Genomic DNA, 72,089 nt, shown 5'->3' on the forward strand with positions numbered 1-72,089 from the left:
GCCACCGCTGCTTCCTCTACACATAGGATATGGAAAAAGATCTTTGACAGCTGTTATATTGGAAAAGTGTATTTTCTTGTTTTGAAGAGTTTCACAGATTACTATAAATCTGATTGATTTTGCATCATTAAAAGTATAAACAATGGTCTGTTATTGCATATGGAACTTATTAAAATTTATGAAAATAATGGTTATAAAGAGGACGGTCTATTTTTGCATATGGAACAAAGCAAAAGGCTGTGAGGCAAATTATTATTATTATTATTTTCTATTTTTATTATATTATTTTATAATTATGCTTATTTGTCAGCCAAATTTCATGAAATTTACATAAGTGAATGTAAACAGATACAGGCAACCCCCGCTTAACAAAGGGGTTACGTTCCTAAAAAAACACTTCGTTAAGCAAAACTTCGTTAAGCGAACCGATTATAACAAGTTTAACCCCTGATTTGAACTTCAATTGAGAGTAAGCAAAGCGAGAGTGCATCATAGTACAGTAAAAGGTTTAATGAAAGTAAAAATTATGAAGTTAAACATTTAGGTAGTTTAATTTAAGTCATTATAATGTACACTAATGTATGTATGTACGTAACTTTATAATGTTGATGATCTTAACTTTATGAAGGGAGGGAGAGTGAAACGGGAAATACACTAACCGGCAACCTGTGGAATGTAAACAAAGGGTGCATCATGGTACCGCATACAAAACTTATGTACCACATTTCCACAAGGCTTTCCATTTTATCCATTGTAGAGTCACGAGTTCAGGTGGTTCTTTTAGCTTTCAAGGAAGATACAGTCTCACCAGCCTTCTTAATAGAGTCTGCTGACTTGAAAATAGTAGACAGTAGATGGAGTCAAGCAATGTTATTAGTTTTCTGGCCTCTCTCTTGTCTGTGAATAATACCCAGCTTCTCTGCGAGAGTAAGACACTTCCTGGTCTTCTTAGGAACGTTAGGCCACATTGCAGGGCGTTTTGGTGGTAAGTTGAACTAGGGAAGATGAGCTGCTGGTGACGCTGATATGTTTTGACTAGGGAGTGAGTGGTGCGCGTGATCTTGATCTCTTCTTGATGCTACAGGTGACACAGAATTTCTTTTGAGTCAGGCCTTTGTATCAGCAGTGCCTGTGTTGTCCACAAGATGCTTGATCTTGATCTTTATTCTACAGGTGTCTCAGGATTTCTCCTGAGACAGGCCTTAGTACCAGCAGCTCCTGGTGTATTCAAAAGCCTGTCAGCTTGCATGATACGGTGGGGCTTTCAAATTTGGAAAAAAAAATTACCTAGATAAAACTTCGTTAAAGCGAGTTTAGTATTCGTTAAACGAGCAGATGGTAGTAAAACGAAACCTTCGTTGTAGCGAAATTTTGTTGTGTGAACCTTCGTTAAACGGGGGTTACCTGTACAATGCATACTATGGTTTCAGACCCATAGGATGTACCAATCTTGCAAACTGCACCACCCTGGGCATTATCCTTAAGTTGTTACTTATTGTTTTGTTCAATTCATTCAATATAACTTCAAAAGTATCATTTGTTACATCTACCTTGCTTTCTTTTTCAGTTTGTTCTTTGTGTAAGAATTTTTACTTCCATTCTCACTGATTGTGATGGCTATGTATGTATGTTTGACACAAGAGAGACCTAACGAAACTTCTTTGCCAGCAGTACGAACCCCGATAGCGGCTCATCAGACCAACAAGGCAGGAGTACAGGCCCAGACCCTCACCTTCCCTGACGGCCCCAAGGTTATCACCCAGCCAGCTCAGGGACCACCTGTAGCCCTCACACACATCTCAGGCCTCACAGGCATCACCACCCAGAAAGGGCAGGTCAGCGCACACACCTTGCAGCAGCAGCAACAACACTCACAGCAGCAGCAACAGCAACAACAGCAGCATCACTCCACAGGTGTACAGCACAGAGGTATGCAATTGATTCATGGATGAAATTTGGTGAATATTTTGCATTGAATTTATTACACTTGGCAGCAATTGAAAAAATATTTTCTCTCAATCTGTAGTAACTTACTGATTTAACATGTTAATCACGTATTGGGCCACCCATGTACCGAGCAGATGTTTCACTTGTTGCATATTGGTACCGAATATCACTTTCTACAAACTATTACAGACATGAGTATGTAAACAATTTGTGTATAAATTTGTATTTATTATGACTGTAGATGCATTGCTATGGTATTGGAAAATAAGATAAAAATGATAAGACTAAGTTTATTTGTTGAAAAAAAAAAAAAATAGGCTTCTGAAATACAAGTAAGGTTTGGTGACACATTACTTCAAAAATACAATCAATATAAGAAAGTAATAGAAAATTAGATCATAATGTTGATTACTAATTACATGGGTCATGTTTTTCGTTGAAACATGAAATGCAAAGATGTGGTTGATCCTCACATTCGTTGCAATAGCTGGATACTCTCCTGTTGTGCATACCTATTGGTTTCTTTAACAATCATATCTATGATATCATTAGATACAGAGAGACCATATACATCAATATGCAGCACCTCAGTTTTGTCATCTGCATTACTGATAGTGACACTCACTTCTTCCTTGCCAGTAAAAGCATGCGTGCGTTGTTTTACAGGCAACCATTCAGATTGTGTGTTGTTGTTTCCATTTGTTCCAAAGTTTGAATCATTTCCATTTGGTGCTTGAACTTGTTTATCCTGCTCTTCATCTGTTTCAGAATCACTTTCTTCAGAGATCATCATCTGAATCATCTGAATTACTGACAAAAAAAAATCTGAATCATCAGATGAAGCATGTGATTGTCCTCCATAAAAGACAGCCAGGTTCATTTCTTTTGAGAGGGAAAAAAAAGACATTATTATCGGTTTTCCTATGTACAATTTATAAAAATTTAAGTTATTGTATTGTATAAATACTAACTCAAATATCCATCATAAAACTATGCCAAATAGTAGAACATGAATATATCATCATATGCTATAACCCTTGCCTGGCACAATGGTGTACCAATACGCGATAGAAGAGAAAAAAATTGCTGGTCTGTGATTCGGTATATATTTGTACCATGGATTTTTACACTATACTACACGCCACACTCTCACAATGGTACATACCTCCTCTCTCTGCTAAAGTCTAACAGACACTGGAGTGGTTGGGTATTGAAGGTTATGCGGTGCGGGCGAGTGTGCTGAGTTACCAAACGTGGTTACCGTGTTAACAGATAAAAGTGTGCAGAGCCACTCTGCTAAATCTGTTGTTTATGGAGAGAGAGAGAGAGAGAGAGAGAGAGAGAGAGAGAGAGAGAGAGAGAGAGAGAGAGAGAGAGAGAGAGAGCTTAGAACTCTTGATAGCCTGATCTTTGGGTGAGGCTGAAGCTTTTCACCTACCACACATAGCTCTCTTACTCTATTTTGTAAAGTAATTGCTCTTTTATACATGAAAAATTTGTAATGTTGTGAGCATTGTATGTACTACCATGACTTGTTACCATGTCAGCATTGTGGTGTGTGTAGGGTTTAGAGCTCTAAGGCTTAAAAAAGTTAATTCAGTATTTAGTGTCTATTTAGTCACTGATGTTCATTTATAGAGAATACTTACTTTGTGATGATTTCAGGGACTAATGTTGGCACCAGTGTAGGACGTGTCATGGGAGGAGCAGCAATCCCTGTGGCCAAGGTTCTTCCTCAGCAAGCCTCCACACCCCCACAAGGACCAGTAAGTGTTGCCTCCACCCCAAGAGTGCCACATGGCCAAGTGAGGGCGCCTTCTCCCGGTCAAGTTGCTGATCCCCAGCCAGCTCACACTAGTGTCTTTCTGCAACGTACTCATGCAGGTTAGTTGTCTTGCAAAATATTCTTGGAGTCCATGAAAGGATTAATCCATTTTACATTGATTCCTTTGAGAAAAATGTTTTTTTGAAATTTTGGATTTCAAATTGAATTCAGGAATTAATTAAGATTAGTGTGTAGATTCCCCTGTAATACAATGGAGATGTTTCATTTGGAGATTTTGAGTTGTTTGCTTACACCAGCAAATGAAAAATTAGTGGTTTCTACTGTTATTTTTTATGCAGTGTTGATTTATGATCCATCAATTCACTGCAGGTGTGACTGTGACCACTGGTGTACCTTGTGGGGAGCGAGTAGTGACCACAGTGCCGCAGTACAGCATTGCTCCCCAATATTACTATGATACTGACCATAATACCACCTATCAGGTGAGTGCATGAACATGTGATGTGTGTTTTTAATTATTACTTCAAATTATCTTCATTATACTCATGATTAAAGGGATTAAAAAGATGTGAATAATAAAGTAATAATAATACATATCTTAAGTTTACTTTGCTTTAATTAAGGTGGCAAAACAATATCCTTATTAATTTTTGTCCACTAAGTGTGTTCTATAAGCATAATTTGTTCCAATATTAGAGGGCAATATGTCCATATAGTTGTTTTTATGTGTAACTGTCTATAACAGGTTGGAGGAACATTGGTGCCCAACACACTGGGGTCCACCCACTATGTGCCAGCAAACATGCAGGGTGGAAGCCTTAGAGTTACAGCTGGCCCATCCAACTCCAGTGTGGGAGTGGGTGGCGTGAGTGGCTCTGGTCAGGTGGAAAGTGCAGCAGGACAGCAGGGGACAGTACCCATGCCCTCTATGAAGCCAAATGCATCTCCTCGACCTTCCATACTCAGGAAGAGACCAGACATGGATGGGTAAGAGTTTATACTCAGTAGTTAATGGAAAGCTTGAGACAAGAGAGGATATAGCCAGAAGTGTTCCATATGCCTCTATATTGTTAATAATTTTGTTATCTTATTTTTACTCATAACAAGCTCTGCATGAAATTGTAATTGTTTTACTTCTAATGATGATTTGACAGATATTTTCTGTCATCAATGAACAAATCACCTATGACAACCTGAACAATTACATGGGGGAACAAAACTCTTATGAATGTTGGCCTTAATTGTAATGTACATTACAGGACTCCCTTGAAGGCTGCCAAGAACCTCACCACCTCTCTCTCTATGTCGGTGCCCTCTCCCCCATCCCCAAAGAGGCCAGACTCTCGGGGCAATGGCAATGCATCCTCTGGTTCTACCACCATATCAGCGAATTCATCCCCTGGTAAGTAAAGACTTTGCATGATGGGGAAAAATAGTGTCTGAGAACACTTCATGGTGAGTACGAATTAATAGTGATAATCTCATAGGTGCTTGGCATGGTCAGCAGTAAAGTTTTATGAGTGTGGCAAGAAATATTTGAAATGCTGCATATCACAGAAGAGAATGATAAGTTTATTTATTTGTTTATTATTAATCATTATTAAATTATTATTATTATTATTATTATTATTATTATTAAATTGTTATTAGTATTATTAGTATTAGTATTATTACTATTTCATTTTCTTATGTTTATTTTTTCAACAACCATCTAACTATACTGTTCAATACAATGTTGGCATCCCTTTGAGAAAGATGAGTTGAGACAAAGCACCAACATATACATGCATACACCATTTTTGCTCATTAGGGGATTATTTTTTTGACTTACGACACAAATTCAAATTTTGCTCAGGTTATCAAGAATTTTTTTTTTATTAATGTAGAGAGATTACTGCCCAGGTGTGCTGTACAGCTGACTCATTGGTGTGGAATATTTTTATCCATGTTGCTACCTTAGAAGCAAGGCTGCAAGGGAATGGTGTGTATATATGTGAGGTTTGTGTTATGCTTTGTCTCACCTTTCTGTTTGGGGGATGGAGGCCTGTTATATAGCTTTTTTATGTTGCATCAAAATTTCTAATTTGTTTTAGTTACATTTGTTGAATTCATGTCCTTAACACTGACATTTATCATCAGTGGCATGTTCACATTAATTTTCTGGTTTAGTTACAGTGTTTTGCATTTTCCACATCCATATTGAAATAAGGAAAAAAGTCCTCAGAATTGTCATATGATTAATGAAACAGAAAAAAATTACTATTCACTGGTGGTGTTGCTTACAGAAGTGCCATTAATGGTGAATTCACTTTAGTGTGACTTGTGTCACAGTCAACTAGTATTCTCATGTAACATTACAATATACTATGAAAAGTAATGAAGATATACAAAGAGAACTTCCAGAAGCTGCTTTTTATAAGATCATTTATAATGCAGAATACTGATTATTGAAAGCTTGAAAGCTTGCTTTGGTTGTCTTTGGTGGCTTGCTTATGGGTACTAATGCTTTTGTGTGTCTGCCTTGATTGATGTGGAATACTAACAGAGACCAATTCTCTTGCTCTTAAGATTCTTCCTTATCAGGCCTCCAAATAGAGGAGATGGACACTGGCGCAACTCCAGTGCGAGGCACTGGTTCTCACACCCCGCCGAGCATCAAGCAAGAACCCCCAGAGGATGCTACGATAGTGTTGCCTCGGCCTACACCATTGTCCATTCCTGCCCCAGACATCTGTCCCCCAACCCTGAACAGCATGACAACAGCCACCCTCACAGTGCCCCAGCCACACCTGTCAGTTACTTCTCTTCATGCACCTGCACAAATTCTTGCTGATGGGCTGTCTCCAAGGAAGAAGCCAAGGAAACAGCAATTGTGAGTATCAAGTCTTTAGATGAAAAAATATTATATCACTGTTACATGTCATGATCTTGGAGATTACAAGGTAAACTCTATACTTGTAAGCAGAGGTTTGAAATTGGAAGAGCAAAAATATGTGAAGAAAGCTGGCAAAAGCCTTTATTCTATGGAAGACTAGTATTTGCTGTGTAATGACCTCCTCATTTCATTGCAGAATGGGCAATGAGTTGCAGGAGGCAAGGTCCAGTGAGGATGACTTGGAACATCCCCCAACTAAAAAGAATAAGAGAGATATGACAGAAGACAGTAATGGTAAGTTGATGATTTCTTTTATATAAAAAAAACTGCATAAAGCAAAAGAAAAGACAACCTGTTTTTAAGTAAATTCTGCTTGTATTTAAAAAAAAAAAGGTGTCTTGTTTTCAGACTTGGAAGGCAGTGAAGATGAGGGTGGAGGGTGGTCAGAGCCTGGGGGAGCCAGCAGTGGTGGTAGCTGTGGTGGAGGTGGTGGAGCAGGGGGTCCCAACACTGCTACAGGGAATAATCCCAACAATTCTGTGAACGCAACAGTTATTCTCACCAACCGTCCCACAATGTCTCTGCTGAGCAGCTTCCGACAGACCTGGAAGCCTCGCCACAACCACTTTGTGAGGCACACTGATGTGAAGCCCAAGGATGAAAAGAGGATGACAGTCAATGAGATTGCCAACCAGAAGCTGGCCATGCAGCGAGTCAATGGATGGAAGGTAGGGAGGGTTTTGAATACCTATTCCTTGTAATCCTTTCACTCTGAGTGTAATATTGAAAGAAGTAATAATTTATTCTTAACACTCTTGTTTGAGTGTAATATTGAAAGAAGTAATAATTTATTCTTAACACTCTTGTTGAAGATATTTTAATTTCTAGTTGTTCCCTTATAAGCATATTATGAGTTTCATATCTGGTTTTATAAGGTTGGCAAGGCATCCTGATTCTTTCTTATATAGTGCAGGTAATGGTCACAATATTATTATTATAATTCTTAACTTTAAAGTTTTCTATAAACCTGACAAAAATTGTTATTAATTGAGTGGAGTATCGTTTAGTCTTTCACCTAAATGACTGCTACCTATTTTACTGTAAACTTGTTGAATCCTACATGCATAGAGAGGTTATTAAGGGATGCTTCTTTTAACAGATTGTTCACCTCTCGGGGCAAGTGGATGATCTCGTGGAGTTAGAGACAGAAGTAGTAGACCGTCTCCATCTGCTACTCAGTTCCCTGGAGAAGAGAACTCACCCGAGAAAGCCATACAAGGTAAGAGTTTTATTATAAACTTGTATATTCTTTCTCAATATATTGATAACTATGTATACTCTCTAACTTAAAAGTTTTCCTCTCATCAAGCAATAGCAGTATGTCCGTCTGTCAGAGATCAGGTGTTTAGTTTACTTATTTCCTGATCTTTGTCAGTACTTCCTTTGCTCTACTGATTTCTTACATAAATGCTAGTCTGTGGGTTAGATGTATTCAGGAATCTCGTAGATGTCATTACTTTATTGATAAGTGTATCAATCGTTATGAACAATGTTGTAACTTATTTTGCTAGTGTTTAGAACATCATGTGTAATACAATAGTACACTGAGGAACAATTATGAATGTGTATAGATATGAAATATTTTTTGTTCCTCAAGAGTTTGTACACAAAGCACCCTCTGTTTTCAGGATTTTGATAAGGATGTGAATCGACTGTCAGAGCTTGTGAAAGCCAACATCCAGCGTTCTAAGATCATCAAGGACCAGATGGTTGAGGCCAAGTCACAGATGCACAAGTTGTTTGATCATAAAGGTAAAATTGTTGACATCATGAACAAATATAGCAGTAAAAGAAGTGTTCGGAAGAAAGAAAAAAGTTGAATAGTAGGGGAACCAGTACACAGGTTTGAAGTCCTCAGGTTATGTTTCTTTTACCTAATTTATGATTTGCCCACGTATTGCAATACTGGCCAGAAATTGAAACTTTCTGTGCAGTCTGAGAGTAGACTGAGGACTATTCTATGAGCTGTTCCTGAGTGTTCAGCTGTACTAAGTACCTGCTGTGCCTCCTCTGGGGCAATCTTAATCAGTTTCATTATTGTAACAGCTGTGCATCATAGCAATATACAGTAATATAAAGTATAATTTACAGTAGATTATATTGAAAATATTGTCACTAAGGACATTTACAATATTAGCATAAGATCCAGATGTTGTATTTATGTAAAGCTTTTATAATGAAACACAGTTTCACTAAGGATATCAGTGTATGTATTACATACTAACTGATTCTTTAGAAATCATGGACAGTTTAAGCCATTGTGAAAGTTCCCAGTATGTATATACCTTAATGTTGGTGAAGAAGTATTGTCTTGGTTTTGCCATAAATACAAAGAGTGAATATATGTGGAATGCATGTGTATGGGAGGGAATTCTTACATGAGAGCTGAATAAGTAAGTGTAAGTGTGTTTATGCACAACAACTTGTGTTATCTTAGAGGTATGTGAATATATGTTGTAATAGTTGAATCTATTATATGAATACAAAAGCTGTTAATGAAGTGCTGTTGAGACTGGGAAGAAAGCTATCTTATAGATGAGCTAATATGGTTTAGTAGATGTGTCATGATGGCTCACTCAGCTCCTGGAGCCCAGGATGAAACCATGGAAATGTCTTTCAGGTGATGGTTTTGGCTGTGGTAGTGATAGTGCATTACCAGATTGACACAGTGGGATCTTTGTGATCATGTTTAGAAATGTCAGATGTTTGTGCAGCAAGGTGATAACAGTACACATTTTGTCAGTTTGTTAAATCATAGGGAAATGACTATTGTGTTGTTGGAGACTTCATTTGTTTTGTTGTATCAGTAAAATAGTTTGTGAGGGAATGAGTGGACCACATGTATATCAGCTGAGACTTAAATGTGTAAGTTTTGAGGAGACTAGGTATATTTGCATTTTAATATTGAGATCTTGCAATTTATGGTAAATGAACTGTACAAAAATTGCAGTATTACCTAAGTTTCTAACCTTCTGAGAAGGTGAATAAAGGATTCCTTAGCTAGTTAGGTAAGACCATATAACTCAGCTAGGGTTGTGAGAGAGCACATACTCTCACTGAAGCTGTTGTGAACAATGATCAAACTCACAACCTCTTGGCTGTGAGCCAAGTGCTGCACCATGGAGTTATGCAGCCCCAATACTCTATTAGGATAAATTCAAACTGACCTGAAATAATTCAGCAAGTTCTTGATTGTGAGAAGGGAATTAATGTATTTGATGCATTTTATGCTTGTGGAGGAACTGGGAGACTGAAGCTGGCTGAAATTATTTTTTGTCTTTTCTGTCCTACAATTGGTGAAGTAAAAATATAAATTTTACAAGATACATCAGTGGTTGGATCTCTTCATTAAATCCTAATTTCTATTTTTTTCTTATTTATTTTTATTTATTTATTTTGTTTAATGTAAGAGAGGAAGACTGGCTGAGGGGAACAAAAATAAAGAAAAAAGGCCCTCTTAGTCGCCAGTCTTTGTACAGAGCTGATAGAAATAACTAAAGTACAAGCCTCCCTCTTGAATGAAGTCAAGTCATAGGAAGTTGGGAATACAGAAGCAGGCATGAAGTTCCAGAGTTTACCAGAGAAAGAAAAGCATGAAGGATTGAAAGTACTTGCATTAGGAAGTTGGACAGAACGGGGTTGAGAGGAAGAAAACTTTGTGCATTGAGGCTACAGGAGGTGAGGCATGCAATTGGCAAGATCAAAAAAGTAGTTAACATGAAAATAGCAGTAAAAGATAGCAAGAGATGCAACATTCCAGCAAAGAGAAAGAGGCTGAAGACAATCAGTTAGAGGAGGGGAATTGATTGGATGAAAACTTTTTATTCCACCATATCTAATAGAGCTGTGTGAGTGGAATCCCCCCCCTCCCTCCCCATTCGAAAAATACTCCATACATGGATGGATGAGGCCCTCATACAGAGTTACTAGTTGGGTATGTGAGAAAAACTGGCAGAAATGCTGTGATTTGCTTCCCTTCCCATATAGTTTATTGCTGTCTACCCTCTTGTGCATCCTGGAGTCAACATCCCCACTGAGGAGGAACAACAGACAAAAATGCCTCGCTCACAAAATAACCATACACAAACTGAAGGTAGTGAAACATCCAAATACTTTTCTCTTCAACCTTCTTGTTCAAACATGAAACCTCCTTTGACATCAATGCCCTATCCTGCCCAACACTGAATATGCCAGCTAAGTTGTTTGTCTTCAATTGCTCACTTTAAAATTTTAGAGACTGGCCATGAATTAAGAAATATTTAAAAAGAATTAACATGTACCATAATATGTCAAATAAATTTATTTTACTGCAAAAAAGACAAGTTTTGTCGTGGTTGTGCACCTAGAGTAAATGGGAATGAAAGGATATTGAAGGCGACATCTGTCAGACAGAGGAATTCTACCTAGACGTTAATAACATAACATAACATATAACATAAATAATAGGATAACAGGGCCACCAGGGCCCATCTAGATTATCCTGTATCAGTCGCACAGCGACCTCGTCATCAGTACTTAAAGATACACTTACAAGTACACAATACATTATATACTAATTCTAAATATTTGGCCCATTAACAGGGCTAAGTCCTGCAGCGAATTCCTCTACAATCTGTGATCCCCATACATGGGGATCATGTCTTGTTTAACTATAGTAAATTTCTTATAAAAACTATCATGCAGCGCTATACATAATTATAAATCTAATAAATTTAAGTGCTTATCTAATCTGTTTTTAAACATTGTCAAACTAGTGCTATTTACAACCGTCTCTGGCAATGCATTCCAGAAGTCTACCACCCTATGACTAAAGAAATATTTTCTTATATCTAACCTGCAGCCTTGCTTTCTAATCTTCCTGCCATGATTTCTAGTCCTACTTCCCTCTAAGGCAGGCATCACCAAATGGCAGACCCCGGTCCGGATCCGGACCGAGCGATGGTTCTGTCCGGACCCGTGACCAATCTGCGGCCGGGTGACAGCGGGGAGGGAGGGTGTGGCGGGTGGCGGGGCGCCGTGCAACGCTGGCGGGTGTCAACAGGCCAGTGAGAGCGTGAACACTCTCAATTTCCTGCAGTAGGAAGGTCAAGCTAATATGCAGGGTGGCAGGTATGACCAAAGGGCGTGGTGGGTATCTGGGTGGCATGCACCTTTCAAAATAAAACTTTAATCAATGCTATGTTTGCACATATTCTTTTTCCTAAAAGAGCCACTTTTTATTCATTTTCTCCTGATGATGTTGACTGTTTTACTTGAAGTGTAGGCCTTTAATTCTTTAGGCTGGGACCTCATTAATTTGAGAGAAAAAAGGGTTTTTTGGCTCTGCTCGCAATTTATTTTATTCTGAGATTTCTGTTTTCTTTAATCTGAAATAAAGGCCTTAAATTTATTTGCCTGGGACTACTTTTATTTAGGGCAAAAGAGCTAGCTGTGCACTCTATTAAACATTTCCTGCATTGAAAATAGACAATAAATACTGTTGAATCCATATGAAAATGTCGACATAGGGAACGGCTATAAGACACAAGCTGGACTTCCGTTCGGACCTTTTACTTGGGGGAAATTTTAAGAACTGGACCTCAGTGACTTTTAATTGAATACCCCTGCTCTAAGGTAAAGAAAGATCTCACATCTATGAAGTTTGTATCTGAGAACATTTTAAATAACTCTATCATATCCCCTCTTATACATCTCCTCTCAAATGAAAACATGTTTAATGCCTTTAATCTATCTCTATACTCCAGGTGCTTCAAAGCTGGTATCATCCTAGTTGCTCTTCTCTGAACTGCTTCTAACATGTTGATATCCCGCCTATAGTGGGGTGACCAGGCCTGTATGCAATACTCTAAATGGGGCCTAACATAGGAATTATATAAGCTACGCACCACTTCCTTACTTTTATAACTAACATTTCTATTTATAAAACCCAGGATCCTATTTGCCCTATTTCTTGCTTCTAAACATTGCTTTGAAAATTTCATAGTCCTGTCTATCACTACTCCTAAATCCTTTCCTTCCTCTACTGCCTCTAGCCAACATCCCTCCATCTCATAGTTAAAGTTTGTGTTGTCTTTACCTAAATGCATAACCTGACACTTTTAGAATTAAACTCCATCTGCCACCTGTCTGCCCATGCTATCAGCCTGTCCAGGTCTCGTTGTATTCTGTAATTGTCCTTTTCACCCTGTACTGCACATGCTATCTTAGTATCATCTGCAAACTTTGATACTTTGCTACTAACTCCTATATCTAAATCGTTAATGTACACCAAGAAAAGAAGAGGTCCTAGCACTGATCCTTGGGGTACCCCACTAACCACTTCCTTCCACTCAGACATTGCCCCATTTAATACTACTCTCTGTTTCCTATCAGAAAGCCATTCACTAATCCAATCAACTAACCTATCCCCTATTCCATGTTAATGTTAGTGACGATCGTGTTATGGTAAGTTTAATTAACTATTGGAGTGAAGCATTTAACATATATATATATATATATATATATATATATATATATATATATATATATATATATATATATATATAGAGAGAGAGAGAGAGAGAGAGAGAGAGAGAGAGAGAGAGGTGGTTTACTGGAGCTATCTGTTGCATTAAGATCAAGATCAATACCTTGATTTGGATCCAAAGCGACGTAAATATACAGCCGGCGGAATTTGCCTTTAATATACACGCTGCTTTGATGTATTTGTGTGCTTGTGTATAGAGAGTGACTCCATTAGACACGTTGACACTGACAAGATGCTTAGTGTTACTACAAAAGTGAGAAGAGAGAGCAGGCTGATATGGTACTTGCAGAAACGATTTAAAAAGGTATGTAAATAGAAATGTTTCCTGTCAGTGAATTGTACTGGTACAAGTTAACAGTGCAGTTTTGGTTCAGGGGTTAATCGGAATCGCCATTGACTAAATATAAATGTATCAAATAGTAATGCTGAGATTGCTTATCCTTGTGTACTACTCGTGAAATACAACCGAAGTATTGTACCGAATAATTTAACAGTGCATTATTAATTAGGAATCAGTCAGGGAAGCATCTCTAATGTACTACGTGTTCCTTTAAGAATGATTGAAATAAATTTTGACTCTTTAAAGTAGATCTTTCTAATCCAGCCGCGTCTGATACATACAAAACTCACATATCAAGTAGAAGGGTCGGTGACCTTGCCATAAACGTAGAGAATTACTAGACAACGAAAATAAGAGTGAAAGAGTAGATAATTTCTCATGATCACTGGCTTGGCATCACATTAAGTGCTGTGACCCTAGCTTAACTTAATAGGTTAGGTCAGGTCACATCACCTAACCTAACCCAGTCTCACCTCACCTAAACTAATCCAATTTAATCAAACAATTTTCATCTATAAATGTAAGTAGGTTTGATGTTCATGTGATCTTGTTTCTCTATTCCATATATTATACAAAGACAGCCTGAATATTGGGTATCGCGTGTGTAGAGTGAATGATGAGAAATAATGACAACATTTAAATAAGCTAATTGATTCTTGAGTTTTGAGTATACTGACTTGATCTTTTGTAGTTTCTTTGTTTTCTTATTGTTCTTATGATCTTCACTTAAGGTGTCTGCTAAGGTGACAAATGTGGACCGGGCCCTGCAATACTTTGACATCGCTATGCCTCCTGTGTACCAAGCCCGCTGGCCCTCTATCAGGCTGGCCCTCCTCTCCAAACAGAGATATGTCGCTCTTCTCAATAATTTTGCAGACTACGACCACATTATTGAAGACCTTTATGTAAGTTATAACAGTACTATCTAATCACACCGATATAAGTCTGCCCTAGGATTAGTTGAGAAAAAAAACAACAACAGAAATTAACACGAGGCCATATCAACAAAATTCAGACTTCATAGATACTTTTTACTCGATACAAGTAATAGTCTTCCATGTAACTGTTAAAAGTACGATATTTAGTAGTAGTAGTAGTAGTAGTAGTAGTAGTAGTAGTAGTAGTAGTAGTAGTAGTAGTAGTTGCTGTAGTTGTAGTAGCAGTAGAAATAGTAATAGAAATATGAGTAGTAATAGCAGCAATAGTTGTAGTAGAAGCGCAGCAGTAGAAGTAGCAGCATCACCAACACCGTCGCTGCTACTGCTGCTGCTGCTATGCTTGAACGTACTACTTCTACTACTTCAACTAAGGGCGGAATGTAGGCAAATTCTTGATCTTTACCGTAACCACGACACATTATTGCGTAACATTTTCATTATTTTTGGGGGGCGGGTGGAGAGGGAACTAATCTCTGTTGTGCATGTAGTTTCATCTGGTTGCTTGAATTCGCTTATAAAATCACATGCTTTCTGTATTCTTATATGAATTCTTCGATACTTTGACACCAGTTTAATTCATTTGATGGTTTCAACATCACTCTTTCCCACGACTGGTGAGAAAGCAGCAACAGACAATATTTTGTAACTAGGTAGCATGCGTCACACTGTACAGCAAAGTGTTGCCACCTTTAGCATGCCACACTCACTTGCATGTTGCTTAGTGCTAGACTGGTTGAAACAAAGACTGATCGACAATGTAGCATGCCACATGGTGCCTCGACCTCCAGGCAGGTTCCCATTCTCTCTCCTATATGATTTTATGCCCTGGATGGGAATTAGTGTGTGTGTGTGTGTGTGTGTGTGTGTGTGTGTGTGTGTGTGTGTGTGTGTGTAATAATAATAATAATAATAATAATAATAATAATAATAATAATAATATACGGTTTATTAATTTGGCAATGTAAAAAAAAATACATTGAAAATGTACAGGGGGGGGGGGCATTAAAACAATGAAATGAAATGCTTAACCTAACTATGGCTCTAACTTAACCAAGAATTCACTTATTAATTTACTTATTTAAGGCTCGCACAATAGTGGGCACCGCGCTAAGTCGGTACCGATCAGTGCGCCACGCGATTCTGCTGGTGTCGAGTGGCGCGAGCAGTGGGAGGCACGTCTGGGTGTAGCAGGTGTGTGTGTGTGTGTGTTTCAGATGGGTAATGCGCTAATGGGGAATTTGCGTCAACTAAATCACCACAATAATAAGTTCTTAAACTCAGATAAAAAAAAAAAAAGACAAATATATAATGTGCGTACAGGTGTCCCTCGGTTAACGATCGACTACTTAACGATATTTCGCTCATACGATCCCTCCAAATTAATCCCTATTTTTTGGTTAACGATCGCCAAAATTCGGTTAACGATCGGATTGACCAATCGCAATCGCGATCGCAATCGCGATCGCAGCGCCTCCATCCACCCGCGGCCCGTGCAGTAAACACACCACAGTCTTTCCCGCTGTTTTGATTGTGCAACAACAACTCTATCACGCTCGCTCTAAACTTCTTTTTGTGCTTATTTGTGATCAAGTGAACTTAGTGATGGCTTCCAAGCGACCCAACGATTGTTCTCCACCGGGAGATAAGGCTAAAAATCGAGAAAGAGCATTGGCCTTGATATTAAGTTGAACATTGTGACTCGTCATGAGGGTGGTGAAGGGGTAAACTCTATTGCTCGTGCCCTTGGTTTATCTCAATCAACTGTATCAACAGTTCTCCAGAAAAAGTACAAGTGAAGCAGCAGGCCAACCAAGTCACAAACCTGCACAAACACACAACAACTCGTAACAGGGAACCGATTATGGAAAAATTGGAACGTTTGCTGAGGCTATGGATTGAAGACCACACACACGCCGCATGCCTCTTTCTACCCAACTCGTTACTACTAAGGCACTGAGCCTGTGGGAGGACCTGAAACCAGAATTCAACATAGGCGAGACAGTGTCCTTCAAGGCCAGTAAGGGGTGGTTTGAACGTTTCAAACATCGTGGGAGTCTACACAACCTCAAGGTTAGTGGGGAGGCAGCGAGTTCGGATCAACCCGCTGCAAACGCCTTCAAGCCTTTGCTTAAAGAGCGCATCGAGGAAGGAGGTTATTCAGCCAAGCAGGTTCTAAACTTTGACGAGACAGGCCTGTATTGGAAGAAGATGTCATCGAGAACGTTTATAGCAAAGGAGGAGAAGTCGGCACCAGGATTCAAGGCATCTAAAGACAGGTTAACATTATTGGTGGGGGGGAATGCCGCTGGTGATCTTAAGCTTAAACCATGCCTTATTTACCATTCCCAAAACCCAAGAGCTCTGTCTGGCTATATTAAGGAATATTTGCCCGTAGTATGGAAGGCAAACAAAAAGGGGTGGATGACGACTGTTATCATGCAAAGTTACGTGACAGGATACCTCTCCAAATTCCTAAAAGAATATGCTGCCCAAAACAACATTGCTAACAGATTTCTCTTGCTGTGTGACAACGCCCCAGCCACCCAGAGAGCATGAATGACTGGGCAGATAATATTGAGGTCATGTTTATGCCCCCAAACACAACTGCCCTCATCCAGCCGATGGACCAAGGAGTCATCGCTACTTTCAAGGCCTATTACCAGCGGCGCACCATGAAACAGCTGTTGGCCTGCATTGACACCCCTGACAAGCCGACCATGAAACAATTTTGGAAGGATTATAACATTAAAAAGGGGATCGACAACATCGACGAGTCATGGAAGGAGGTGTCCAAGTCGGCAATGAATGGATGTTGGCGTAATTTGTGGCCTGAGTGCGTGGAACGTAAACAGGAAGTCCCTGTCGATGTTACAGCAGTAAGGAAAGACATCGTTCATATCTCCCATAAGGCAGGCTTCAATGAGGTGGACGAGAATGACGTACAAGAACTGCTGGACAGTCATTCTGAGCCTCTCTCCAACGACGACCTCATGGAGTTGGAGAAACAAAATACTTTGGAGGAAATGGAGGAGGACAAGGAGCCTGAAAGAACCCTCTCCGTCAAGATTTTCGAGGAGATTTTTAATCATATTAACCAGGCCATACATCTTCTCCAGGAGAATGACCCCAACCCAAACCGAAGTAATGGCGTGACTAATGCTATAGAAAATGACATGAAAGTGTATAAAGAACTATTTGAGGCAAAGAAAAGGATGGCAAAACAGACAGTCATCTCATCTTTCTTCAAACCACTCACCGCCCAAGCAACCCCATCCACATCCCAAGCAACCCCATCTACCGATCAAGCAACTCCATCCACCTCCCAAGCTACCCCATCCACCTCAAAAGCAATCCCATCTACTTCCATAGGAGTCATCTCGTCGTACTTCAAAGTTCGTCCTGCTACCTCGAAAAAAACTCCACCCACTTCCAAAACAACTCCATCCACCTCCAAAACAACTCCACCCACATCCAATCTATCCTTCACATCCACCGTAACCTTGAGTGACGATGAGGAGAGCCTGGATGACCCACCCCCACTGGAAAACGTATTCTCTCAAGAATTTGAAGGGTTTGAAGCAGCTGACCGAGTTTGGGTCGGTGTGGGCATGATGAGATTTAATCCTCCAAGGCCCTGTGTCCCTCGGGGGCACAAAACAACACACTACGCATATCACATCCACTCCTCAAGGTAAGTACTACCAATTCTAAAGGTGTAAATAACAACTAACAACATAGAAAGTGTCGTTTATTTACGCATCGCGAAATACATGTATGTAGTTGATAATTTCAAATCCCTCAGTTAGCGATCGTTTCGGTTAGCGATCTGTTTTTGGGAAACGTAACCCTATCGTTAACCAAGGGATACCTGTATCTTAAAAATGCTTATTATGTAGATAATATATAAATACTTGGGATATATCATGAATGAATAAATCTTGACCTTATTTAATTTCGCTCTAACAAGTGTGGCACTCAAACAGTTCACAAGACCAGCATGTAAATTTATAATAATAAATTCCTGAACTGGAAATACCTTGTGGATGTCGCGGCCAAAAGAAATTGACCAGACCTCTTGAATCTGCTTCCTAAGTGCAGCGAGAAAGCCACCTCTGGTCCTCTTCTCTACAAAACACCCAATGGAATGGCACTGTCCTCCTTCTTGTGTGTGCGCGTTCCTGTCTCGGGATGCGCAACACTGAAGCCTGAAGCTCGATGATTCACTTTTAGGCGCACGAAATTCTCCTTTAGGCAAGTCCCGTGGCTTGCAGTTGTCACTTAAATCACTGTACCTGGCTCAGCTTTGCGATTGACAAAGGCATATCAGTGCATGAGTCTCCACTATTGTAATATATATTAAAGAAAAAAAAGGTATAATTCTACTTTATGCCCATACTCTTCCCTACCGCCCCCAACAAGCTTCGGGACAGGTGGGAATGCGGGGTTTCGGGTGGGGAACATGAGGTGCGTCGGAAAAGCGTAATTTTGGCATAACGGGAAGAAATTCCCATTAAAAAGTCTACGGAATGTTCACTACAATGGTTTTGGCCACTCTTTGGTGGTTGTTCTTAATATTTACAACATTTTCGGTAAGTACACTACCTGCCGCAAATGAATAATAACGTTACAATAGGTTCGGGAATGTGCGGTGAACGGTGACTTTTCTCAAGTCCAGCAAGCTGCGGCGAGCCTCGGAACTCCATCACACTCGAAAATGAGCAGTATACTGACTTGCATTTGTTTGTAGCTGGGGTTTGTGGGTAACTGCTGAGTAGCATTCTTATTGTGTCTATAGTTCTTTTGTCCAATGACGTGCCACCACCTCTTAACACCACGAGCTGCGCCAATGGGAATATGCTATATGTATTCGTAGGCGGGGCACAGCTGGGCAGACAGGTGCACAAAGACACCTGGTGTGCGCAGTTCAGCCATGGCCACCATTGACATTAGTTGAAAAGATTGCGAATTTGATTACTGGGAAATCATCGCTCCTGCTGTCCCCATGAAGGACAGTGAACTTAACGATAATTGAAAAGAGGATTTCCCACAGCCAGGACCTTCATCCTTTCGTTAAGGTATTATGAGGAGGGGTATTGGTAGAGATAGGGCATATTGTGTGAAGCTATAAGAGAACCGGTGTGGGGGGAGGAAAGCAGCCCCAAATCAAGGATACGTTAGGTTAGGTTCTAGGGGGCTGCTAGAAAATGTTAGGTTAGGTTTATGTTAGGGTTGGGTTAGTGTTCTAGCCGGGGGTGCGGGGGGCGCAGCTCTCCCCGCCAGGAATACGGTAAGGTAGGTTTATGTTAGGGTTAGTGTCCTTGCTGAAATATATTCCAAATTTATGGAATTTATACAAATTAATGAAATTACGAAATTTGTAGTGAACTATCCGTAGAGTTTAGGATGGCCATCTCTTTCCCTCCCAGTTACGCAAAAAATAAGTATTTCCGACGCATTTCATGTTTCTCACCCGAAACCCCGCATTCTCACCTGTCCCCAAGCTTGTTGGGGGGTGGAGGGGAAAGTATAGGCAGAAACTAGAATTTAGAAAATGTTTCCTGTGATTATCCACACCTCGCTGATCGCTGACCCTCAAACCTACCAACGCTTTTCATTCATCGAAAGTTTCTTTATCGTTGACCTTTTAAAAACTTAATCCTGTTTTTTTTTTTTTTTTTTTTTTTTTTTTGTGTGTGTGTGTGTGTGTGTGTGTGTGTGTGTGTGTGTGTGTGTGTGTGTGTGTGTGTGTTTCACCGTTTGATCTGCTGCAGTCTCTGACGAGACAGCCAGACGTTACCCTACGGAACGAGCTCAGAGCTCATTGTTTCCAATCTTGGGATAGGCCTGAGACCAGGCACACACCACACACCGGGACAACAAGGTCACAACTCTTTGATTTACATCCCATACCTACTCACGGCTAGGTGAACAGGGGCTACACGTGAAAGGAGACACACCCAAATATCTCCACCCGGCCGGGGAATCGAACCCCGGTCCTCTGGCTTGTGAAGCCAGCGCTCTAACCACTGAGCTTCCGGGCGTGTGTGTGTGTGTGTGTGTGTGTGTTTGTGGAAATCATAGGTATGTCTAATGAGCTCTCTACAGAAGGTAGACCACAATCGGAAACATGGAAGTACCTTATGACTCGGTTGAAACTCGTCTTTCACATAAAAATAAGTTAACTAAAAATATATCAGTTTATACATTCCTGACATATTTCTTTTTTTTATATGAAGCGTTTAAAAAGAAAGCAACTTTTTACTTCTGTTAACAATCATCGTCTTGTTACAGCTGAATTTTTTTTTTCTGTCTTACATGATGGCACTTAGTGTCTACCAGAACATCATAGTCAAAAGTTTTATGATACGTTTTGTTTTTAAGATTATTTTGTGATAGAAATTAGCGATGCTAAAATCACAAGAATGCTGCACTGCCCAAAATGAAAGTCAACCTGGAACTGGCTTGAACTAAGACAAGTGAACCGCTCTTTTATCTAACTGAAACTTCGTTATCCATGGTTGGTCTGAAGTCATTTGAGGTAAATGCGTTGTTGTAATTATACCTGTTTAAACCAAGGAAGTTATATGAACTGCATTTAGCTTACTTGACCAGAATATACAACGGTTGTAGACTGCTTGTGCTGTGGCATAGATTATAGACAGCAGTTGGGTACTTGGCCAAGTGCAGTGATATGTATTTAGTATATTCTGCTCCACTTCTAATGAGGTCTTGTGCATTTTTATATATATCATTACATGTCACCTGAGTTGTACATAACCTTATTATAGACAGTTTGATAAAGAATGAACAAAGGATACATGTATAAAAAAAATAATAATAGAATTTAATCATGTGTATTGCGGAAAATAGCTGCTTAAGTGATTTCAAGACTTTTATTTTGTTTCTCAGGCAGAAGTATTGACTCAGAGTGGAATTACTGTAGAGAGACAGACTAGGTTATAAAAATAAGCTGAAGTAATGGAATGAAAGAAACATTTGGACAGTACCCACCTAACCCCTAAGTTTTGCTTACTCAGAAAAATATAATGTGACGTTTACTCAGGATCTGGGAGCTATGGACATCAGGCATCAATATTCACACATCACTGAACGTATGAAAATTGCAGAAGCAAAGACTAAGGTGGCTAAGGCTGAAGAGTGCACCCCGCAGCACCAAGAAGACCAGCAGGAAGATGCCCGACCTGTCAGGCCATCACTTATTGAGGTATGCCAGGAAAGAATGCAGACTTAGAGAATTATCACTGATTATCCAAATTTGAGGTTTTCAGTGTATGAGTATGCAAAGTTTTAAGGAAATTTTACAGCAGAAATATCATGAGAGTTATTTTATACAGGTTGAGAATCTCTTAATGTGGGATATTTGTAATCAAAAGTGTCTTAAATTTTGGAATAACATGCAGTACATCAGTTCTAAGATGTGTACAGATAAGGCTTTTACTGAATTTATAAGAAGTACCAATGCTTAACATGAGTATTTGAGAAGAGAGATTTAGGCAAGAGATTCATCTGATCAGGAGGATACATTAGATATACTTACAGACCTTTTGCTGTAATGTGACATAACTCCACTCATTAGTTCAGTAGAGTATGTACTGTGCTGCACAAAGACATATTAAAACTCATCATAGGTGCATAGTACATACCTCTTTTATTCCAGTTTTCTTTGTATTAACAAATTTCAACTTCACAGCTTGATGATGATGAGTTAGCTGCCAGGGCAAACAAAGAGCCTATTAGTCGCTATCCAGAAGAATACCAGCTTAGAGCTCAGGCCCAAGACCATGGACCAGGAAGTGTTGATGTGGAGCACAGCAGTCGAGTCATCCTTCCCTCAGAGGTGGGAGTGGAAGGCACCAACATCCTGCACGACCATGTACCAGCCACAAAACTCAAGGTGCCATTCAGAACATTGTTTCTTGTACTCATCTCAGAAAGTATTTGAGGGAATTTCCCATGGGGATGGTTTTTATGTACAGTACCAAAGTATAGAGTATAACAAAGATCCAGATGAGTTTAGCTGTTTAGGAAGCATTACTGGACATAAGGTGATAGCATAATTCAGAAAACAACATATTTTTATTTTATCAAACATTTGGTTAGAGAATATTAAAAAGACTCAAGTAGCAAAATTCATTTATACATAAAAATCTAAGTATTGGATCATAAGACTTCTATAGTAAGCTTAACTTGTATACAATAGTGACTATTCAGTATGAATTTTTATCTTCCAGAAGGATAGATTGATAAAAGCTTTTAGGGTTTTGAGTTGCTGTGAATGGAGAAATAGGTGGAATGATGGAATTTAGAATAAATAAAGCAAGAAGCAGGGATCGAGTTTTTAGATGTAGCTTGCTTGAAGTGAAAGCAAATGGTAAGTCATTTAAGAGAATAGTAATACTGGTTGCATTATTGTAGCTGAAATATAGAATAAGGGCGAAGGAAAGAGATCAGATTTAAAGGAGGCTGGCTAAAGGCTGAAAAATATAATAAAATGTACCTTAATTTTGGATCAAGTGAGAAATAGGGAAAGTTACAGGAAACCTTACAAACTGATTCATTCCATTTTACGGAAACCTATAAGAAATAGGGAATGAAGGATTCTTCTGATGTCTTTCCTCTTTCAGTGAGCCAAGTTTTGTGGATTTGGTGCATCGTATCTAAAGTATTTACTGGAGTATGAATTACAGGGACTTGAGAATTGGATAGAGGAGACGGACTTGTTTGTAAATACCAGTCTTAGAGATGATGAGATTGGTATCAAGAGGGAAGTGCAGAAGGAGCCAATCAGTCTTCCATCACCACTCAAGGTCTTCTCATTCCCCAAAGGGGACATCACTAGCTTTCCTCAGGTATGATTTTATTTACACATCTATGATATCTGTTTGAACTAAGAGAATAGATGTATTTGAAAAATAAACCTTTCTATTGAAACGCATGTATACTGTATATTTTGTTTCTCTTACTAGGCTTCACAAGATTGTCATAATCTCGTGAGATATTAAGATAGAGACCATAACATGCAAGAAAAATGTGTGTAACAATAGTATGTGTGAAAAGGGTTACTGAATTGCTTTTGTATTATATTGATTACTCCCTCTAATGATATTTTGTGTTGACAGCTTAATTGAGAGTACTAGATGCCAAAAAGATGTGTGGAGCAAGGAAAAGTGGTTGCATGTAATTGGATTGTTGAACTGTTTTTGTATTATATTGATGATTTCAACTATATATCCTTGGGTGTTGACAGCCTAAGATGGACAATAAAATGAAAGTCTTCACACACTACATTATGGATGGAGCGTCTCTCATGCCAGTCCTCGCCCTAGACCTTCAGCCTGGGGAGAGGGTGTTGGACCTGTGTGCTGCACCGGGAGGCAAGACTCTTGTGGCACTTCAAACAATGCTCCCTGGTAAGTTCAGTGTCTCAGTCATGGTATGAAATCAAGTAACCTTTCATACTTGCCTCCACTGTGTTTTGTGCCTTCCTACCATTTGAAGTCCTATTTCTGTTATGGATAAACTGTTACCAAGGTACTAATGACAATTGAATCGTCCCACACCAGGAATGGTAGTGAGCAATGATGCATCACTGGGAAGGGTCAGGAGGTTAAACAACGTGTTGAGGCAGTATATACCTTCTTGCTTGAGCCAAATTCAGGGATCAATAGCAGTAACTCAGGTAAGTAGATTTCCAGACCTATGAATACTTTAGCTTAATATAATAGCAGTAGTTGATAAAACACTTTTTATGTATCCAATTACTTGCATCAATATCTCTGTATATTTTATAAACTAATGGTAATTTAATAACCCAAAATTCAAAACTAGTGATTCCATTTATGGCATGTGAATTGACAGAGGAAGAATACAATGGGCTTTAATTGATAATAAGGATATACCAGTGTGAAATGGATACTGTGTGTGTAGGAGGATGGTTACATGTAAAATGGGAGGATGTATTATTAGAATGGATGAAAATGAGATAGAGAGATGGTGCAAATATAGAGGATTATGATGTGGAAGAATGATATCACAGATAAGAGTAAGTTTCAGTGCCTCTGCCATAGCTACTTCAATGAAAGTTATCAGTGACTGGCATTGCAGTGGACTAAACTAAATAATCTTAATTTTTTCTGTAGCTTTATCTATTTGAAACTGCTATTTTCACTCAACGAAAAAGTTTGATAAATAAATAAATAAATAAATATATATATATATATATATATATATATATATATATATATATATATATATATATATATATATATATATATATATATATATATTAGTAGTTGAGAAATAAATTGCAACTTCACCAGAGGAATGGTTGTATACCTTGGGAGCAAGAGGCATTTGACAAGGTGTTGGTGGATGCTCCCTGCCTCACTGACAGACATGTGCTGCACGAAAGTGACAACAGCATTTTCAGTCCCAAGAGATCAAAAGAAAGGCTCAGGTTACCTGAGTTACAAAGTGCACTGTTGGTGTAAGTTTTCCTTGTTATTTAATATGATGTATTAAAAACTCCCACATTTGCTGAAGTCAAATATTAGTTTGTTCCAAGTCATGTAAAATAATAGTATAGGAGGTTAATTTTGTCTTGAACAGTCTACAGAAGTAATGTGTCTGAAAATTTGATTATGGAAAATCTTATGAAGCAGTATAAGCATTTTACATTGTGATAAGGCTGTCATTGCAGGTCAGCACTACAGATGGTGAGGCCAGGAGGTACAGTGGTGTACTCTACCTGCACCCTTACACCACTACAGAATGATGGTGTTGTGCACCTAGCCCTATCCAAGATCTGGCAGGAGACCACCATTGACTGTTGTGTGGTGTAAGTCAATAAATCTCCCTGTAATCTCGGATAAGCCTGATCAGTTGTCCCAGCCTGTTTTTTCCTGTGTTATTCTTCTGAGACAGTTGGCTGGTGCCCTTAAAACTATTATAATAAATTCTTTGAAACCAGCCAAGGGCAACAAAAATAGAATGAAAAAGTCCCACTGAGGTACTGATCCTTGAACAGGTTCAAAAGTTAGCCAAATGTTTGGATATATATATATATATATATATATATATATATATATATATATATATATATATATATATATATATATATATATATTGAAACCTTCCTCTTAAATGAAGTAAATAATAGGTAGCTGGGAATGCAGAATGCCTCTTCCATGTTATGAAGTTCCCTTTGTTTTTAGTTTTTGGGAATGAGGTTATTAGTGAACTGAAAGTAAGTGTAGTCTTAATTACTTTATAATTCAGCGCAGATAAAAAAAAATGTAATTCATATCCCATCCTTCAGATTTCATTGCAGATAAAGGAAAATATAAGACATCCCATCACAAAATTGACTTTATTTATTTATTTTTTTTTTGTTTTACGTTGAGGCCTATAGCGCCTGTAGGCACACTTGGAGAGTATGGGAAGCGCTGTTCAGCTTCCTCTCATTAGTGGCACAGGCAATTTTATTTATAGTGGTACTCATATTAAGGGCCCATATCACCCCCAAAGCTCATCTTGGGTGTAACCACCTAGTAGAACCTGGGTACCATGGTGACATGTAGATAACTTTAAACCACTCGACAAATGGTAAAATGTTTAATAGCTGTACGTGGTGGGATTCGAACCTACACATGGACGTCTGCTACTACACCACCACCCTGTACTTAAATGTACAACTTGGACCAGAGGTTTTGATATTTTGTTTGTATTTGATTTTTTCATGACAGTTTCTCTTCCACAGTGACCTGACACATGCCATGCGTCCTCTGAGCTTCCTCTACCGACTGGGTACCAATTTGGGTCTGCGATATGGCCAGATAATATTGCCGTCCCTCTTGTCCAACTTTGGTCCTATGTACTTTGCAAAGATCAAGAGACTAAAATGAGATATTAAGGTATGTAACATAAGAAAGCATACTCTTATTGTTAAGAGTGCATACCAATAATCCTGTGGTATATTTGTGTTATACATAAGAAATGCATATGCCACACCAAATAGAAGTAATGAAGAGAGAATATTGAGATAATGTATGATCAAATAAGTATGACCAGGAAGTATGTGAGGTAAGTACTTGCCATAAAGGAGCCTTACTCCAGATCAGACTGTCCAAGCTCTGCATCTGATCCTTATAAAGTAAGGGGTGGTGTATTTTCTCTTTTCCATCACGGACAATGATTGTAAATGTGAGAGTGCTGTCTCTACTTTCAGGGGAGACAGCCTTGGTATATACATGTATGTATTACCACACATTCTTTTTTGTATTGGCTGTATGGATATTTAAAGAACAACTTAAAAAAGTGTTTATTATAAAATAATTATGCACATTGAGTCATGTGAAGCACAGTGTTAAGTTAATAATAACTGATGGATGTGGTAAACCAACTGGGAAACCATGACAAGCTCCCATCATCAATGGTCAACAAATTTCCAGGTTCAGAGTAATTGCTAAATTAGAAAACTGGATTTGACATCACACTGCTGAGGGTTGGTAATGCAACAATAATCATTATTTGTCTCATCAGCATTAATAAAATAAAGAAAAGTATGCATGATTTTACTTTTTTTTCACATTTAATGCTGGTGCAGATGAAATTTTATGCAGTGCCTCATATGTATATTTTAAGTAAACATTTATTTCCCACATATAATCTACTAAACATGAAATTTAATTCCTGGATTGCTAAGTACAGGGCACCCTACACTTATTATATATAATGTGTCTTGATACTGATGTGTCATGTGCATGTTTCCCGCTCCAGTGCATACTGGTACAGTCGTGGTCAGAAGTCAAATATGATGCAATCACACATGCTTTGCTTTTCTCTCAATTGCAAGTCCTCTGATTTGTTTGCAATCTCCTTATTATCCGACAATTGATATATTAGCAGATCAAAGGGCATGACTGAGTGAAAACAAAACACAATTAAATTGATTGCAGCATGTTATCTGACTACTAATCATGACAATACTGAGGACATATGACTATACTACACCTTTGGGTTACTGGTAAAATGGATCAGAACACAACTTGCTATCATAGCACCTAATGGAAACCTCAGATCAATCAGGAGTGATACAAGTTAAAAGCCACAACAAATCATACTTTTGCCAATCCATGCTCACCAACATGCCTGAACTTAAATATCCTCATGCAAGTTTGAGATGTGCAGATTTTTATGATGGAATATTATTGCATGAAGTTTCTTGACTTTCAAATATTAATTGACATAATCATTTAGGGAAAAGAAAGTGCTTACAGTAACAAATCAGACAAAACATTTCAGACAGATAGACATTCACACACTAAATTCCTTGGCATAATTTAGATTACACATTAAATGATAAGCAAGTCCTCCCATATACAGAGTACCTACTACCACAAACCATTACTTAGAGGCACTATAGTATATCCATGCTCAGTATATGACAGGGATAGTCGTTATCATATTCAGCTTATCCTGTATGGTCAATAAGTTAATTATCACCATCAATTACATATCAATTAAGAAAGAGGCCATTCTTGACCCCACCACAATATTGAACATGCTTTCCTCAATGCATCATGTCTGAAGTCTTGCCTGCAGGTTCATCTTGTTTCATCTCTGACTTGTCTTCATCTACTCTTCTTTCCTTTCTCTATGGATCCAGTCACTCGGCTTCTGCCACATTTGTTGTGTGTTCCTCAAGCCAAGAGTCATGTACATCTCCATTTCTACTCTATTTTAATTATTAACAAGCTACACTGTCAAGTCTAGAACTTAATACCCATACTGATGTCCTATATCCCCCTTGTTTGTGAGACATGCAGAAATCAGAACCATGTGGAGATATGGCTGGAATATTATCAGATTAAGTAAAAGATAAGGAAGTTGTAACATGTTCACATGAGGATGATTTATTAATCTGTTTTAGTTTCTCTATTCATAAAAAAACTAACTAAATACAGGAGCCATGGAAGTCCATATGTACGACTAATTCTATCAGAGGACATAGTGATCAATGATATAAGTTACTTAGTATTCTGCTTACGTGTATCCTGCATACTCCTAACTATTCAGTCAGGCACTAGTGTAGTCCTAAGCAAGTCATCATCCAACACTACGTCCCACTAACAATTTATGAGCAACATTCAGCACATCACTGTCAATTCTCCAGAAACATGGTAGTAGATAAATTTGTTTGATTTAAAATTTATATCACAGGATGAACAGCTGAAAAATAAGTACATCTTCACATTTGTGCCTAATTTACAACATAAATAAAGTCAGTAACACTGGAAAAACAACTATCACAAAATGTTAATGGAAATCCATAAGCAAGAAATGAATTTCTCTGCTTGTCTTCAGTGACAATATTACTAATGAACTCATTACTATTTGTAATAATGCCAAACCAAACATGAGAAAAATACTGGAACAAGATGATAATTACTTAGACTATTGAAATGAAGTGTAATTCTGGTGTCAGGCAACCAGGAAGGTGTGTTGCCAAATAACTGTTCCCAGAAAATTACTGAAAACTCTGGAGTCTTGCTCATACCAAAATTATCAGTTTTTAGCATTAAATTCTGCAACAGAAATCTGTTAACTGAGTAAACTTTGGGTTTTGATCCTAATATTTATCAAATAATATATACTTATAATATTTATATTATAAGGTCATGCAAATAGCTCTACATAATGAATCTTCAATCACAAAACTATTTGTTGGTTAAAATGAAAAGGAAAGACCTTTCATGTTAAAGCAAGAGTACCATTGCACAAACACATGCACAAACCCCCATAACTTTCCATCTGTGATTTAATGGGGTGAAATTAAATCTTTGCAAGTTTCCGATGCATTAAATATAATACGACTTAGTGGTCACAACAACCTTGGGTACAAAGTTTAACACAGTGTCAGGGTCCCTTATCAGTCTACAGGTGACTCACAGCAGATTTTTAGTCTTATGAAAGGTATTCCTATTTTATCATCAGTACGGTCCAGTAGGATGAAAATAATAATTGCATTCATAAATAAAACCCAAAAGTAAATAGAGCAGTAAAGAAATCACTAACTTATTAACTGACAATTTTACTAATGGTTAAAAACTGGTTACTTCAAAGCTAAACTATAATGAGCAAATACTGGTTTAAAAATAGTGGTCTGCAAACATCTTTATTCATGAAAAATGATATTTCACAGTTGAGGAAAGTCAACTTTCCTTCATTTAAATTCTATTTTGTTTGCAGTTCCACAAAAAAAAATCCTAAAGAACTTTTGGATTAGGTTCATAAAAATTTATGACAACACTCAAATAATGTCAAGTGTCATACATAAGCTCTATGTAGTCATAATACAAAAGAAAAAATCATATCAAGCCCTTCTTGCATGCTCTACTATCACCATGAGGCCAACTTGTTACAAGAATATCTATTCTACATAACAGACTGACATCCCTACAAATGGGAGCAGCAGAAAACCGTGCCTACACACACACACGCACACACACACAGACACACGCTAGGACTAAATTAAAAATCCATCTTGGCTCCTAGGCCTCTAAACAAAACCTGATGAAAGTATTTGATGCACTACTAAGTATAGGAATAGTTTACTTTCATCATGAAACATTTTTATATTCAAGACATTTGGATAGGCAACCAAGAAAGTAGTAAGTTCCTGTTATAAACACTCATTTATTTCCAAACAAAAGAAAAGCCATTGGTATTCTTCAATAGTGGAATACAGTATAACCAAAATGGCTGACATGCACTGGCATTTGTTAAATTGCTTAAATATATTGAAGTTGACAAGTTCCAGTGAATTATACATATAACATTGTTTAAGCAAGAAATAGAGGAAAACACTAGATTTGCCTAACAGGCTTGCTTCTGGACAAACTGGAAGAGTGAAGTTTATAAAGCTTACCTAGATAGCCTAAATACGTTAGTCCTTCCTAGGGCGGCGGCGACGGACTTCCGGAGAGTTTTTGAGGTCATCCTGCTGGTCGTCATCCTTCTCCTCCTCCTCATCCCCAGCTTGTGAGTCCTTGTCCTCTTCAGCTTGGGAGTCTTCCTTTCCTTCTCCATCACTGGCTCCTGACCTCCTCTCATCAATATCATCTGCCTCATTGTCACTCCTTCCTCCTTCAGGTGGCTCTCCTTGAGGTGCCTCCTCCTTCATGTTGGCTTCTGCTCTTACTTCTGAATCCTCCACCAAATCTTCTTCCTGTATATGGAATAAAATCCTTAATGTATTCATCCACTGTTTTAATTCCTGATGCTGAGAGAGAGAGAGAGAGAGAGAGAGAGAGAGAGAGAGAGAGAGAGAGAGAGAGAGAGAGAGAGAGAGAGAGAGAGAGAGAGAGAGAGAGAGAGAGAGAGAGAGAGAGAGAGAGAGAGAGAGAGGGGGGAGGCTGATAAGAGGACCTCCACCAGCTCTAGCAACAACAGCCACACAGACATCAATTGCCAGGACCTGGGAAGAAGCCTGTGCTTCCTCGGACCGCTGGAGGCAATGATGGCAATCTGGGAAGCCCAGACCCCTCAAGCATGCGTTAACAGTGGCGGACTGCACCAGCACTGCAGCTACTTCCGATGTTGCCACTGAAGTAGTAGCAGAAACAGATACTAACACCGTCAGTGACGCTGCAGCCGCCTCTACCACCACCACCGCCAACAACAACAACAGGAGTAATAGCAACACAGACAGGGACAGCAGTAGCAGCAGCAGCAGCAGCATCAACAACAACAACAGGTACAGCAGCAGCAACAATGACAACAGTAACAGTAACAAAAACAGGAACAATAGAAACAACAGAAGGAGGAAGAAGCAAGGTCAGCAGAGGTCTGGACCTCACTTCACACCAGGTGCGCGACCCAACCCTCCCACAGCGCAGCCCCACCCACACTTTCTCAGGTTCCAAAGGGACGTCAGGGGTGGAGATAGACTGCGATGTGATTACTGTTCCCATCCTGGACACACATCCAAGGTATGCTACAGCCGCACTACTGACCTTCGGCAGGAAATGATACTGAAGAGGGTTCTGACACGGGTGGAGAAAACAAAGTCAGCACCCTCAGCTGCCCTTTCAGAACTCCCCTCACCCCCCCTGCCCACAAACATGGCAACCACAACCAAGACAGCTTCACGACTGGAATCCACCCATGTGGCATGGCAGGCAGTAACGCGCCACCCCATGCCCATGTAGTCCACCGTCAAGCCAGTGCCAGGGGTAAGCAGAGGATTAACCACCTCAGTCAACACCTGACTGTCATGACGGCCAACGTGAGGGGCCTCCGCACAAATCTTGGTGATCTCACTCACAACTTTGTCCTCCGACATCAAGCGGTCATTGTTGCCGTCACGGAAACGTGGCTTAATGGTGAGGTCGAACCGACATTTGGCAACATCTCGGGCTACTTAAAATGGGTAAGGAAGGACCGTGAGCAGAGAGTAGGCGGAGGCGTGGCTGCCTGCTTTAAACACGGCCTCCAAAGCCAGTTAATAGACATAATGCTGCCTCAAGGGATGGAGGCAATATTTTTCAGAGTGGTGCTACGTGTCATGTATCGCCCCCCCAGGCAAGGACGTTCGGCACTGGACTTCCTGACGGAGAAAGTGGACACACTGCTACAGCAGCACAGATGTTCACATGTCATGATCCTGGGGGATTTAAATCACCACCTGGAGCAGGATGCATTCACCAGCCTGTTAATGGTGCAGGGTCTAGCTAACCACGTGACCTTCCCTACACATGAGAGGGGAGGCTCACTGGATCCTGTGCTGACATACCTCCCTGACTCCTGCATCCTGTGCCAACAGCTGGGGATGGTGGGCACCTCTTGATCACCACGCCATGCTGACACGCGTCAAGCTGAGCATGGCAAAAGGAGGCTGCTGCCCCGCGCACTATCTGGCTGTGGGAGCAAGCTGACTGGGCAGCCCTGAGAAACAGCATCGCACACACAGACTGGGACACCCTGCTGAAAAGCAATGCGGAGGAAAAGGCCCGTGTCCTCACCACCAAGCTTCTTGCTTTCCAGCAGCAGCACGTCCCTAGCAGGATGTACCTTGCCAGGCCTGGTGACCCTGCCTGGTTTGGTTACCGATGCCGAACTGCCGCTGAGGCCAAGCATGCAGCCTGGGTGAGGTACAAGCGTCGTCCAACTCACCATAACTGGTTTCGCTATCGCACAGTGTGTAGGAGGGTGACAGCTACCTGCAGGTGGGCAAGGCGACAGCAGCAAGAGGACTTGAGGCGAAAACTCTGTGGCTCAGGAGTCGGCCACAAGACCTGGTGGAGGCTCGTCAAGGAGCAGCAAGGGACAGGCCACCGCAACGCCATACCTCCTCTCACCAGGCCAGACGGCACAACAGCCACCAGCAATGAGGACAAGGCTTCTCTGCTTGCTGAGTTCTTCGCTGGAAAAATGACAGTAGGGGTAGACGCCCACCTCACCTCCCTCAGGAAACAGACTGCGCTGTCACTGATGTCCACGTGACGCCAGGAAAAGTTGAGCAGCTGTTGAGGGAGGTAGAGGAGAGCAAAGACACCGGCCCGGACGACGTTAGCCCTTGGCTCCTCAAACGCTGCGCCAGCGAGCTGTCAGGTCCCCTCACCAGCGTGTTTGAGTCCTGCCTAAGGGAAAACAGGTGGCCCTCTATATGGAAGGAGGCAAGGGTGGTGCCAGTGCACAAAAAGAACTCGAAGTCTGAGCCCAGCAACTACAGACCCATCTCGCTGCTCTCCGTGGTGGGCAAGTTGCTGGAGGAGGTGGTGGCAGGTGTCATATGTCAGCACCTGAGTGAACACCGCCTCCTCTCAGACAGGCAGTTTGGATTTTGGCCTGGCTGCTCAACAGCGGACCTCTTCACCCTCCTCTCTCAGGGCTGGCAGGATGCCCTGGATGAAGGCCTGGATAGCCTTGTGGTGGCCCTGGACATTGCTGGGGCTTTTGATAGGGTCTGGCACTCGGCCCTTGTGCAAAAGCTGAGCGCCAAGGGTATCCAGGGCAACCTCCTTGTGCTACTCGAGGACTACCTGCAAGGGAGAACCCTCAGAGTAGTCATCAACGGTCAGATATCCCAGCCGTCACTGATACAGGCCTCAGTTCCACAAGGATCCTGCAGCAAATACCGTCGATCCTTGCATACGCCGACGATACTGCTGCTCTGACAGTCAGCGAGCTGTCAGAGAGATAAACAGGCCGCTCAGGACGGTGACGGAGTGGGGAGAGACGTGGCAAGTAGACTTCGCTCCAGAGAAGACGCAGGCCACGGTTATCTCACGGTCCCTAGCTGCCTGCCTGGCCATCTCAGGACGTCTGTCCCTTGGAGGACAGATACTTCCCCACCAGGAATCCATCAAGTTGCTGGGAGTGACAGTGGACTGTGGCCTGCGCTTCGACCGCCATGTCGCTGCTGTGGCCCACCAGGCGTCCCTGCGTGTCTCTGCCCTGCGTCGGATGGCGGGAAGCCTTGACTCCCGGGGCATCCTTACACTCTACAAGGCTCAGATACGGTCTTGTATGGAGTACGGTGCCCTGTCCTGGACGTCGAGTGCTGCCACACACCTGCAGAGACTGGACGCCGTACAGCGCCGTGCCCTGCGGCTGGTGGGGATGGCCGCACAGCAGCAGCAGCAGGAGGAGCAGACGGGAGTCACGTCGCTGGAGCATCAGCGGGACATGTCAGCTCTGGTGGTTCAACACAAGGCCTGAGTGTTGGAGGTACCTCACCTCAGCTCACTGAGGCTTCCAGCACGAGCTGTCCAGAGGGAGTCCTGGGCAACCACCTCCAGTACGCTGGTGCACGTGCCTCGATCACACTCGTGGCAGCACCAGCGATCTTACACAGCCAGACTGTGGAATGCATTCACGGCAGCGACAAGTGACACACAAACAATGACGCTACAGCAAGTGAAAGTGGCTGCTCACAGGTGGCGAAAAACACAATCTCCCACTCTGGCACTGTGTTAATTTAGTAGAATAAGTTATTATGTAAAAAAAACTTTCATTCACGTATATTTATGTTTTACATTTAAGTCTTTTCAAAGAGCAACACAATAAAACGTGTTACTTTAAGCCCTTATATATTAGTTTAAAAAGAGAGAGAGAGAGAGAGATATTATTGGTGTATCTCTTACATCATCATCTGCCTTCTGTCCAGCACTGGTGACAACAGTAGATGGTCCTGGTGCTTTTGGCGGGAACACAAAATCAATGATGCACACCAAAATCTGAAAGCAAGTTTAATTATATAATCTAAATATTAAAAAGCTATTACAAGTGTAAAGTGTATAGTCACTCATTACAGATTGGATAAGTGAAGCAGAAACAACAGCGGAAAAAAATTATAGATGAATAAAAATGAAAACAAAATTAATTAAAAAAAGCAAAATTTTTTTGAGCTTCACCACCACCTTATTTGTAGCTATTTATAGTATCATTGCTTTTTAAGCATCATTCCTTCCAGTACATATGGAGGATGTTCAAAAGTCCACATACTTCCATGTGTCTCTGCATTTCAATTTTAGCATTCTTGTGTAAGAGCACAGCCATTCCAATTATTATAACAAGCTTAGTGTCGACCAGGGAAGATCGGACCATCCAACGAACCGGTACAATTCAGACCGCCTCATTCTTATTTACAATAAATTCATATATAAATTTCTTTTTGAAGTTTTGAGCATTTCACGATAAAAAGTAACTATTTTCACATTTCTTGTGTAGGTTTGATAAAAAAAAAAAAAAATCGATACGGGAAAGAAATTACAATTATATGACTGAAAGCACTGAATCGTAGCCAAAAAAAAAAGTGCGGCAAAGTTTGTTTACCAAATCAGCGGTTTCGGCAAACTTTGTTGTGGCGGTCAGACGCGGCTAACTATCCTCTTCCAAATTGATGATTATACAGTGTTTTACCTCTACTTTAACATGATGTCATCAGCTAACTATCCTCTTTCAAATTGATGATTATACAGTGTTTTACCTCTACTTTAACATGATTTCATCAGCAATACTTTATTTAGCTTCGTTTTCTCACAATTAACGCTCACTTTTTGGTTCAATTTACCCCGGTAAGGAAAATGCGGCCAGGGGAAATCTGGTACTTTTTAGTGCGCAATTGTTTATATTTTGAGAATATGCATTAATATTTTGCCCTGTGCCATCTTTGGCTTATAAAGGGGATTGCTTAGACTCATTATATACCCAATAATGATTATTAGGATAATTAGGGTAATTTAGGGAAATTTTTAAAGACTATAAGCCTATAAAGGACTTCAAAAAGCTAGGAATTGTCTGCTCACACACACTACAGGCTAGCGAGCAATAGCCAGCTCAATAATCTATAGAAAAATTCATGTTGAAACCAATGAGCAGTATTTTTATACAAAAAATCAGCTCCCTGTTGCTCGCTAGCCTGCAGAGTGGGAAGGAAAATTAACGTGACCAGTCTTTTGACACCCTGAGCCTATACCCTGTTTTTACTCAGCTGATCCTCTTTCGTCTGCTAGGAGTGCCCATTAGTAATATATATGCATATAATCTGCTTATTATATGCTTATGTATCACTTCATAGGGACCTTATAAAAGTACCTTTCACATTCAGAATAAATAATCTTACTGAATACAATAACTTCAAGTGTTACACCAAAACATTGGCTAAAGTAGCCAAGTAAATGAGTAGGCTATGTAGTCTATGAGTAACAGTTTTTTGTTCTACACTGTTTCTTGCCATTGATTTTGTTATTTTGAATGTGAAAGGCTCAATGTTTATGAAATAAAACTTAATTTTTTTGAGGAATTATATCCATTTATATATATATATATATATATATATATATATATATATATATATATATATATATATATATATATATATATATTTTTTTTCATTTATAAAGGGTGGTTCAAATTACCCCATGGGTGGTTCAGTTTACCCTGGTGCAGGGGGGATTCACATTAACCCATTTTTTTGATAATTGTGAACTACACTTATTACTTCAAAGCTGAAGAATCTGCTATGAATGATTTTTTTTTTTTTTTTTTTTTTTGTTAGTGATTTAAAGGCAATAACTTGCTTATGTATTCATAAAATTTTTGTATGCTTATCTTAATAAATGTGGGAACAGTATCAAAGTTTGTCAAAACCTGGTCCAAATTACCCCGGTCGACACTACTGTTAAATATTTTCAGCACTCAAACATGTGCTTTTTATAGCAATCTATATACCATATTGAAAATCATCTCCTTACAGTTATCAAGTACATTCTCCAGTCAAACTAAATGATACCTACCAGGCCAAGGAGTGCACCGACCAGGATGGTGGCAAGGGCAAACACTAAGTAGGAGCCCCAGGTGGGCAGGCCATATTCCTCCACCAGCACAGAGTGGACTGAGCGCAGCACCATAGACAGCTGGGAGAAAACGCATCACAAGTTAGGATAAAAGCCATAATAGCAACTGGTATTTGAAGTTTAAATGAGAAGAATAAAGTTGTTATAAAAATTTGAAGATATTTTATTATATACTTCATGTTAAGAATTTGTTTGATTTCATACATGACAGCCAAACACATTGGTTTCTGATCATATGATGAATAATGAACTAAAGTGAACACTAAGTGAAGCAATCAAAGAAGTATTTATACTGTTAGAATTAGTAGTGTCTGCCAATGTAACAGCTAGACACATCTGCCACTAGACAAGAGCACAATCCTGAAATGTGAACATTCATACAAAAAAACACACTCAATCTTTAAATTCTATCTAAACATTTCAGCTTCTGTTTGCGAAAGAAGAAAATAAATTAACAAAACACATTTTAATAAACAGAAGCTATTTTGAAAACTTTCCAGCCAGTCTGTTAACAATGACCCAAAACCTTTCACTCTCTGCTGCTGATCCAACACATATGTTTGCATGTTATACTTTTGCTTTTAGCTGCATGGGATTTTGACAAGGGAAGAACATGGCATCTCAAATTCTGCAATGAATACTTTTTTTTTTTTTTTTTTTTTTACATTACAAGGGCACTGGCCAAGGGCAAACAAAGTGTTGGAAAAAAAAAATCCCGCTGGTTGCCAGGCCCTGTTAAGAGGAAAGTAGAAAGAGAAAAAACAAAAAAATCTAAAAGGAGGGTCCAGTTAACGTAAGAGGTGTCTTGACACTCCTCTTTTGAAAGAGTTTAAGTCATAGGCAGGTGGAAATACAGACACAGGTAGAGAGTTCCAGAGTTTACCAGTGTAGGGAATGAAGGAGTGAAGATACTGGTTAACTCTTGCATTAGGAAGATGGACAGAATAGGGATGAGAAGAAGTAGAGAGTCTTGTGCAGCGAGGCCGCAGGAGGGGAAGGCATGCAGTTAGCAAGTTCAGAAGAGCAGACAGCATGAAAACAGCGGTAGAAGACAGATAAAGATGCAACATTGCGGCGGTGACTTAAAGAATCAAGACAGTCAGTTAGAGGAGAAGAGTTGATAAGACGAAAAGCTTTAGATTCCACCTTGTTTAGTAAAGCTGTGTGTGGATCCCCAGACATGAGAGCCATACTCCATACACGGGCGGATAAGGCCCTTGTACAGAGCAAGCAGCTGGGAGGGAGAGAAAATGGACGAAGACGCCATAGGACACCTAACTTCTTGGAAGCTGATTTAGCAAGAGTAGAGATGTGAAATTTCCAGTTTAGATTTTTAGTGAAGGATAGACCGAGTGTGTTTAATGTAGAGGAGAGGGAAGTTGAGTGTTATTGAAGAAGAGAGGATAGTTGTCTGGAAGGTTATGTCGAGTAGATAGTTGTAGAAATTGAGTTTTTGAGGCATTGAACAAAACCAGGTTTTCTCTGCCCCAATCAGAAACAAGTGAAAGATCAGAAGTTAGGCGTCCTATAGCATCTCGCCTTGAGTCATTTAATTGTTGTTGGGTTGGGCGTCTGTTGAACGCTGTTGAATAATGCAGGGTGGTATCATCAGCATAGGAGTGGATAGGGCATTGAGTCAGATTTAGGAGATCATTGATGAATAATAGAAAGAGAGTGGGTGATAGGACAGAACCCTGTGGAACACCACTGTTGATAGTTTTAGGGAAGAACAGTGACCGTCTACTACAGCAGCAATAGAACGATCGGAAAGGAAACTGGAGATGAAGGTACAGAGAGAAGGATAGAATCCGTAGGAGGGTAGTTTAGAAATTAAAGATTTGTGCCAGACTCTATCGAAGGCTTTCGATATGTCAAGGCCGACAGCAAAGGTTTCACCGAAGTCCCTAAAGAGGATGACCAAGATTCAGTTAGGAAAGTAAGAAGATCACCAGTAGATCTGCCTTTACGGAAACCATACTGGCAATCAGAGAGAAGGTTGTGAGCTGATAGATGCCTCATTATCTTCCTATTAAGGATAGACTCAAAGGCTTTAGAAAGGCAGGAAATCAAAGCTATAGGGCGGTAGTTAGAAGGATTGGAGTGGTCACCTTTTTTAGGGACAGGTTGAATGTGAGCAAACTTCCAGCAAGAAGGATAAATAGAAGTAGAGAGACACAGATGAAAGAGTTTGACCAGGCAGTGAGCGAGTTCGGAAGCACAGTTTTTGAGAACAACAGGAGGGACTCCATCCGGACCGTAAGCCTTCCGAGAATCAAGGCCAGAGAGGGCCAGGAAAACGTCTTTATAAAGAATTTTAATTTTAGGGATGAAGTAGTCAGAGGGTGGAGGAGTAGGAGGAATATGCCCAGAATCATCCAAAGTTGAGTTGGTAGCAAAGGTTTGAGCGAAGAGTTCAGCTTTAGAAAAAGAAGAGACAGCTGTAGAGCCATCTGGATGAAGTAAAGGAGGGAAAGACGAAGAAGTAAAGTTGTTAGAGATATTATTGGCTAGATGCCAGAAATCTCGAGAGGAGTTAGAATTGGAAAGACTTTGACATTTTCTATTGATGAAAGAGTTTTTAGTAAGTTGGAGAATAGATTTGGCATGATTACGGGCAGAAATATATAGGGCATGAGTTTCAGCAGTTGGATTATTGAATGCTTAGCCTTAGACAGTTACAACCCATTCCAAGACAGATGCACACACAAAACATTATGTGATATTCAACTACCAAAACAAATGGCTCTAAAAGTAATAATTTTGAAATCTATCAGAAATGGAATGTTTTTTGAAACACAGCACATAACTTTTTAAATGAGTACAAAACATCTTTCCTGAAACTGCTATACCAGCAATACCAGACACATCTCAAGTTAGCATTCTCAAATTGGGCAAACAGTGCTGTGTTTTCATAACGGTGAAATCAATTAAGGTTTAAAGGCAGATGAACGATGAATGTTATGCACTTCTGCTTAGGTTACAGTAAAATGTACCTCCTACACCAAGTACTATTCAGTGATCTGTTGCTCTAAGAACTTAAGAAAAGAGAGTTGTAAGAAGTTATTACTAGACCTAACATAAAACTTAACTGACTATTTCTACCTTTCACCCTCCATAAATTTACCCATCTTTTTTATAGCTCCCTAATGACTCAGCAATAACAATGGAATTGTTAAACCTATTCCATGCATTTTTTAAACATTACCTACATATCATAATAGATCAATTGTATTGGTCTATTCACCGATTTACCATGTCAAAGTCCTCTTAAGAGATATTCCCTTTTTTTTTTTTTTTTGTCTTCTACACTGGAGGTCAGAGCGGAAGGCATGAAAGGGACCATGGCTTCCACTCTGACCAAATTTCATTCATCCCTTCTTAACTCTTAAACATACGGCGGGATTTGCTGTGTCGCTATCTGACAATTCTAGTAGCCAAAGTAGATGATGTGTTTCCTTAGTCAACGTTCGCCTGTGGTTCATGTGCTTGAATTTGAATTTTCTTTTACCCCCCCTCACGCCCCCTTTTTGTGGATGCATGAGCTTACCATTGTGCCTTGTTACTACCTATTATGGGACCTAGGCAACTAATTAGTAAAAGGCCCAAATCTCAGTCATTTGTGCCTTAGTGAGGGAGAATAAGTCAAATCAAGAAATTGCCGCAAACACTGGTATAGCTCTCAGAACTGTTCAATGTTGGACCAAAATTTATCGTGAGGGAGGAAGAGACACTTCACCACCACCTTACAAACATGAAAGGGCGTAAGCGCAGTGTGAGCTAGATAACGCTGAACATTATTCGAAGACAGCTTGAGGCCAACCCTCGCATACACAGCAATGAACTTAAGACCAGGAACACTTTATGCTGGCCGGGGTGATTGAATGGACTGTGCGGAGATGTGTGAAAGGCAACATGTGATACTGGAGTTGCCGCGCAGTTTCAAAACCTTGCTTCAGACATGGTCACCGTAACAGTAGACTTGCACTTTTGTGTCTCAGCACAAAGATTGGGACTTAGGTAAGTGGTGTAGGGTACTTTGGTTAGATAAGGCAAGCTTTCAGACAACCAGAGAAACCGTGTGTACCACAGACCCGGTAGTAACTGTTACGATCCACACTACACAACACACATTAAAACCAAGATTCTTTGATGGTCTGGGGTTGTTTTTTTACTATGGTCTTGGAAAATTAGTGTTTTTGCCTAAGAATGTTCGTATGAACCAAAATAACTACTTCGAGCTAATTCTAGATGAGTAAGATAAGTGCATGGAAAAGTGCAATGCTGATACCTTCATGCAAGATGGTGCACTGTGCCATACAGCAAAGTTAATTGTTGACTGGTTCTGCAATGTCAGCCTTTTAAAACCTTGGCCCGCAAATTCGCCAGACCTTAACCCTGTAGAAAATCTCTGGGCGTACATAAAACTGAAGCTAAAGGAGAGATACCTCCTCTCTCCCATGCCTCTTAGCCACTATTCAGGACATATGGGACAATATTGATGCTTAGTATCTCCACCACCGGGATGATTCACTTCCCAAGGACTTGAAAAGGTCAAGAAGGCATGAGGGCACCCTATCAATTACTAGTTTAGGTGAATACCCTCATTGAAACATATTTTCTGTGTCATTAATCTCTTTCACAGGATGTCGCAGGTACCGCACCTTCTGCTCTGACTAGCTGTGTATATCAATGACTTAAAAATGTGGCACATAATCCATCCACAAATGTCACCTTGAAATGTAATGCACACAATTATTTAACAGAATAAGTGAGTGGTGAGTGTATATAACAATACTGTACTTTGGAATGCAAGTTTTCCTGGTGTCACTTGTAAACAATGATCTAGTTAAATAAAACAGAATGAAATGACCACATCTAGGCACAGAAGGGCTTTGTATAATAGCTGCCAGTAATTTTATCAATGATTTTGAATAAAATGTATAGATGTTTATAATAAATAGAGAACAATGCTGGTTGTTATATAGTTTAATTATCTCTGAAAACAAAACTAAAATAAAAAAAAATGTTACCCTAAACTATTTGACCCACATACTCTTCACATGTCAATTTCAACTGTTAACAAATTTCTAATGTTAATTTCTTTATATCATTATATCTTTCATACCCGGAATGAGCTTGTTCTGAGTTTCTCGTGACAGCCTTTATATAGAATGATCAAAAGGAAAACAAAATACTGTGTAAACTAGCATAACCTAATTGTTTTTGGCAAATCAATAAAGTACTCCTTTGCCTTGACTGTGAATTCTATATTGCATTTAGTGAAGTGCTGATCAACAGTTTATGTGCTGCTGTACAGAAAGTGTGACATGGAAAAACATGTATGAATTACTTACCCAGCTTGATAGTTTTCTAATTTTAACCTTTTCAATGGAAGGAAAATAAATATATTTTCACAAGTGAAATCCATATTTTCCATGTTACACACTAGAAACCATGATTTTCATGATCTTAAAGTTTACTCTATCATAAGCTTGCATATATATATATATATATATATATATATATATATATATATATATATATATATATATATATATATATATATATATATATGTACAGTGCAGTCTTGTTGCACATAGCTAACTGTATTCAATATCAGCACTCACAAAATTATGATTACTGTATTGACTCAAAATTGTGCTTGGGGAAACAAAGCCCTTTCTGTACCTTAAAGAACTGAGCCACAATGGACATCTGCATTGAGGCTGGAGACTTCCAAGCAGGAACTTCTTCCACCTCCTCCCAGCGCTTCTCCTCAATGAAGCTCATGAACTCATCTTTGTCCCTTGAGCCACGGTACTGCCGGAATACCCCATCCTTCACACTGCAGGGCAACGTGGATAAGCATGAGACATCTTCAGGTTCACATCACAAAAAGCATGTAGTATCAATATTTCATTCATAAAGCTAACATATATAAGGGGAAAGAGAGAGAGAGAGAGAGAGAGAGAGAGAGAGAGAGAGAGAGAGAGAGAGAGAGAGAGAGAGAGAGAGAGAGAGAGAGAGAGAGAGAGAGAGAAAGTCTTTTGTGTTTAAAAATCTAATAAGTAAAAACATTTGTTATGTGTGAGAATCATATGGCAAGCCAGGGAACTTTTGCAAATTTTGTCCTCAGTGCCAGGGATGTGAAACTTGCTAAATTTAAACCGTTTTTTGACATTATTGAATTATCAATACAGCTGACTACTTGCTACATTCAACTATTAAGGTTCAAATAGTGTCTCATGCCAATTTTATCCTTCCTTTAGCTTAATAAAAAAATTCCAAGGTCTTCAGTTTGCTGTCATCTTATCCACTTGGCCTTACTGGTAGATGGTAGGGAGAGCAGTGACCATGAAGCGGCCAGAGAGTCCAGGCGAGGTGGTGACGTCCACTTGGCCTACAGAGATACCTAAGTCATCGCTCCAACTTGCAAAGTCTGCCCAGATTGGCTTGAGGGCCTTGCATGCTGGACACCAGGGAGCAAAGCTGAAAAAAAAAAAAAAAAAGTATCCAGTATTTAAGAGGTTATAGTCACACAAAAATATGCCTATAGTACTACAGAAATATGATGATAATGAAAATAAAATTACATAATTTTTAGTAACCATCAATCTACAGAAAACACACCTACAATAACAATATTCTACATCTGCAATAAATTTACCATATATTTTCTAACTTTAACAATCATATCACAGAATGATGAGAAATTCCATTCATTGTTATGTGGCTAAAACTAGCAAGGTAATGACTTTGACTTGCATTTCAAAGTGACTGAAGGACAGCAGTTGGGAGTTCCACTGAGACTTGCCACCATTGGCTGAGAGACTAAATTTCTGGTTAGACTCAGCAAGGGTTCTCAACCTTTTTCTCGTTATGAAGCCCTTAAGTTGTGCAACCATCTACCTGAACCCCCAGTAATCTGACATCAAACAGAGTGACAATTTAATGACTGACACTAACTCAATATGCAATGGTACCGCAAAGGATATTATTAGATCAGCCATCTAAGTACCACTGGAAATCTTGTGAACCCATGGAGATTTACAAACCCCAGGTTGAGAACCCCTTGGTTAGAGTTATCTTTGAAGTGCATCTCCCTGTAAGTGGCTAATATAATGACATACGTACAACTACTGTAAATCTGGGATTGTCCAGACAGTGGTGAAACTCCTACAGGTATTTTATGGTAGCATATCAGCTTTTCCTACTCTAAAACCCTTTCTTTTGGTCAAGTCCTATAGCTTGATGCAAACTTGGAGATAAATAATGAAAATGGAAGAATTGTATGAAACTACATTTTCACCTAATTAAGCTGTGTCCTAATTATACACAGATGACATAATAAACCTTGCATGTCATCTGCTAAACAAATGTGGGATTCCCTGAACACCTGGTGAGTCCCACACACCTGGTGGACCTAATACATTGAGAGAACATAACAACAATGCCTGCTGCAGCTCACTGCTTTACTGCTGAATGGTACTGAAGCAAAACTGGAAGTCGAGGCAATGCCAGCCACCATATTTAAAATATTATCTATACAGTTAAAAACAAACAGATAAACTCAATTTCAACTAAATATGCTGGCAATTCTGACTCATCCCTAACTTAACTGATGGCAAACCATCACAATATCTATGCCATGCATATCCGTCCATCCATTCATTCTCAGGAACACAAGGACGAGGAAATCATAAATTAATCATACAATCATCGTGAAAGGGCCACGTAGGAAGAAAAACCCTGACCAGTGAAACTAATAGGGACTGACGGCTCCCATTCCCCCGGCCATGAGAACTGCCCTAACACACCCTCAGTACCCTGGTGGCAGGACATGCAGGCACCAGGTAAGAGGACCAGTAATGGGGATGATCAGGTAGGCGGGTGGCAGGTCGACGGAGCTACCACCACCACCGCCACCGCCACCGGAAGATAACCATTCCACCATACTTACAACTCAACCATCCACTCCCCCTCCAGCATTTGGTGCCAGTTGTCTTCATCGAGGTCTATCACGCTGGACTTCGCCGAAATCTGGGTAATTAGGAGGGAAATAAGCAGTGAGATGAGGAGCGTGCCTCTCCGCCTGTCAGCCGCCATGGTGGTGGTGATGTCACGCCCAAACAATACGTTCCCGGCCTCCATTGGTCCGCTCGCCGCTAGTTTCCCGCCTTCGTTTTCAATCCCTAGCAAGGACAAGAGAACCTAAGGGAAAATACATAATACTACCAAGCCAATATCTGGAGTCTAGCATACTCTTTTAATTTTCTAATAATGGCGTAAGACTCCCTGCTATCCTTGCTCTGCCCGCCCCAAAACGCTGATTTTGTAATGATTTCCCGCCTTCATTTCAATCTTTAGAAGAACTCGGGATCATGAGAAGAGCAGCAAAAAGCCACCAGAAGCACCTCGTGGTAGTTTAGCTGACTTAATATAAGAGGACAAATAAATTTCAGCTTCTTGCTCTTTCCGCCGCTCATTTCCAGCTTTCATTTTCAATCTCCAATGACGTGAAGACAACTCAGGAGTAAAGAAAAGCCGAAAAACCCCCACCAAACATACTCATGGCAGTCTAGCATCCCTATTTAACTCCTAATAAGAACATGAGCATTTAGTGAAGCTGCAACAACCTTTCTGGTTTACTTGTCATAATTAATAACAACAACAACAACAACAATAATAATAATAATAATAATAATAATAATGATAATAAGAAGAAGAACAATAAAAGAAGGTACATTGCTTCCAAGCCACCTCAGTCCACAGGTCCTCGCCCTAGTCCTAAACATGTCCCGCTTTCAACAACATGAGATTATACGAAGAAATGGAAAAAAAAAAAGTTACCATAAGGAGTCCAACATCTCTTATTAACTTCAAATAATATAGCTGTTCTCACTACTTTCAATCATCCGAGGTGCTCACTCCGGACATACCTAACGTTTCTTTACAGTTACTACGTAATACATTTATTAATATGTCGCGTGAGGCATACGTGTCTGCCAAGGAAACTTAACCAGTACTATACTTATATGGGTCTTAAGTAAACGAATGCATTTCCCCCCTCCTCTTTACCAGCAGGGTGTGGCGAGTTGTACGGTCCACCGACTGATGCAGCGGTGAGGTCATGCGGCCCTAATGAACTCTAGAACAGCCCCAAGGAGTGCTGTGAGGGTGAAGAATATACTGTAATATATAAAACCATACTAATGAAAAAAATTATATACGGTAATTAGCTTGTTTGACATATACATTATTCAAACAATACATACACTGTTATTACTTAAATATTACATCACCAACAAGGCACTGCATCATTTAAAATCCAAGTATCACATGCATAAGCATAAGTGCATCAATTACTATGCATGTCGACAATTTGCTGAATCATTTAAAATCAATTATCATGGTGACTAACTGAATGAGAGATGCTTGGAAAAGAGATGAACAACGTTAATATTGAAAACTTCAGCATTCTTCATACATTTACGGAGGCGCTACTGTAGATGTCAACATTTCATAAATCATGCAAAATCCTCCAACATAAAAAAGTTACAAGGATGACTTCACTAAATGAGACACGCTGGGAAACGGGATGAGTCGAGATGATCAGAGGTTAAGCGAGGGTGAGGCATGAGCTGGGGGCACCTAACGGGACACTGGAGGTCAGTTCACTGTGGTGACCCAGCCTGGGGCATCCCTCTCCCCCTCAGCACATGCCAGCCAGCGGGGGCATGGGGTAGCACGGAATGGAGCAGGGAGAGAGGAGGAGGAAGAAATGTCACTGGCGTGAATTTATTGAACAGTGTATATGAATTATGTTAAATGTAATCTGACGGAAACTAAACTGAATAAAAGGAAAACAAATAGTGTGATGATAACACACACACACACACACACACACACACGTATCAAACGACCATCTCTCCCGTCCTATTTCCTCTAAAAAAAATCTTTACTTATTCCATATCCCTATGCATGGTCAATTAAGAACAGAAAAAAAAAATAATAATATCAAGAATAAACAGGACAAATCAATATCAACCCAAAAGAAATAGATCAAAGAAACAAACAGTATTCCCTTCTCGCTCACGGTCACACATCTGTCCATCTGTCATATCACGTAGTAAATATAGCAGCTCTCCCAGCCAGGCGCACTGCAGCGGGTGGCGGGGCAGCTGCAGCCCGTCACCAGGCTGGGCACACACTGCACCTGCTGCCCTCAGGCCCTGAACAATGTTACCAGTGTGTGAGGAACGGAGCTATCAGAATAACGTTTCTCTCTCTCTCTCTCTCTCTCTCTCTCTCTCTCTCTCTCTCTTATTCCTGTGTTCACATTAATTTATTCTTTTACCATCATGTTTCATCTGTTTATTTCATGCGGTGTGTGTGTGTGTGTGTGTGTGTGTGTGTGTGTGTGTGTGTGTGTGTGTGTGTGTGTGTGTGGACTATACTTTTGTGAGTGCCTTCTTTTCGGTATGGTTGTAAATATTTCCCTTTATTTGTGATAGTGTTGTGTTTGCTTTGATTGGCGTTTTGTACTTTTACTTCTAATAATTTAATATTATTCGTGCTTATTTTGAATTGATATCATTTTTAATCTTTTGGACATACGTAATGCATGTTTTTCTTTTTGGACTGTTGCTGTTTTATCTATCATAGTATCGAAAAAGCTTTTGTATAGTGGACACAATGTAATGGAGCTTTCATAAGAGAGAATGGCGTAGAACAGGCGAAGTTATGAGAGCAACGATAATGAGAGTGAACGATTTAACGAGGAACTGGTTGAGTTGACGGGGAAAGTGACTGTCTCTATAGAAGCAGACAGACAGATACCAGAAGAAGTAAAGTTAGCAAGCGGAGAGGTCAAACAATGCACGTGGAGAGAAGAAGAAGAAGAAGAAGAGAAATGACATAAAGAGTGAGTGACCGAATGGCGGAAGTAACTGACAGGGAAAAAATAACTGGGAATGGAGGGTAAACAGAAAAGGGAATAGGAGAGGGATGGAAGAATTGTTACCGTGACAAGAGTGGCAGGTGAGATCAATAATTTAGCAGGTGCTGAAAAGGAATGTACGCTTTTCTTTTCGTTCCTTCTCTCTTCCTCCCTCCTTCCTTACTTCGTTTCTTCCCTGCATCCCGTCTCTCCCTTTATTTATTCTTTCTCTCCTTTCTACCTACTTTCCTTTATGCTTTCTTCCCTTTCTTCTTACTGCGTTTTTTACTTTCTCTCTTTTCTTCCTTCCTTCCTTTCTTGCCTTTTATCTTTCTTCATTCATTTTACCATCAAGTGGTGAACTAAGAAGGAAAGCAGGTGTGGCAGAAGAATAGGTATGGAAGGAAAATGAGGAGCAGAGTTAACGTTAAGTATTCGAGTGAGAAGAAGGGGAGGAAGAGGAGGAACAAGAGGGCGTAAAGTGGATATCAGATAGATTAATGGATAAAAAAAAAACTGCGCAAAGAACACAGTGGCGGAGATATACATGGCAGAAGATAAGCGAAAGAAGTTAGAAGTGTATGGTACACAAAGAAAGGGTTAATATATTTTGAGGTCAATCGAAACCAGTAAACTTTTTCTTTTTCTATAAATATAAGTTTTGGAAGCAGCATATTGAGTGCTTTCCTGTAAATGTACGTATTTCGTGCCCTTATTCAGACTCCTTAATGAAAAAAATATAAATATAAATAATAAACAAACAAGAATGGACAGTAAAGAGGAAAAACAAATAATTGTTTGTTAACGTTACAGTGGTAGCAAAACACCACATTTTTCAAACAAATAACAACACGAATTTGAAATGAAAAGCAACCTTCATTCAAAAGAAAAGAAATAACAATATATATATATATATATATATATATATATATATATATATATATATATATATATATATATATATATATATATATAAGATGTAATCTTTCAGTCTTCCCAAGCGTTGCTCTTTCCCTTTCCCATGCTCAGGAGAGATCAAGCAAGTACTTTTTGTCAGCACTCCAGTCAGCGCCCTTCACCTCCTGCTCGTGCCTTGCTCCTGGAAGGTCGGGTCAGGGAGGTGGAGGAAGATGCCCTAGGTAACTGTGAGATGTCGATAAAAAAGCAGTCGTCTGTTTCGCCTTCCTGGCAACTACTCATCCAATATCCACCTTGCTTGAGGCAAAAGTTTTGCTTGTATTATGAAATGCTTTGATTTCTCATCATAACTACTTTCTAAAGCAGTAGAGATGACGACTCGGCTTCTAATACGTATTTTCCCTGTTAAACAATAACTTGAATCAGAATAAGATGCTCTTAAAACCTTTCAGTAACTTATAAATAGTGAAGACAAAGTTGTGAAACGTTTGAGAACACAGTCTTTCACTCACTTCCTTGCCTTTGTGAGTTATGATTGTCTAAAGATTTTAAAAAAATCACCACATGTTACTTAATACCTGACAGTAGTTCCTGCCAGTATTCTTTACAACCGTTTACTTTTTTTTATGAACTGAATTATGATTCCTCAAATTAAAAGAAAAGAAAAAAACATAATATTTGAAATTATTTCCTGCCTTTCTCCGGATATCCTTTATTTATCCTTGCAACCTACTACGACCAAACCTTCAAAACTACGCATGCGTCACACAGCTCCTTTCCTGTCGTTCCCTCTCCGCACCTGTCTCAATGAAGGTCTCCAGTCACTCATCATTTGCATAGAATAGCAGCCCCATCCAGTTCGTGGCCTGACGGAGGGCTGCGTCACGGACCTCAATTGCGCCACTTGCAAGGAACCGTTCCGTCATCCTGAATCCCGGACGTTATATAATGTTGAGAGTGGATGAGGGAGGGACAGAGGAAGGGCGAAGGCGACGACTTGGGCTGGACAGTAATGATGATGACGATGGTGATAGACAAGGCACTAACACTATCTCCAGGTAGTACATGGACTGCCAATACATTCAATACACGCTGCACGGAAAGTTTGAAGTTTTACAGCATTTGTCTCAGTTATCTGGTCAGGATGATCCCTGTGTTTTACGTGGACAGAGCTGGCGGGCGATGCTGAATGTGACGGGGAGCTCCATTGACGTCTGCAAGTAACGGTGCTGAAATGTGGACGGGCCAACTAACACACACATACACACACACACACACACACACACACACACACACACGATTCCATTCCATCTCTCTCTCTCTCTCTCTCTCTCTCTCTCTCTCTCTCTCTCTCTCTCTCTCTCACCGTTGAAACAAGGACGTACTAGTGAAACTTTCCTTGTCAAGCCAGTTTTTCCTGTCATATTTGCCCTCCCTTCCTCTCCCATCAACCCCCATCTCTCTCTCTCTCTCTCTCTCTCTCTCTCTCTCTCTCTCTCTCTCTCTCTCTCTCTCTCTCCGTGAACGTGAGTGCGGGAGAACCGGGAAGCCTTGAGTGACTCATTTAAGTGAAACTCGTCTGTATGAGAGAGGGAGAGGGAAAAAGAGAAACAGGTTGCTTTGCTGGTCACCCACCTCGCGGCGCGCAGCCCTGGGAGGACCGCAGGAGAGAGAGAGAGAGAGAGAGAGAGAGAGAGAGAGAGAGAGAGAGAGAGAGAGAGAGAGAGAGAGAGAGAGAGAGTCACGCCAGGTATTTCTGTCCACAAAACATAAGGAGGAAGTTGAGTAATGCCTTTCGTTTCTTGATCTCCGTGACTCACCCTCAGACTTCAGATCTTTGTGGTTTTCCGTAAGGCTCCAAAGATTTGCTCGTGACTCTCCGTATTACCTGCCTTGTTATTCTGGCCATCAACGCGTTTGAAATTCTTAACTTTAATTTAATTCTCCAAGCACCTCCCAAGTTCGTGCAGGTAATTTAGAAGTGATCGTATTACATGTTCAAGACACAGTATCAACTCCGAGAAGAGAGGTGGGCTGGGAAATAGAATACTGCCGAAAATGTTTGTTGGTTGTCATAATGCTATTTTTTCCTCCTAGGAGTTAATCTTGGGGGCTCTATGAATATAAATGAAAAATTATCATACCGTCTAAAACTTATAGACAATATTATTTCATTACGGATAATTGCACAGAAGTCACAGAAGTTACAGAGTGCTCACTGATTTAAATAGATATATCTTCAGGCAATCTTAAAACCAAGCAATAAATAGTAGAGATAGATGGATTACCCCTGAAAGATCCGTCCTTACAAACGGAAATGGACAGACTGTTGAATATAAACAGTACTTGATTCAAAATATACACTTCAGTCATAAAAGCGAAGGCAACGTAATAATAGCGTAGATGCGAAGGACGTTTGGTGTGTGGAGGTAATGAAGATGTGTCACGATATATTAAACGTCATTATGCTTGAGACATGAAGTGCTTATACGAGTGTGACTTATGATGACAACTACCGTGAATAAGATGACGACGATAAGGAATAAAACGACAATGGTGAATAAGACGAAGATGATGGCAAAAAAAGAAAGGGAACAACGACTTCGTACAACTTTTTGTGACTGGTACACGTCAAACATCCTGACACGGAAGTCGCCCACTCAGTTGATTTTTAAAGACGACTCAAGGATGCTCTGTTCTCGGCGTGAGGACCTGGCGGTGATGTGCCGGGAGCAAGGCCAACACACATACTGTAGTTGTTTTACTGGATGCGTTACAGCCCAGTACTTGGCTAAAAATATATGTAAGTGAAATGAAGAAGTAGCTCAAAGGAAGCATGTCTGGAGGGCCAGGAGGGTGGTCTTAAAGGAAGCGTATTTGGAGGGCCAGGAGGGCCCGGCCAGGACATTAGGGCTTCTGCATGTATATACAACGTGTCACTTTACATAATCTGAGAGAGGGTGTGGTCTTTTCACCGTTCCTGTGCATCATCTTTCATTATTTCTCCGCACGAAGAACTCAGTTAAGGCAGGTGAGTGTCTGTCACCGAGTCCCATTACACCAAATGTACAATGCGTGCAAACGTTTCCTTGGACGAGGTCCCGCTAGCACTTCTTATTTAGGTAGAGGCGTGGCCAAGGCCATCCTTTTTATAGCATTTTTTAATCAAACCCACGAAATCAAGACAAGCACTAAGAGATACTGGAATACGGACCTGCTAAAGCCTGAACACTGATGTGACGCTAAGTGTGCTCTTGCGTAAGGCGGCGATATGTTGAGCTATAAGACTACTATAATGCTCCTGAAGTTAACTATATCGAGTTTGTTGTGTAATTCACTGTTTGATCTGCTGCAGTCTCTGACGAGACAGCCAGACGTTACCCTACGGAACGAGATCAGAGCTCATTGTTTCCGATCTTGGGATAGGCCTGAGACCAGGCACACACCACACACCGGGACAACAAGGTCACAACTTCTCGATTTACATCCCGTACCTACTCACTGCTAGGTGAACAGGGGCTACACGTGAAAGGAGACACACCCAAATATCTCCGCCTGGCCGGGGAATCGAACCCCGGTCATCTGGCTTGTGAAGCCAGCGCTCTAACCGCTGAGCTACCGGGCCATATGTGTGTGTGTGTGTGTGTGTGTGTGTGTGTAATATATATATATATATATATATATATATATATATATATATATATATATATATATATATATATATCTATCTATCTATCTATCTATCTATATATATATATATATATATATATATATATATATATATATATATATATATATATATATATATATATACACGTAGAATTTTTAGATCATACAATATAAATGGAACTTTTGCATGCGCTCCGCTCCTTACCTAGACTCAGCTTGGCGGAGAGGCGCGGCAGCCAATGTCAGTCACTGTTTATGATAAATAAGTTGAGTAATTTTTTTCCCTTCTGACTAAAACAAACCACAATCAGGCGGATATTTACGATGCATATAACATGAGTGAAGTCAGAACACGCCGTCCGTGGCGCGGCGCTCCCTCCACCCAACACAGCGGGGATGGGGAGGGGCCTTGAGATGAACCTTGGCTGCCATGTTGAATGAGTGGCGACCTGCGGCGGCGGACAGTTACTGATAAACATAAAGACTCACTGCCAGGCTAGCGAGTGCTGGGGAAAATAAGGTATGGCTATTCTACTCTCTCTCTCTCTCTCTCTCTCTCTCTCTCTCTCTGACCATGACCGCGCTGGACCCACAACACAGAGGTGCTGGAGGCGACGTCTGCAGGAGGGTAATGAAGGTCCTTCCTTATTTCTTTCCTTGTGAGTCTTAGTAGTGTTGATGTAGATGCTGCTGATGATGGTGATGATTTCTGCGGAAGCAACAGTATCATTAAATGATTTATATATTGTCAGAGTAAGTTAATAAAAAATAAAACAAATCAGAGAGAGAGAGAGAGAGAGAGAGAGAGAGAGAGAGAGAGAGAGAGAGAGAGAGAGAGAGAGAGAGAGAGAGAGAGAGAGAGGAATGCATAATACAGATTGAGTAAGATACATAAGTAAGGGGAAGGAGAAGACAAGAAAGAGGTGCACAAGTAAGGAATGAGTGAAAGTGAGGCGGAGAAACTGCGCAAAAGCAAAGACGAAGAAGAAATAAAAAAAAACGAGAGAAAAGGGGGAAAAAATATGGTTCGTGGTGTTGGGAGAGAAAAAAGTAAAAGAGGATCGTAAGAAGTAAACAAAATGAGACTTGATAATAACCGAATAAAGGCAAGGCATAGTGAGAGAGAGAGAGAGAGAGAGAGAGAGAGAGAGAGAGAGAGAGAGAGAGAGAGTGAGAGCCGTGGGGACATAACGGGAACTGAGGTCAAAGCTGCCCACCACCACCACCACCACCACCACCTGCACCGCTATCACCGCAGTTTTTCATCATTCCTTGCGTCATCGATGTCTCTTTATCTCCCGGCTTTCCATTACTCTTACACACGCCTGCTACCTTGAGAGAGAGAGAGAGAGAGAGAGAGAGAGAGAGAGAGAGAGAGAGAGAGAGTAAACACACTTACACGCACACACACGTAACTCAAGCATACATTCTCGTGCTCTCCTGTGCCAACTTCACTCTCTTGACGTATCCCCAAGGCGCGCCTGAAAAAGTTAGCGAGGTTTCAGGGTCACACATTTAGGGTAAGGCAGCTCGAGGGTCCTGGTCACAGCTCCCTCCTCCTCTCCCCCTTCTCCCCTTAGCCAAGCCGCTAGCACCTACCCAGTCAGCCAGCCAGCCAGACCAGAATAGCTCAGCCCTTTCAGGTAATATTTGTGTAACCTGGATGACTTGAATTTGGTGCTGTTTCTTATTCGTTTGCTGATTTTATTCTAGCATTTTCATTTTTTTTTTGAATTTGTTTTAATTTCGTTCTTTCTTTTCTTTGTGGTATTAATTGGTTTGTGCCAGTCTGTGTGTGTGTATTCGCATGTAGTTTAGCCTGTTTGTTTCTTTCTACTTTTCTGTGTATCCGTTTGTTTTATATCTGTATGTCTGTCTGCTCTCTCTCTCTCTCTCTCTCTCTCTCTCTCTCTCTCTCTCTCTCTCTCTCTGATCCCCCTCCACCCTAAATACTTTCTTCCTTAGTCTCTTGGACACATTCACTCTCATCTTCGTTCATTTATACTTTTTTTCTTAACCCAAGATGAAAACGAAACCGCTGGGCAGACAGCTTCAGGGATTGGCCTTTATTTACAAACATCTATCTCATTTCCTTGACTCTCGCTGCTTACAAAAGTCTTATCTTTTTACTGTACAAGGTTGACACACCCCTGTACACACGTCACACATGTCACTCAAGAGTCAGCGGCCTCTGTTCCTGGCCATCCTTCACCTTACAGACAGATAACCTCAAACAACCTTAGCGGAACACCTGCCTCTTCCCTCCTTCATTTACACGAGCGCTTCACCTGGCGGGGAATGTGTTCATCTACATAATTTCTAACTATCCCTTGTGGCGGCGAAGGCTCAGTTTTACAGTTCCTCTTTTATAGATCATTGCTTGTAGGATCAACAACCTGTTTATCCGGGGTGGACTTTGAAGGACTGCTGGAGACGACAGGGATTCAGTAGCTGCGCGCTGAGTCACCCTAGTATGTGAGGCTCTCAGTGGGGAAGGTTTTCTTACATTTATGTCAACACACACTTGTCTGTTGGGATATAAATGAGTAACCTTAAACCTGCTTGTCTTGTTAATCGCTGCGACACCCTCAGCTGCCTGCATGCAAGCCAATAGCACTAAGCGTTACCATCAGTTTGCCAGCGAAAGTGGTCAGTGGAGGTAGTTTGTACGCTCTGATGCTCCTAGTCCGTATATGTCAAGGTCCCTGATAACATCTTCGCAAAAGTACAATGATAAACACGTGCTAGACTCATCCATTAATTCTGAACTACTTTAGGTTAGACTGAGTTAATGACAGGATTCATCTTCGTCAAAACGTGCTGGCCAGTTTGCTGCAAGACTCGGATCTATAAAGGCATTGTGACTGATCGACTGGATGTTTCTTGACTTCCTTCAGAGTCCCTAGAACAGATAACTTTTATTTATTGATTTATCTATCAATACATTTTTTGTTGGTGCTCTAAACAAGGAAAACAAAGCTGGAAAAATCCATTGTAGGTTCTAGTTCAAAGGCAGGTCCAAATTACATTATGAAGTGTCCTGAATCATTTTCTTGGTCTGGTTCCCGCTACCACTGGCCTGCGGGGGAAGCCACTGACAATATGGACCGGATTACTCGCTTCACTGCCAGACAAATTCTCCATTATTCATGGATAACCTCTTAGCTATCTATTTCAGCACTAAAGTTTCCTAAATACTTAGATTAGAAAAGACAAAAAGTGATTTCCTATTCGATTTTTCTTTGTGTGTGTGTGTGTCCATGCTAATAACTTTTCATGTTTTAACTTATGTTCAAATATATTTAACTTGATCTGTTTATAAATCTAGTGAGCTGTTTGTTTATTGACTTGTTTGTTTTCTTTATAGTAGTCTGCATGTTGACCAAGGAAGACCATAGCAAGGATGCACTGAGTAACTGTCATTTGATCCTTTCAGAACTTCACCTTGTCGACAGCCACAGTCTCGGTCAACAGCCGAGTAACCTTCCGTCAGTCATGAGTCTCTCTTTAAAATCTTTCAATTGCCAGGTTTTTATTACGCTGTGGTGGTGGTGGTGGTGTTAACATTTTCCTTATAGTGATGGTGGTAAAGGTGCTAGTGACAATATTTTCTTTGTGGTGCTGGTGATGGTGGTGATTTTTGTGATCTGTGGTGGTGGTGGTGATGGTAACAGTACTTCTTTTATCAAGTGGCAATGACGGCAATTAAATATTTAACCAGATAACAATGGTGAAGGTTGCGTATGCATGGTTTATCTTGCAAGCTAACGCATATGAATTACCCTCATAAAAAATTATAGACCTGACGCTGTGCTGGGACGACACACACACACACACACACACACACACACACACACACACACACACCTAGGCTATCGCCCCTCCCCTACAAGGTCGCGCGGGGGCAGGTGGGAGTGCCCGGGGCCATCCGTTCTTCACTTGTTGTCTAGATCCAAAATTTGAACAAAAACGCATCGAGATCAAGCGGGTTGGTTCTTCTAAGGTTTTAAATGATTTAAACAGAGGGTGTCCTCTCCATCAGCCATCATTTTGTATTTTATCTATTTTTTATCAACTTTTTCTTTTTTGCTATTGTAATTTTCCTCTGTGCTGCTTCACTGGAGCGGAACGAGCGAGTGTTTTTATCCCGGCAGTCTGATCCACGTATCATCTGAATCGTCGAGGGTTTATCTTCTTCAAGGTCCTTACAAACGACTTTTAATTAAGGGATATGTGTTTATACGTACATGCATATTTATTTTTTTCCCTCCCGTGGCTAGCGGTGGTGAGGAGGTTTCAGGTGTGGGTGTGTGGGCGGGATAACGGTGAGAGGAGGCGCTGGTGGTAGCTGGTGAAGAATGACGCTGTTAAGGTGAGGAGTGAATGTTGCCATGGTGATTGTTAATTAACTTATACGTAAAAGTTCAAGCCCTCGTCAATATAAGGCTTTATTCAGCACTAAGTAACAGAAAGGTATGAACTGAGCAGACGCCATTACACAACTGGTTTAATTAAGCCGCAGGGGTGAATCTGAACTATATACTCGTACACGGAACGAAATAACGAATCCAGACTCAGTGGTTCACGAATGCATAACAGTTCCGAATCATCACACCTAAAATGACTGTTCTGCATGGAGCTAAAGGTCACGGTAGCTGATGCAGATGACGCTGGTGAGAAGTTAATGCTGTTATTGTGGGTGTTAACTCAGAGGACAGTCTTGTATGGTAGTAAAGGTGACTGTTTTCTGAGGGAAGGAGAATAAATATTGAACGTATTAGTAACATGTTAATAATGCGTGATATTTTTTCCTTTGTCCTAGATAGACAGATGACACCTTTGTTGTTTTTAGAGGAAGATATTTTTCTATTATCTAGCTATTTATTTACTTATTATACATGTCAGGGAGACTGTCCAAGGGCACAACAAGCCTAAAAAAATACATAGATAAAAATAAGGCTCGCTAAAACCGCCGCTCCTCCCCCCACCTCAATAAAAAAAGAAGAAGAAAAAGAAGACAAAAAAAAAGAAGCAGAAGAAGAAAGAAGAAGAAGAAGAAAAAGAAGAAAAAAAGAAGAAGAGGAAGAAGAAAAAGGAAAAGAAGAAGAAGAAGAAGAAGAAGAAGAAGAAGAAGAAGAAGAAGAAGAAGAAGAAGAAGAAGAAGAAGAAGAAGAAGAAGAAGAAGATGAAGAAGAAGAAGAAGAAGAAGAAGAAGAAGAAGAAGAAGAAGAAGAAGAAAGAAGATGAGGAAGAAGAAGAAAAGAAGAAGAAGAAGAAGAAGAAGAAAAAGAAGATGAGGAAGAAGAAGAAAAGAAGAAGAAAAAAAATATAATAATAATAATAAGATGGGGATGATGATGAAGAAGATGAAGAAGAAGAAGCAGCAGGAGGAGAATAAGGAGAATCAGCCAATTAAGTTTTTTGAAGTGTGCTGATCATGCAGAACGGATTTTTTTTTTTTCATAATCCCAACAGTCAGCTGCTAATTTTCCCCCTTGATGAAGAAACCAATTCTAAACTTACATTTCCTGACTGTGCCTTAGTTGAGATTAATGTGGCGATGGTGACACTGCCTCATGTTCTGAAATACTCTAAGACTCTAAGCTGATTCATTTTTAAAAGTAAAAGAGATGATTAATAAAGTTTTCATGATGTTTTCTCCTGTAGGTGATGCAGAACACTTATTTTACCTTTACCTATCCTAGAAACTCCCTTGAAAACTCCGTCAGCTTCCACTTGAGACTGTTATGACTATTGGAATCAAAGCACTGAATCACTTTTGAAAATTCTGATAACTACTACGAGAGACTGATATAAAAATTGGAGATGAGATTTCTTTCTTTTTTCTTTTTTTAATGCAGGAGAGGAAATTGGCCAAGGGCAACAAAAAATGTAAAAAAAAGGTCCACTGGGTTGCTAGTTCCTTTAAAGATCGTAAGAATTATCAAGAAGTAAGGGATAAATGTTTTGAAACCTCCCTCTTAAAAGAAGTCAAGTCGAAGGAAGATGGAAATATAGGAGCAGGTATAGGGAGTGCCAGAGTTTACAAGAGAAAAGTATGGATGACTGCGAGGAATACTTTGAAAACAGGGATAACTTTAAGAGACATACACATGTAAAATCATTGAAGCTGAAACACAGAAGCATTCTTGAAATCTTTTATATACAATTTGTCCACAAAACTGTACACATAAAACTAATAACAACATCATATATTCTGAACATACAATACACCACGAACGCAAAAAACACACATTTCTACATTACGAGCTTCAACAAGTCTTTTCACGTCACCTTCACTGATATAATAAAAAAAACATGAAACTGCGCCTTGAAAAATCAACAGTTACGGCAATAACATACTTTCTGAAACTACAAGGGACTATGAACGCAAAAAAGTAACATACAGTTTCTCATTTCTACGTCTCCAGCTTCAGAGATGGGTGATCATGGCGGGATGTGGGAAGCGGGCCACGTGAGGCTGGCTGTGTTAGACAAGGACACGTGAGGCACACTTCACTACAAAGGCAGGCCGAGGTAGGCTATACTGCGTAGGCCAGATGAGGTAGGGTACTGTGTGCTATTTGGTGCTGTGATACGTTGCCCACAAGTCGCGTGAGACAGGTTGTGGTGTATAAGAATAGTTAGTTTGGTTTAGGTAGACTATGTGAATTAGTAAGGTAAATAGGCACATCAGACAGGTTATGGTGCATGGTAGACGTAGGGTAGGGTGTGGTGTGGTCTGGTGCGAGGGCCACGTGACGTCTGTCTACCTGTGTGTGTGTGTGTGTGTGTGTGTGTGTGTGTGTGTGTGTGTGTGTGTGTGTGTGTGTGTGTGTGTGTGAAGGTTTAACTCACGAAACCACAACAAAAGGACATTTTTTCTTCTTTCTCTCTCGTCACCTCAACATTATCACATAAATGCAACGAATATTACCATGACAGTAAGTTTCTGCTGCTGCTGCTGTTGTTACTATTACTATTGCTACTACTACCATCAGTACCATAACCACTATATTGCTGCCATAACCACCACCACCACCACCAAAATCACAATATTTTTTTTAATGACAGACCAGTTTTTCCCCTTACATAACATATCTAAAAACCTTTAACAATCTCTACAGTACAACTTGCAAAAACTCTCTACTTTAGGCACCGAAGCGAACGCGAATGTCAGTCCAGCAGCCTTCACATGATCCTAATGATTCATGAGAGAGATAAACGATCTTTACACATCCATGGGTGTCAACATAATGAACGGGTAAAGTATCCCTAGAAGACTTTCTTTACCACACCATATGTCTCTTCATCATTCTTACTTGCCATTCTACTATTCATTTACTTATTATCTTTTATGAGCAATGATGGCAGACCAAGGACAAAACAACATAGAAGGAAAAAGGTCCGCTAATCGTCTCTCCCACAAAAGAAAAGGAAAGAATAACAAAAGGGAAGGACTAATTCAGGTTTGGAGGTGCCTTGAAACTCCTCCCTCTAACAAGGTCAGGTCGTAGGAAGAGGGGAAATACAGATTCAGCCAGCTAGATCCGGAATTTACCATGAAAGGGAATGAGAGAATGGAAGGGACACTGTTTGTTTTTTTAATGCAAGAGCTAATCTAGACGAGGGGAATACCAATACCAAAAGAGAATTGTCAGAAAAGATATAAAAAATCATTATCCATCATTCTGTCTGCGTTACCTATGCAGGAGTACCTTCACTCTTTCATGTATATCACTGGTAAACTCATAAATTCTCTACTTATCAAAAACTCTTATTCTGTCAACGTTAATAATACGTTAGTTGACCAGTACTTTGACTCTTGCATCCCTATCACTGGTAAACTCTGGAATTGAATCAATCAGCATATCCTAATGGAGACACTTCATTTCTTTTTTCTTAGTAGCAGTAAATACTCGTAAGCGACCTTTCCCTTATATCATTTTCCTTTTTCATTTTGTTCCCTTCGCCACTCTCCCTCACAAAGGAAAAAACAACGAGTATTATGTATATAGACCCTCTGAAACTAAGTCAACTACAGCATATCCTTTTAGAGGCTTTGCAGTAAATGTCTTTTTTTTGTGGAGGAGCAAATAAATGGTGTTCCTCCTTCTCCCCGCCCCTATTTTTTGTGCTCTCCAACCTCCCTCACAAAAAAAAAAAAAAAAAAGCCCAGCAGCTCCGTGTACCTTGCTGCTTTGTGGTGAAGGATAAGAAAAGTGAGAGATCTGTCCTTCTTGAGCTCTCTATTCCGTCAGTTGTGCACGAAATGATAAGAAGTCGAGTAATCTTACGTACTTTCAATGTAACTGATGCTTTTATCCAATATTTGTAATCTGTTGAGGGTCTATCAATTGTTACGGACACTGTTAACAAATCAGAGGAATCAGAAATGTAAAAGACAAAGCAGAGGAAATAACTACAATAGGTGAGGTCACATGACATGACCACAACTTTCACTTATGTCTTAGTTCTGTAATCTGTAAAGAATCTATCAATTACCGGATTGTTAGTAGATTAGAGGACTTTTGAACATGAAAAGGTTAAACACAGTGGAAATGACTCCAGAATGTTACTGTACTTTTAACATCCCAGTATCATGACTTGTTAAAAAAATGCATTCACCAATATTACACAGAGATAGTCAGCAGATCCATGGACTTGAAAATAGAAGACAAAGCACAAAGGAAATGACTGCAGAAGGTTAATGGACTTATGACCTCGACTTTCCTTCCATCATTAGTCCCGTGATCTGCTAAGACTATTAATTTTCAGGATTTACACGGACACTGCTAGCAGATCAGAGGACTTACACGTGAGACACAAAATACAAGGGAAATTACTATAGAGGGTTACTGAACCTCTATCCATGACTTCCTTTCCATTCTTGACGCTGTGATCTGTTAAAACGTCATCAACTACCAGACCTTTACACGGAGGACTTGAAAATAAGAGACAAAAACACAGAGGAAATGACTGCAGGAGGTTATTCGACTTCAAATATCACTACCTGAACCTAAAACGTCCCTGAGCCTCGGCGGGAGTGTCTACCGCCGGGCATTGACATACAAGTACAAGGCCTCTTCTGAATCTTTTGTCTCTTGCTTGATTAAAAGTACTCGCCTTCCACTCACTCACTCACACACACCTTCATGGCACGGCCTTCCTGAGTGACCAGAGCGCGCCAGTCAAGGATTCTCTCCTATGTGTGCGTGGCTAAAACACATCACCGTGCTCCACTCAATGTTCATCCCTGAGCCTCGGCGGGAGTGTCTACCGCCGGGCATTGACATACAAGTACAAGGCCTCTTCTGAATCTTTTGTCTCTTGCTTGATTAAAAGTACTCGCCTTCCACTCACTCACTCACACACACCTTCATGGCACGGCCTTCCTGAGTGACCAGAGCGCGCCAGTCAAGGATTCTCTCTTATGTGTGCGTGGCTAAAACACATCACCGTGCTCCACTCAATGTTCATCTGGTGGAGGCACGCGAGGAGCGGCTTATATTGCCATGTTGACCACAGATTCTACCGATAAGCGTTAATGGCTCCCACGCACACGATGGCGAAGGGTTGATGAGAATGGACAGTTACGGATGGCATTGTTTTGTTCTGTACTAGGTCAGTCCTGATTGGTGACTAATGTGCTGGATGTAGGGATGGAATTAGTCTAATACTATACTTAAAGTTGCGTCTATATTCCTCCAATCCCTCCATTCAGCGCCTTCTCGTGGTGCTTCTGCTTATGTCAGTCTGGTAAGAAATAATGTGGGAAAATATCCAAGTATAGTACGTATTACTAAACTCTTGGGCGTCTTATCTCCCATTTAACAGACTCAAGTGGAAGTTACTGTATCTCTCAAGAGAGTTTCCATGATTTTGCATACATATTCTCAAAATCTTGGTGGGTCTTGTCTCCTTAAACAGACTTTAGTGGAGGTTACTACATCTTACAAGAGAGTTTTTTTTCTAGATAGCTCAACAAGTCTTCCGCACCCGTAAAGAAAGAAAACACCCATGAAAACCTGAGTTATCATCTCTGTGGCCTTTGATAATAGTCCTGATGAGAGCACACGGCGTTTAACAATGTGAGCCTATATACCAAGCCTGAAAAACACACTTGCCCACCTCCATAACGGTCTGGGCGCAGGCTGAGGCACGCACGGGTTCAATCAAGACAAAAATAAAAGGGTAAATATGGAGATGAGGTGCGGGAGCTGCCTTGTGGACACTTTAACAGGCTCATGAGAATTAAAGCCTTACTTACAATCCTGAATAGATTTTTTTCTGGCATTCAAGTTGATTTATAGCCGTATATTTAAAGGAAAATTTATTGGAATTCTTTCTTTCTTTTCCTGTAGTCTCTCTCTCTCTCTCTCTCTCTCTCTCTCTCTCTCTCTCTCTCTCTCTCTCTCTCTCATTCTCTCACAGAACTCAAGGCCGTCCCCCTTTTCAGGCTCTCCGGTTCACTGTACACTGTGAACCACTCTGCCTACAGCCTTGATCACTCAGTCCTCTAAGACTAACTCCATCATGATTATGTCTGGCCCACTACCTCCTCCCGCAGCTCGGCCTTGTGGTGACGGTTCAGTTACCGGCGGGAGTGTGTCGCTGTAGTTATCGGCGGCACCAGATGGGCGGGAGGCGGCGTGAAGACGCAGCGGCGGCGGTGGTAGCATTGTAAAACCCTTCCATTACTAGTGCCAGATTGATCTTTAAACTCCTATGTATTGTTGTGGTGCCGCAAAGGAGCTTCTCTCTCTCTCTCTCTCTCTCTCTCTCTCTCTCTCTCTCTCTCTCTCTCTCTCTCTCTCTCTCTCTCTCTCTCTCTCTCTCTCTCTTTACATTGAGTCAATTCCATTAACTCTATTCATAAATCAATTTACTCCTAAACTTTTTCCTCCAAATTGAACATTCATCAAGCTTGAATTCTAGCACAAATGTCACGGAATGGCAATCACACCATACAGCCAGCCAGCGAGCGAGCCACCTCACTCCCTGCCGCCTGGAACCTTCCCTGCTGGACAAAAGCTGATGAAATTCAATGATCATCTTTCCCACCAGTTGGCAAGCGTCCCGGGAGCAGCTGTCTAGACACTGACCAACATTACTGAGCCTTCTCTACAACACTCCCTTGGTCCATTGGTGAATTTTCTGAGGCTCTCCAAAGGTTCTCGTAAATCATGCGCACAGCCCGTTGATCAGATAAGGTGGGTGTAATAGTGGATAGAGCAAATGTTTGTTCTCACATTGCATACTGTTACAAGAGGATAGCTATGTGTTCTAAGACATATGAATTTGTTAAACTGCGTTTCTTTATTTGTTAGACGAATACTAAGAGTTCGTGTTAATGAAGACAAAAACATTCTTCGGGATCGTGTATGCATTTACTGTTGCATAAAACTTGTATATTTGTAATATTGGTCAATAAAGCTCCCTAACTGCTGATTTCAACTTGTTGAAATATACTTCTTTATTTCGAGGAAAAAAAAACTTATATTTATCGTAGTTATATAAAATTTGCATTATTGTCATCAGTAAAACTTACTGTGAATGAACCAGCTGGACTTAATCCTGTCAAAATATATTCTTTCATTTAGTCCAGAAAAAGGATCTAGGATATACAGTTTACTGTACCTGCACCTTTATTTTAACAAATAAAGCTGATTTAAGCCTGTCATCTTTTTATAATTTGGACAAATAATTTTGTATTTATCTGCCTACTTTCATGTGAAACCTGTAACTTCGTGAATAAAACCAACAAACGATTGATTTGAATATGTTAAAAGAAATTTTATTCTTTACTCATTTTTCATTGTTTAAGCTGCATTAAAATGAATTTTACATATTTACTGTCCTATTATGTAAAACCTGTATTATCATTTTGGTCATGAGGAATACTGAAAAGAAAAAAAAATCTAAGAAAATAAAAGGAACTGCAAGAAGTCATCACGCCTGTACGTGACAATCCCCGCATGACGCACATCTACCTATATCCACCTATCATCAATATAAATAACTAACTAATATGCAGAGTGGTGCGTGAAGAGCCGCCAAGGTGAAGAGCCGTCAAGCTGTGAGAACCTAGCTGAGGATGAATACTGAGGGTCTTGTTACGCGGCGCATCACAAGCTTCATCGAGGATACCATTCCACTGTGGGTGTGTGACCATCAATGTAGCGGGATGTTACTGATAGGTCTTGTGTGTGGTTTTGTCTGTTTCTTTGTATGTCTGTCTACCTGTGTGTGTGTGAGTGGTGAGTGAGTATTTTGTTTTCAATATTATCCACCTATCTATCTACTTGTCTGTTTGTCTATCTACCTGTGCCTCTGTCTGTTCATTTATATATCTATCTGTCAGTCTATTTATCAATCTAACTATCTATCTATTTATCCATCTACCTAACTATCCATCTATCTACGTATATACCTACCTGTCTATATATCTATCTATCCATCCATCTCTCTTTCTAGCTATTCATCCCTCTGTCAAACTACCTATTTATCTATCTGTCTATCTATCCATCTATCTTTCTATCTATTCATCCCTCTGTCATACTACCTATTTACCTATCTATCTATCTATCCATCTATCTTTCTATCTATTCATCCTTCTGTCAAACTACCTATTTACCTATCTATCTATCTATCCATCTATTCATCCTTCTGTCAAACTATTTATTTACCTATCTATCCATCTAATATCTCATGTTACCTTTCTTGCATTTAAAGAGAAGCACAAAAACCTAAAAGAAACCTCACTTATTAATTTTCCCTTCAAAATAACAAGACGAAAGAAAAAAAACCTGTCATTTTTCTTAAGTAAGGCAGGTTAGCAAGTTTTCTCACCTCTCTTCTCATCTCCCCACTGGCACCTACAACCCTCCCCCTACCACCCAATCCCCATTACCTTACGCTGCCTCCGTAGGCTAGTTTCAAGGAGAGGGTGCTGACGTCAAGTGAATGGATGAAGGGAGTGGGGGAGGAGGGAGCAGCCGCCGATTTCCCCCCCACCCCTCCTTACTCCGAGCACCACCTCAACAGTTACTTCGCCACCTAATCCGTATTCTAATATTCTCTGAAGGAGACGCTGAAGGAGGAAAGAAATGAGAGAGAGAGAGAGAGAGAGAGAGAGAGAGAGAGAGAGAGAGAGAGAGAGAGAGAGTGTGTGTGTGTGTGTGTGTGTGTGTGTGTGTGTGTGTGTGTGTGTGTGTGTGTGTGTGTGCGTGTGTGCATGCGCATTCGTACCCAAGTTTTTCCACTCCTTGTCTATTGATAATCATACAACCAGAGTGCAGTTACCTAGACACACACACGCACACATACACACACACACACACACACACACACACACACACACACACACACACACACACACACACACACACACACACACACACACACTAGAATATAGTATAATGAATATAAAAAAAAAAGTATGGATAAAAAAGTATTTGGATGATTTTGTACGTTCAATGAGCTCTATTTATTTATGCATTTTCAATTTTACTGTCCATGGTCGAAGTCTCTTTTATATAAAAAATAAAATTATTATTCAGTAACATAGATGCCAAACTTGGACCCAAAAATTAACCTGAGATTTTGGTGACTACGGAAAGTTGCATTATATTATTCTATTAACTCTTTCAGTACTTGGACGCATTTTTGCCTTAAGTTTTGGTGTATTAGAGGATTTTATTTTCACTAGGAAGGATATATGGAGGTCAGAAGAATAATGCGCAGAATCTTCACTATTTTAATCCCCCCACATAAGTTTCAGAAGCTGTACTGAATTGCCAAATAGTAAGCAGAATAAAATCAATATGTAAACACGTCATGGTACCGAAGGAATTAAGGATGAGGGGAAGTCACGGCACCCAAGTGAATACTCGCAATTATCCTCCATTAATCTTTTTACTGTGCCTTCTTTGTGACATTTAGTGTGATATGGCAATTATGTGTCCTTATTAAGATTGTCTGGTGTAATTCTAAAACGCGCCACTGACAGCAAGATGGTTCGTCATGGTCTTGTGGGTCTTGCTTTGGCCGAGTAAAGTTGTCTAAGGTTGCTCAGATAAAAGCGGAGAGTGCTATGTTATCACCAACACTCAAAAGGGAGGAAGGGATATTTCAATGGGTATCTTATAGAAAAACTACAATAAAACAAAACAAACATTCAATAGCAGCAAAAACAATAGCAACAATAAGAGCAGCAACAGCAACAACAACATCAACAAAAATAACAATAATAACAGTAATAGTAATAATAATAATGATAATAATAACAATAATGGTAACTAATAATAAAAGAGAGATAGCTCACTAATTCAGACTTATTAAACTGACAACACTCCTTCATTATAAATTCGCGTTGGTCTCTGATTATATTATTTTCTTATAGTCGTATTTAAGGTGCCCAAAAAAACTATTACTCTGGAGTAGTAAAGGATGTTTGTCAGCATCTCTCTATATTATAAGGTCCTCGTCCCACTGCGAGAGATATATCAAAGTGTTCCTTAGCGAAAGACACCTCAATGGGTCACTTTCTTCTACCTTTTGTAGCCCCTGACATGAAACAGATAGGATCAGTTATCATATAATTTCCACACGTCAGTAATATCGTGTTATTTTGTGTTCACTTTTAGCCCAACCCAGTGAAGGAAAAGAAAGACGTCAAACAGAAAGGTAATGATAACGATGAGGATAATTATCTGATCTACTACAGTCAATAATTATCAGTTGGCAATACATTTAGGCTCGTGTTCTGAATCAAATACTTGTTCAGTCATAAGCACCATTTTACATGCAACAGAGAAGATTTAATCGAGTTTTCACTGGTATTCATTATCTACTTGCTAGCTAAACTGTTATTTGAATCCCGATAACATTCAAAAGCAACAGAGACGATTGAGTGAGTTCTCTTCCCCTATTTGTGATGCATAATACTTTTGAATAAACACTAGAATCACGAAAATACTTATATCCACCGAGAAGATTAGAGAAGCAACCATGAGTGCTTATCCCGTATCAGTGACGTAGAATATTTATCGAACTATTATCAAAATAAAAAAAAAAATCTTGAATCCCTCTCATTGCAGCCTGTCATGAAAACACTTGAGATAAGACACCGTAACTTTTGAAAATACGAACCTAAAACGCCAACACGTACTTACTGAATAAATTTTCCCCCTTTCTATTTTTATACGAGCTGAAGAAGTACAGTTAGTGCACCTGTTAGCTTCCCACGACTGTTGGAGGCGTTGAATACCAGGATCGAATACCAGAAAAGGTGGAGGGAGTTCCCGAAAGGCAGGAAAGCATTACATTGGCAGGTTGCTTCACTTTGGGGTGTGACTGTATCTTTTCTACGGACGTTAATTACTTCTTTACTCATCTTTCCCGGTTACGTGTGTGTGTGTGTGTGTGTGTGTGTGTGTGTGTGTGATACAGACAGACAAACGAACAGAGCCGGAGAGACGGAGAGAAACACAATAAGAACAATAATAGACAGACAGGGAGGCAGGCAGGCAGACAGACAGACATACAGACAAACAGATAGACAGCAGCCAGAAGCTCGGAAAGATGGCCAATATAAATTAGATAAAGGAAACACACACACACACACACACACACACACACACACACACACACACACACACACACAAGTAATCAATAACTTGAGCCTGCAAAAAAGAAAAATAAAAAGAAAAGAAAAAAACCCCCAGTAAATAAGGAAATAGAAAACGTTATTTGAAGACAAGCATGGAAGACTAAAGTAAAACCTGAGAAGAGGCGAAAGAAAGCTGGAGGGGAAAAGGAGTGTATGTGGGGAGGAGGAGGAGGAGGAGGAGGAGGAGGAGGAGGAGGAGGAGGAAGAGGAGGAGGAGGAGGAGGAAGAACGGGATAGGAAGGATGAATAGGAGGTTGGGGAGGAGGGTACGGGGAAGTGGAGAGACAGGTTTAAAGGAGAGAGGAAGGGACGAGGAGGAGGAGGAGGAGGATGACAGGAGGAGGAGGAGGAGGAGGAGGAGGAGGAGGAGGAGGAGGAGAGAGGAGAGGAAAGGAGCGCAGGAGGGAGGAGTTGAATCTACGAAAGGACAAGTGGAATTTCACATAACTAAGCGCCACAAAAACGATCTTGGATAAGTAAAAAAAAAAAAAAAAATGAACGGTTGGCATTTTTGCATTTTCTTTAGCGTCGGGAAGGCAAAGAAAACTCACACCTTCCTTTCTCTTGTTGCTATTTTGGGGAGTACTGGAGGGAAAGAAGGTTATATTTAGGTGCCATTGTGTAACAGACTACGATGGGACTGATAAGAATAGTGGCCAGGGGTGAGAGAGAGAGAGAGAGAGAGAGAGAGAGAGAGAGAGAGAGAGAGAGAGAGAGAGAGAGAGAGAGAGTAATGTAAAAATTTACAAACATGCAGTAACACACACACACACACACACACACACACACACACACACACACACACACACACACACACACACACACAATAGAAACAGGCAAAAGGGCGAAGATATCTTGAAAATTAGCTTTTGTTATGACAGCCGATCGTGTGGTAGTGGTGGTGGTGGTGGTGGTTGTGGTGGTGGTAGGGCAGTGGTGGTGGTGGTAGGGTGGAGGAAGCAGTGAGGAGGAAAGGAGGCGTGAGGTACGGGAGGGAGGGAGCGAGGAGGAGGGGCGCGGCGGGGTATCCTTGGAAGGGGCATTGCCCTTTGAAGGCACGAGAATTATTACGGGACAGTGGGATGAGGCGTCGGCGGTCCTTCGCTTCCTTGAATGTCACTCGCTGCCCTTGGTGCGTCGCGTTCACACCGCCAAAAACATCTGCTCTCTAAACGGGACATGTGCTATTCCCCGCGTGAAGCTACACACACACACACACACACACACACACACACACACACACAAACACGGCCGCAGTAGTGCAGGGGACGCAGCACGACCTAAGAACTTGTAACTGATTATACATATACGGGCAGAAAACGAGGCAGGCCAAGCAACACAAAGGGTTAAGCTTTAACTGTCATCCACAACACCAGGCGACGCAAAGCTGACACTCCTTCCACGCGAGACTAACCAAGCAGACAAAACCCATCCCAACCTTGCTAAAAAAAAAGATGAAATAGAGTAAGCCTCGCCTTCCCTCCGACAGATTACCTAGATCACCCGCCAGTCCACTTCTAACACCACCCCCTCTTCCCGTCAACTCCCGCCACCACCTGCTTTAGACCCCATAACCCCGAGAGGCCCGACCCAGCGCGGCACACCTCCCCTTCCTTTCCCTTCCCGCATAGGCCCCGGTATCGTGTGATATTCGAGGTTCTGCGAGGGAAACACTTCTCCTTGGGATTCTCAGGCTTCACACACCGCCTCTACCTCAACTTTCTACTCAGCCTTCTCATCCCTACCTGTACCTCTCTCGCTCCCTCAGCTCTCGAGGCGACGTGTATCTAACAGACTTCCCAGCGCAGCCAGTCAACCAAGCAACCAACCCCCGGTCGTCCTTCATGGCGTGTTTCCTCAGTCATTTTCTTCCGTTTTCATATTGGTATTACCGCCTCTTACCTCGGTGTAAAAAAGAACCACACAGACACACACACACACACACACACACACACACACACACACACACACACACACACACACACACACACACACACACACACACACACACACACACACACACACACACACACACACACACACACACACACACACAGTCTAATGCGTGTTGCTGAGAAGGCCTGAGAGATCTGATGGGAAGATAGAGGATAAAGGGATGATAGCAAAGGACAGAATGGATGGGAAAGGCTAAAGGCGGACAGGAAAAGGGATAAGGAAGGGCGTGGAGAATTAAGGGTGGGCGGGGACTGCTGTGGATGGGCGGGGAGGGGATGGAAGTGGGCGGAGAGGGCCACGAGTGGAGGTGATAACAAGGTGGAGGACTTCGGGTTTCGTTTTCATCTTCCTAAAATTGTTGCTGAGTCAAGGATGGTTGTTTTTTTGTCATTGTTGGTAAAGTAATTTTTTTTTCAGCCCACGTCGGTAATAAAGACATTGTAAAATATCTCTGGATAGGTCAGCCTTGTGTGTGTGTGTGTGTGTGTGTGTCCGAATTGACATAATGAGCCGCCCTGTGTGTTTTGCTCTGCGTCTGATTGGTCGACAACACCCTGCAAGAAAGCACAGACGCTCCCGCCCCTTCTCATACACACACACACACACACACACACACACACACACACACACACACACACACACACACACACACACACAGACGCAGTTGGAGGATACGTCAAATTACTTCCTTTACTGTGAGGAAGCGGTGGGAGGGAAGTGAGATGGGCGGCGCGGGATGGGGGAAGTGTCGCGGCTGAAATGAGGTTTAGGATAAGTATGTGCGTGTGTTTGTGCGGTATAATGATATGAGAGGAAAGAGAGAGAGAGAGAGAGAGAGAGAGAGAGAGAGAGAGAGAGAGAGAGAGAGAGAGAGAGAGATGATAGGAAACAGGTAGTCAGATGTTAGGTTAGATTATAAGAGAGAATGCTGTAAATGTAGGCATGACTTATTGAAGGACCATTTGCTCTTAGTGTCTTATTTTCTTGAGTTCTTGCGTTATTATGCAAATTGCGCTGCCTCCTCCTCGGAAAATTATTAAAAGATCATGTAAATGCATTCATACCTTCTTCTTTATGCACGCAAACTCGCCTCAGGATGGTTTGTGGAGACAGCAGCAGTGTTAGAAAGGAAGAAGGCAGAGGAGGAGAGAGGAGGGAAGGAAGAGAGGCACGGTAACCTGCTCATTCTTCTTTCCATCTCTCCTCTACCTGCTTCATCTCTACATCTGTGTGTGTGTGTGTGTGTGTGTGTGTGTGTGTGTGTGTGTGTGTGTGTGTGTGTGTGTGTGTGTGTTCTTATTATTCATTCTCTTTTCTGTCTCTGCATTTCTCTTGATTCCTTCCTTCTCTATTCTTGTTCTTTTTATCAGAATTCTCGTCTGATTATTTTTTTTTCAATGAGGCAAAAAAAAAAAAAATCATGTTTATGAGTTGTTTTTTCTGTCGCTACAAGGGAACACTCGCCTCAACTCGCTGGCAACACTGCATACGTATAAGCGAGCATGCAGCACCTTGGTCTATAGGAAAACAAATAACAAAGGATACGAATGTACAATTTCGAAACTTCCTTATAAAACAATAAACGTTTCTTCTTTCTCTCTTGAAAAGAGAGAAAGAAGAAAGAGAAGAGGGAATAACAATGATAACAACAATAATAATAATAATGATAATAATAATAATAATAATAATAATAATAATAATAATAATAATAATAATGATAATAAAAATAATTATAATAATAATCATAATAATGAAAATAATGATAATAAAAATAATAATAATAATAATAATAATAATAATAATAATAATAATAATAATAATAATAAATAATAATAACAACAACAAGAATAAAGACAACAGCAACAACAATAATGACAATATTAAGAAAAATCACGCTTAGATAAACACAATGACAGCAACTTAAAATATTTTCTTTCTCCCCAACACCAGTTTTCTATGGCTAAATATTTCAGCTTTGTTTTATGATCATTATTATTACTACATCATATTTAAATTCTGTTATCATTACTATTACTACAACTGCGACATTCAAAGAAGTTAATGACGGACGCATAGACAC

The 72,089-nt window shown here is 40.4% G+C and overlaps 3 protein-coding genes across 7 annotated transcripts in view; 2 read left to right on the plus strand and 1 right to left on the minus strand.

Annotated features, from left to right (window-relative positions):
* LOC123514927 (histone deacetylase complex subunit SAP130-A-like) overlaps nucleotides 1–9,999 on the plus strand; it is a 17,423-nt gene extending 7,424 nt beyond the window's left edge. The window contains exons 10-19 of the mRNA XM_045273183.1: nucleotides 1,672–1,929; nucleotides 3,613–3,831; nucleotides 4,103–4,215; nucleotides 4,479–4,720; nucleotides 4,993–5,135; nucleotides 6,302–6,605; nucleotides 6,805–6,902; nucleotides 7,017–7,336; nucleotides 7,768–7,887; nucleotides 8,297–9,999. Of these exons, the coding sequence (XP_045129118.1) occupies nucleotides 1,672–1,929; nucleotides 3,613–3,831; nucleotides 4,103–4,215; nucleotides 4,479–4,720; nucleotides 4,993–5,135; nucleotides 6,302–6,605; nucleotides 6,805–6,902; nucleotides 7,017–7,336; nucleotides 7,768–7,887; nucleotides 8,297–8,488 (2,009 nt within the window). The 3' untranslated portion in view covers nucleotides 8,489–9,999. The remainder of the gene's footprint in view (nucleotides 1–1,671; nucleotides 1,930–3,612; nucleotides 3,832–4,102; nucleotides 4,216–4,478; nucleotides 4,721–4,992; nucleotides 5,136–6,301; nucleotides 6,606–6,804; nucleotides 6,903–7,016; nucleotides 7,337–7,767; nucleotides 7,888–8,296) is intronic.
* Nucleotides 10,000–13,302: 3,303 nt separating this feature from the next.
* Nucleotides 13,303–37,007, plus strand: LOC123515236 (5-methylcytosine rRNA methyltransferase NSUN4-like). 4 transcript variants are annotated; one of them, XM_045273819.1, is made up of 11 exons: nucleotides 13,303–13,498; nucleotides 14,266–14,439; nucleotides 21,536–21,697; nucleotides 22,184–22,387; nucleotides 23,181–23,342; nucleotides 23,741–23,903; nucleotides 24,057–24,172; nucleotides 24,813–24,979; nucleotides 25,193–25,330; nucleotides 26,252–26,405; nucleotides 36,755–37,007. In XM_045273819.1, exons 1-10 carry the CDS (start codon nucleotides 13,427–13,429, stop codon nucleotides 26,394–26,396), a joined length of 1,503 nt encoding a protein of 500 aa, XP_045129754.1. In that variant the 5' UTR covers nucleotides 13,303–13,426; the 3' UTR covers nucleotides 26,397–26,405; nucleotides 36,755–37,007. The 4 variants fall into 4 exon arrangements, with proteins under 4 accessions (XP_045129754.1, XP_045129755.1, XP_045129753.1 ...); XM_045273820.1 differs by lacking the exon at nucleotides 36,755–37,007 and adding an exon at nucleotides 26,720–28,799; XM_045273818.1 differs by lacking the exon at nucleotides 36,755–37,007 and having other exon boundaries at nucleotides 26,252–28,799.
* LOC123515237 (thioredoxin-related transmembrane protein 1-like) lies at nucleotides 26,801–47,080 on the minus strand. 2 transcript variants are annotated; one of them, XM_045273823.1, is made up of 8 exons: nucleotides 46,951–47,080; nucleotides 45,933–46,023; nucleotides 44,815–45,046; nucleotides 43,182–43,343; nucleotides 42,543–42,699; nucleotides 36,795–36,914; nucleotides 34,641–34,733; nucleotides 26,801–30,721 (listed from the first exon to the last, which is right to left on the minus strand). In XM_045273823.1, exons 3-8 carry the CDS (start codon nucleotides 45,003–45,005, stop codon nucleotides 30,440–30,442), a joined length of 1,005 nt encoding a protein of 334 aa, XP_045129758.1. In that variant the 5' UTR covers nucleotides 45,006–45,046; nucleotides 45,933–46,023; nucleotides 46,951–47,080; the 3' UTR covers nucleotides 26,801–30,439. The 2 variants fall into 2 exon arrangements, with proteins under 2 accessions (XP_045129758.1, XP_045129757.1); XM_045273822.1 differs by lacking the exon at nucleotides 45,933–46,023 and having other exon boundaries at nucleotides 46,951–46,990.
* Between the last annotated feature and the right edge of the window lie 25,009 nt (nucleotides 47,081–72,089).

This window comes from Portunus trituberculatus, chromosome 38, assembly GCF_017591435.1.
Source record: "Portunus trituberculatus isolate SZX2019 chromosome 38, ASM1759143v1, whole genome shotgun sequence".
Taxonomy (NCBI): domain Eukaryota; kingdom Metazoa; phylum Arthropoda; class Malacostraca; order Decapoda; family Portunidae; genus Portunus; species Portunus trituberculatus.

What these genes read in the sequence shown, in the direction of transcription:
- LOC123515236 (XM_045273819.1), top strand. Translation starts at nt 13,427, where the DNA reads ATGCTTAGTGTTACTACAAAAGTGAGAAGAGAGAGCAGGCTGATATGG. An exon ending in TGCAGAAACGATTTAAAAAG is followed by an intron (nt 13,499 to 14,265) that starts GTATGTAAATAG and finishes TCTTCACTTAAG; the next exon opens with GTGTCTGCTAAGGTGACAAA. An exon ending in TACCAGCCACAAAACTCAAG is followed by an intron (nt 22,388 to 23,180) that starts GTGCCATTCAGA and finishes TATGAATTACAG; the next exon opens with GGACTTGAGAATTGGATAGA.
- LOC123515237 (XM_045273822.1), bottom strand. Translation starts at nt 46,975, where the DNA reads ATGACAGATGGACAGATGTGTGACC. An exon ending in AGATGGACAGATGTGTGACC is followed by an intron (nt 45,047 to 46,950) that starts GTGAGCGAGAAG and finishes TGTCCTTGCTAG; the next exon opens with GGATTGAAAACGAAGGCGGG. An exon ending in TCGGTGCACTCCTTGGCCTG is followed by an intron (nt 34,734 to 36,794) that starts GTAGGTATCATT and finishes ACTTGCTTTCAG; the next exon opens with ATTTTGGTGTGCATCATTGA.